The sequence below is a fragment of the Haliotis cracherodii genome, unplaced genomic scaffold (assembly GCF_022045235.1).
Source record: "Haliotis cracherodii isolate W230 unplaced genomic scaffold, xgHalCrac1.p SCAF_3, whole genome shotgun sequence".
Taxonomy (NCBI): domain Eukaryota; kingdom Metazoa; phylum Mollusca; class Gastropoda; order Lepetellida; family Haliotidae; genus Haliotis; species Haliotis cracherodii.
Genome location: NW_027266286.1, coordinates 45550493 through 45622581, shown reverse-complemented (window position 1 = coordinate 45622581; position 72089 = coordinate 45550493). Strand labels below are relative to the sequence as shown.

Sequence of the window (72089 nt, the reverse complement as noted above, 5' to 3'; positions counted from 1 at the left end):
TGTCCCCCGCCGTGATATTGCTGGAATATTGCTAAAAGTGGTGTAAAACCATACTCACTCACTCACTCACTTACTGTTATCAGCGTGTGGGCCCCTTACTTTGGGGGATTGTCTTTTCTTTGTTATCTGCGTGAGGGCCGCTTACTTTGGGGGATTGTCTTTTCTTTGTTATCTACGCGTGGGGGCGTCTTCTAGGGAGGATAACTGGTCTCTTCTCTGTCATCTGGGCTTGGAGCCGTCTTCTTTTAGAGGGACTGGTCTCTTCTCTGTCATCTGGGCTTGGAGCCGTCTTCTTTTAGAGGGACTGGTCTCTTCGCTGTTATCTGTTTGGAACCGTCGACTTTTAAGGAGGATTGGCCTCTTCGGTGATATCTGGATCTGGGCATCTGTTTGTCATCTCTTTGGCCACCTTGTCTCTGCAATGTGCGGTGTATCCATCCTCCTGTAACATGAGTACATTGTTCTATGACGCCATGTCGAGAACACTGAGGATATACATCTGAGTGTTCGCATTCTCAGGAATTCGTGTATAGCATCATTTCTGTGACACAATACGACCTACTGATCATCTGATGGTGGCGTTCCCCTGTCGAGTGAGTCTGTTCTTGACTGTCAACATGTTCATCTTGTTCTGGCTTCCCACGTGTCCGGATTTGTTCATCTCAGTCAGGAGAGGTGGCAAAGGCAGTTCTCGTTGGAACACGGTTTTACAGAATATGGAACTGACACTTATTGATCATTTAATGGTGACATCAACCACAACTGCGTCCACGGACAACCACTACCTCGACCATAGGCAGACAACACATCTAGGGTACTCGGGTACTCGGGTACTCGGGTACTCGGGTACTCGGGTACTGAGTAGGACCCGGGTACTCACAGGACTACCCGGACCCGTGGTTAGTCACGTGATATATTGTCTAATGACTAAAATAATCTGGAACTCTATGGTGACATTACAAGTCATTAATGTCATGGGTTTTTTCACTATGCACCCATTCCTCCTGATTTTTCATATGGTTGAATAAAGATATAACTTAAGTCAACTTCAGCGTATGCATGACCAGATTGTTTAATACACGTATCTAAATACGTTTTGCCAGGGCTATGCTACAAAAGTTCCCAATCGGACAATGAGACATCTCCTGAGACCTACAGTGGGTACCCGGGTAGGGTAGGGTAGGGTAGGGTAATAGGAGGGCGGGTACTCGGGTAGTAAATATGGACTCGTCCCAGCCCTAAACACACCCACGTGCAACCACCATCTCGCCCACAACCACCAACAACCTCGACCAGAGGCACAAGCCACTTATCCACATGCAACCACCATCTCCTCCACGGACAACCACCACCTCGACCACAGGCACACACTACTTATCCACATGCAACCACCATCTCCTCCACAGACAACTACTACCTCGACCACAGGCAATCACCACTTATCCACATGCAACCACCAGCTCCTCCACGGACAACCACTACCTCGACACAGGCACTCACCACTTATCCACATGCAACCACCATCTCCTCCACAGACAACCACTGCCTCGACCACAGGCACAAGCCACTTATCCACATGCAACCACCATTTCGTCCACGGACAACCACCACCTCGACACAAGCACACACCACTTATCCACATGCAACCACCATCTCCTCCACAGACAAACACCATCTCGACCACAAGCACACACCTCTTATCCACATGCAATCACCATCTCCTCCACAGACAACTACTACCTCGACACAGGCACTCACCACTTATCCACATGCAACCACCATCTCCTCCACAGACAACCACTGTCTCGACCACAGGCACAAGCCACTTATCCACATGCAACCACCATTTCGTCCACGGACAACCACCACCTCGACACAAGCACACACCTCTTATCCACATGCAATCACCATCTCCTCCACAGACAACTACCACCTTGACACAAGCACACACCTCTTATCCACATGCAATCACCATCTCCTCCAAAGACAACTACTACCTCGACCACAGGTACACACCACTTACCCACATGCAACCACCAGCTCCTCCACAGACAACTACTACCTCGATCACAGGCACTCACCACTTATCCACATGCAACCACCATCTCCTCCACAGACAACCACTACCTCGACCACAGGCACACACCACTTATCCACATGCAACCACCATCTCCTCCACAGACAACCACTACCTCGACCACAGGCACTCACTACTTATCCACATGCAAACCCCATCTCTTACAACTTACTGCTCTCTACAATGCATGTTGATAACATATGTTGAATAAAATTATATCATGAGCATGGAAGCGTCCACTGATTTAGATTACACCTATGAGATTGTGGTATGCATTATTTATAGTGATTGTCAATGGCAGGAAAAGCTTGAAGCTTTAGTAAAATATTGAGTGATGTCGTGGCCACAATTGTAGCGGTACACTGTGGTAGTTAGTACGTTAGAGTTATCCACCCTTGTGTAAACGTGAATATGACAGGCTTGGTCGTTTTAGAAATCTGTAACTTGAAATAGAAACACGTTCGCTCATCATGCCGAAGACCCGGGATCCATTCCCCATATGGATGCAATGTGGGAAGCTCTGGTAAAATGTGTTTAGATACATTTGAAACGATCTGGTGTCTACACTGAAGTTGACTGAAGTTTTATTTTTATTCAAACATATAAACGTCAGAAGCAATGGGCGTAGTAGTCAGGAAGAACTGCGAACATTAGTGACAGTACTGACTTGTAGTTTAAACATAGAGTTTTAGATACTTTTTGTCATTAAACAATATATCACGTGACTAACCACGGTTCCGGATAGTCCTATGGGTACCCGGGTCCTACTCAGTACCCACCCGACCCGAGTACCCAAGTTACCCGTCCAAGCCCTAGGGTGCAGGCAATGCGGTGGAAGAGCCCGTCCGTTCCAGGATTTTAAATTGACGTCACAGGTTAATACGGATTTGATTTTTAACCCAGCTCCAATGTGAGGTTAAATCGGAAAAGTAATAAAGTTTGATCTATACCCGCATGTGTAGCGTAATAAAGTATAGTTTTGCCCTGAACTGTTATAACGTCAAAGCACACAAGCAAATAACGAAACTGTTGTGTGCCTCCAAGAGAAATGTACAATGATGCTTTTTCATAATTATAATGGGCCGGTGGCCTATTTACCGAAATAAAGCACTCACTCGGACGCAAGCCTCCTCGTGCTTTAACTGTAATAATGCAAGGCAAAACTATACTTTATTACACGTAGATCGATGCTCATGATGTCAATCACTTGATTGTCTGGTCCAGACTCGATTATTTACAGACCGCCGTCATATCTAGCTTGAATATTGCTGAGGGTAGAGCAAACATTTCTTCTTAAATATTGGACTGGGGCGAGCACGTGACATGACAATTAAATCATGGTCATAATCACAATGACGTCACAGTTAGATATAGTCTTAATAGCGTCACACCATGAGGTTGAGTCTGCGTGTCACGTGACGTTATTGTTGTCTATCTGCCTAGATACACAGCCGCATTCAACTGATTGTCGCTATTTTGTCGGTGTGTATTTCCCCGAGATGCCAGGTCAGACTGTACAGGTCGCGTTTCAGGTCTACGCCTTGCCCCCTGGTGTAAAGGCCATGATGAGAGCGGATAGCCGGGTTAAACTCGGAGTTCTGGGTTCGATCCCCGAACTTGGTTCATGGAACATCCCTCAGACGCTGAGTGCCGGGCCGTCGGAGATAGAACAGGACGTGTGGAAGGTGACGAGTTACCTGCCCATATCGGCCACGTTCACGTGGTCGTGGCTGGTGACAACGCATGATGCACAGGTTTTGTACTGGGATCCTGCTAGAAACAGACAGTGAGTTTTCCATACCCTCGTTATTAGTATGCACTATTCACCACACAAGTACATGAGATTTGTGATGTGATCAGTTGGGTATACTGTGTCAACTCCATTCCTCAAGCCCATGTGATACAGTAATTTCTTTCTTTTTCTTAACCCTTTTATTTCGAAATCAGCCGCATTTTATAAATAAATATCTTTACATGTCCACGTAACTAGGGACTACACAGTGATGGAAACATACATAATTGTTCCCTGACATGAATGTCACCGACTTATTTTCCTGTAATGCGCTCTGGATCTTAAGATTTCTATTTCCATATATCTCCCCGAGGCGGGTATCAGTGAATACAGTAATCATTCAAGTAAAAATACCCAATAAAAATTTTCACTGACATTCTTTCACATAATTATTGACAGCTTTTGTGAACGTATCCGTGCTTATCCTGCTTCCTACAGCCGAACTGTATTTTTCTGTTGAAAGATTTGAATTCCGTGGAACAGTTTCAATTCGGGCAATATTTCATATAATAGCAAACTAATATTGAACTTCTAGAGGGATGTGCATTCAATACATCTATTTCATACACGGATTCTTCAATGTGATAATGAATTGAATGATAATACATGTAATGTAATTGTCTTTAATTGATCTTTCAAAAAGTTAACTTAACATTATCTCGTATGATAAATAACATTTATCAGTCCGAATCTAGAACCAGTGTTTAGTTGTGCAATTGCCTCAGCTTCTTCAGACAGAGCTGATTGTACGGACACATTGGTTCCCACTGAATAATTTCTGACTGGTGTATATGTGAACTTAACTGTTGCAGGACAAGTCTGAACTTCTTCGGCGGCACTATGCAGGTACGATGGGGTTTTAAACACTCTCAGTTCATCTCCCGCACATGCCGAGCAGACATTCGCACTCGATACCAGTGTCAGCCAGGAGAGGTGTTGGCTGTGGCGGGTTCGGAGGCCTGTCTCGGGTCCTGGGAGCCAAAGAACGCCATCCGCGCCAGAGAGTACCCGTCTAAGTCCGGGTACTGGATTGCTCACACTGTTCTGGACTGTTCTGTCATATACCTCTGGAAGTGGGTGGTTCTGGACGCGGAGACTGGAGCCGCCAGACGCTGGGAGGAGCGCCGGAACCGTCATCTGAAGACCAACTGTGAGCGGCTGGTGATGGACGCCAGATGGAACTGCGAGTCCCTCATCCAAAACCGTGTCCCTGTGTCCATGTACAGAGACGTCGACATGACCAAAGTGAACATCGCCAACTACAGTCAGATGACCTGCAATGCGCCTCAGGATGTAGCAGCCAAATGGATCGCAAATGCTAATGTCGAAAACAAGTATTTTGCAGGTGAGTGACTTCTATGCTTCTTTGGTTGGCAATACTAGCAAATTTGACTCAAAAATCAACCAATGGCGGAAGTCCACTAACTAACATTTTTGTTGTTTTTTGCTTAACGTCGCACTCAGTAATATTCCAGCTGTATGACGGCGTTCTGTAAATAATCGAGTCTAGATCAGACAATCCAGTGATTGACATCATGAACATCGATCCACGCTATTTGGATAAAATAACATACATTAACCAAGTCAGCGAGCCTGACCACCCGATCCTGTTAGTCGCCTCTTACGACAAGCATAGTGGCCATTTGCGGTAAGCATGGGTTGCTGAACCGGATCTTCCCGGGTCCCGTCAATTTTGGGCCATTCAACATATACACACATGACACAGTAATAACGTCAATAACAAATGTATTCCAATACTTCAACAGCCTAGTATTTGAGAATGTGTTGAGAACGACTAAAATGCTGAATCTTACATTCTCACGGCAAGCATGGGTTGCTGAAGACCAATTCTCACCCTGATCTCCAGATCGAGGGGGGCGGTCGGGTAGCCTAGTGGTTAAAGCGTTCGCTCGTCACGCCGAAGATCCGTGTTCGATTCCCGACATGGGTACAATGTGTGAAGCCCATTTCTGGAAGTGGGCATAATTATATCCTGGAGCATGCTTTGTATTTTCAATGGATCGGGGAATATGTACGACTTTTATTTAATGTAATAGTGATGTACAATGACAAACTGGATTGATCTATTGACTTGTCTGTTTACAAGAAATACCACAACCACGTTATATTTCATGCCTACATTTAATTCAGTTACCGAGAGAGAAGAAGCAGCCATGGCCAACCCGGCTCCAGCATCACCTTCATCCCACGAAACAAAGAAATCAAAATGGCGCTCACTGTCCAGCCAACTTCCGGCACTAGTTCCCTTCGTGGCGTTTGTGATGATTGGGGCAACTGAGTGGGTTGCCCACATGATATAGATTGAGGGTTGGGGGTGTGGGGTGGCGGGCGGGCGTAGTGAGGGTGAAGATGACCATGCGTGCATCCTTCATGCCCAGGCGAATGAATAACAGAAGTTGATACAGCATTTCAAGAGGGATACGATGACCAAATTGGGAACACTTCCGCATTCGTGTCTTATATGCATTTTAACATTGCAGGGGTGGTATTTAATACTCATTGGCAAACTGAACGTAAAAATAATAACGAAAACAAAAATTTAATCGTCAAAAAGTTGTCATACAAAACAGTTTTTGGATCCAATGAAACAAAAAATGTAACATCAAAGACTGATAAAAATATCCCAGAGGCCATGGAGTTAAAATATATTTTTTTAAATCATATCATGCGGTGTAAATAATGTTTCATGATTCATTGTCATTTCGAAAGTGAAAAAAAAATATTAGTCCATAATACGTTGACAACCACTTTCAATACAAAGTCGGATCATACGGAAATGGAGTCTAAGGCGCCGCGATTCGCTGTGCAGAATCGGAAACCTATGATTGTGGGTTCGAATCCCTGTTCGCCCCGATTATGTTTCTAGGTTTGTCAGCACCATATCCGTGCTTGTGGGTTTCGCCGAAGTGGTAAACGTCTGAGACCTGCATCACTTCGGGTTTTCCTCCCACATTAAGCTGACACGCCGTGATATAACTGGAATACTGTTAAAAGCAGCGTTAAAACCAACTCACTCACTCATATGGAAATGAAGATGTGTCTAAACGAAGAATTAAAAGTTGGTTCATGGTCATAGCAATTATGGGGGCGCGGGAAAGCAATAATATATTATAATGTGATGTTAATGATAATGATATTTTCATTTGTAAATAATACATTTCATGTATATATCAATCAGCTGTACAGACTCTGTAGAGAAAATGCCGCCTCCGTGGTCTTGTGGTAGAGCGTCCGCCCGGAGAGCGGAAGGTCCGGAGTTCGATCTCCGGCCGCGTCATACCAAAAGACGTTAAAAGATGGTACTTGTTGTTACCCTGTCTGGCGCTCGACATTAAGGGGCTAAAACAAGGACTGGTCGGCTCGGAGTCAGTATACTGTGCCTGAGTGGGGTATTCATGTTAAACTGCGGCATGGTATCTCAGTGAGCTAGCACTATAAATCGGCATCAGTCCGGACTAGTACAAGCAGCCACACACACACACACACACGTGCATGCACGTCGCTATATAAGTGCAATAATCTTGGACGCGACGTTAAACCCAATTTCACCTCACCTCACCTCACCTGTAGAGAAAAAAACATAATTACGCATTAATGAGCAGTAATTGTGTCGTTTACATTTGATTTTATATTTTAGAATAAATACTTTAAATCTTATTCTCCACGTGTTTGTTGTCTCGTCACAATGTAAATACCCATCAGGCTTGTGACTGAATGGTGTGGGAAGCTAATCGCAGAAATGAGACGTTTCTGTTTTAAGGCTTGTTAGAGTAGATGACATGTTTCCCATGACCTCCTGCGCCTATACAATTGCCCTCCCCTCACATTGTTTTCACACATTAAACATAGTTTCGGAACTTTTCAAATTCGTTTTCACTGAATTCCATTTTGCACACGCGTTTGTTATACACATGGGACGGTATAGTCGTTATCACCATCGTCTCAGGCACGCCTTCTCACAGTCTTAGAGCCGGAGGGGGCGTGGCCAAAAGATGTCATGTGGTACATTAGAATTATGTTCACTTTTGTTTATTTGTAAAACGACAACAGACGATTATAAAGTCCTCCCTACCTACCCACTCGGTATGGAAAAATCATAAGAAAAGAATGCTTGTTTTAACTAGCCTTGTAATTAAAATTACATTTTACCGTATTCGACGTAATAGGCGCCCAGGGCGCTCTCAAAATTAGAAATAGGGGGCTCTTATTAAAATATTATTTTGGTGAAAAAAAACAGAGTTGAAAGATAAATTTAGTGGTTTATGCAGACAGCCTGAAATGTTTATGTACGACAAATATATTTTTCAAGAGTTTAATTGCCCATAAATTAGGGTGCATATTACACACGAGTGCGTATTATACTCGAATAAATAGGTCTTGTGTACATTGATCAATCGAAAGGGGTGCTAATTGGGATTGTTCACTAGCCAATATATTAGCAAATATCGCCGTGGGCGCTTATTACGTCGAATACGGTAAATTTCTTCAATATCTATCCCGGTATTCACTCTAACGCATACACAGCTCCACGATCTGCAAACTGTAACCGTCTAGGCATTGTACATTTTTAATGTAAGTAGGATTAATTGCTAGATTGCTAGACAGATTTCACTTCATAATCAACAGTGGTCTTTACAGTGGAATCAGTGCTCGTAATTCGCCCCGGAATTCCCACACAAAAAAACAGAAGAAGCAATGCTCGGCGATGATGCAACTGTTCTTGAAATGAGGTTCCCATTCTATAATAACGTCTCTGTCCTGGAACACTTAAGGTTTCGGAGTTGCCTACGAATCCCGCCGCTGAGTGCGGCATAAACAACGGAGTACAAACAAACAATCTCACTTTGATTATAAGAGTATATAAATTTGAGTCGTGCTATTTTATCAGCTGAAATTTAGAAAAAAAGATCACCCATTGTCATCCATACCTTGACTTGACCTTCGATCCATTTAACAGAAACATTTTTTTTACATAAAAGCTGATTTATAATGAGTTCGATGTGAACAGATAAAAACGATCAAAGATAGCGCGTACACCTTTGGTATTCACCGGTTACATTATTGACTGGGGTAACAAAAGTTTTCGACACCGATTTTCACGCATGCGCAACATGCACGAATACTTCATCATGGCGTCCTTGGATGTAAACAAGCATAGCGACGGAGGATAATTATTAGCGTTGGAGCATAACGTAGCATAATTAGGCCATTTAAAGGAAAGAGGGCGACAGTTTATCAATCACGAGTTCTTTTTTTTTTTAGATTTATGAGTATTTACGGTTACATGATCGTGTAATGGGGAAGAGTTCGTCTCTAACAGAGTGTTACCTTCGCTACACCATCACTCATTGACAGCTGATCTGTCACCAAGTTGCGTTCAAGAGTTGCAAGATAGCAGAGGTCAGCACAAAATGAGTTCGCCTTTGTCAAGCCTGAGGAAATCTCATAAAGCGCCCTTCATGCCTGGCAGTGGGTGAGTGTTGAGCGCCCAATATTACAAGTATGTAGCTACAAGTATAACCTGGGTCACTGTGACCAAGGTACAATGAGTGGTCATTCATTAAGAAATTGTAAGGCCTATGATCACAATCAGAACGAATTCTTCTTGATTTTATTACAATTTTTGTCCGAGCATTGTTCATTATTATTTTGCTTTTTCATCTAATGTTTCAACATTTTTTGATTTATCTGTGTTGTATAGTTATTAATTAAACGCTAAGATTAATATCACACCGGACACGTAAAGCATCAATATTTGTGAAATAGGGCGATAAAGCTCAAAATAAGCAGAAAAAAAGTATCTGGCTTAATTGCATTTGTATGTTTCGAATTGAATATCAACACGATGCATAAGCTAAAAAAATTGGACATCAACATCGAAAAAGTACTCAAAAATAGAAGTTCCATAATGGCGTGCGACAACCTCATCAGTGACATCCGTCAGAGCCACTTTTCAGCAAACATGTAACATTTTGAATCTGCTTTGGTAATTAAACATTGCATTTACTTATGAAAGCATTTTATTCAAGCTGTTGTAAGGGGGGCATTCTTGCCAACAGAAATCATACTGATGGCATTAAAATATTCACTTCAGGCAGCATATTCAGTTCAGAGGTACCTGAAGTGTTAGATCTGTGGCTAAGGGTTGGTCATGTAGACAAGGCATCCAACCTCGGATCAAAAGGTCTGTGGGTTGAATCCCATCATGGGACTGAAATATTATGGATGCTACATCAATGCCCAATGAAGGGCTAAACATGTTTGAGCAAATTAAATCTCAGTACCCTACTATTAGGCCTGGGTGCCTTCTGTTGAAGTAGTGTGTAGCCGGGCGAGGAGTCATCCTTATATCGCGAAATGCATCAAATCATGTGAGCACCTTGATTAAAAACATGAAAAAGATTTGGAAAATATCTGCTGACAATGAGTTGGCAGTGCACATGCTTTGCAAATCCTGCAATCAACCAGGAACCGGATTTCGATTTCGATTTTGATTGGACTATGCATAGACTTGTAAGTCCAGGCAAAATGTAACTATAATACCAGCCTAGTTCGGCTAGGGTGGAAACTGGACTTTTAAAGTCAGTAAACTCACTTGCCTCGGGAAGATGATCTATAGTGAACCCACAGATAAATGGACCGCATTTCAATGTCTGTGATAAACATGATTGGAGCTTGTCTGTCTGCCCTCAGACGTTAGGCAATGATAATTTTTGACATCAGGACAAATCATTCATCCTGTTTCATTGTACACTCGTTGTACCATCTTTTGTTTTTTGTCAGCTGAGAGTATGACTGACTTCATCATATTCATTATCATGTTTATGGATTCACTTTTGGATTTTTATACATGTTATAATATATATTGCTTGGATCGATGCTCATGATGTCAATCACTGCATTGTCTGGTCCAGACTTATTTACAGACCGCCACCATATTGCTGGAATATTGCTGAGTGCAGCGTTAAACAACAAACAAACAGAGAAACATGTTATGATGACTGTGCAATAATCCAAGTTGTTTGATTTTTGTTTTTGATGATACATCTATGTTGACAGGCAGAGGCCAGTGCCCTTCAGAAATCCAGATTATTCAGGTATTTGTTTAAATCTGTTTACTGATATCTGTTTGTGTGCTGATGTATGTTCTCAACCTCACCTCATTCTTACTAAATATATTTTATTTAATTGTTTACGTTTTTACAAAAGAAGAAAGATACAATTGATTAGATTGTTCATAGGACTAATTCAAGGAAAGACTTTAATATTCAATATTGAAATCTACTGCTGCAATGCATACAAGCACTTGCCAAAAGCATGTTTAAGCTCCATTAGGCCATGTAAATCATATTAGAAAATAACAAAATATTACATTTTGCCTTGCTCAAACTTTAGCATGCTTATTATGTGGAGCACCAAACAGAAGTTCCAGCCTCATCCATTAAGCTGTTCTTGGCAAGAAGTCACAAATGGGTTTTTTATAATGTCGGTCATGGACAAATTGTGTGATTCCAGAAAGATTTGCCAAAAATGTAACTTACCGCAGAATAGCAGAACAATCGCTGAATTTGCCTCTTTTATCAATCAATGGACTAATTTTCAATATTTTGAAGCTTTTCTATCAAACTTTGCACTCAAAAGATACACAAACATTTAACAAATGATTCAAACAAAGAAAATATGAGTCCTAAAAGAAAACTTATTTTGAAACTAATAATTCTCACTTTTAAACATTCATGTGGTATTATGACTACATAATACCTGTTTACAACAAACCATAAATAAATATCAGTGACACCATGCATAATTATTTGCATAATTTTATGTCTTATCTAGTGATAACTGTTAGTATTACTTTTGTAATGACAGTTTGTGGAATTATTTTGTTTTGGGTTTGTTTCAAGATTTCGAAAAATGAGTTTGTATTAATTTGTGAAGGGGATTGGTTCTGTTTTTACAGCAGAATTTACAACAGAATTTTGTAATTTTAGCCTCAGATTTTGGATAATTTGATAACAGAATTCATCTGGGACCAAATGACCTAAGTAATGTGACAGTGTTATGAAACTGAAACACTCCATTATGTCCAGTGACTAAGAGACAGGTCAACATGTTCATCAGATCCACAATATTCAAGGCTGTTTGTGCCACACAGGTCTTGACTTATCACAAATAACTGAATGTTATGTTTGGGCAATGAGTAGGCATGTTCTTTGTCAACAGAGGATGAGAGTAAGCTGTTGGATGAAGTTACGACAGGAATGGCCTCCAGTAGAATGAAAGGGCGTGACCCCTTTGTTGGAGGCTTGCCTAAAATAGAAAGCCGCCACCCATCACAGGTGTCCTCAGGGACCTCTCCAGGTCGAGATCAGGGGCATCCCAGTGCATGTGAGTATTTTGCAACTGATCTGCATTTTGAGACAAGCAGAGTGATATTTATTAGAACAGGGTGCCAACAATGATTCTGTTGGAACAATAAGGTTCAGGGAGCAAAGAGAGTCCTGTCATCAAAGGCACCACAATTCTCTGTGCAGAGTTGCTTCCCTCGGTAGGAGTTACATCCCTTGTGCATAGTTGCATCAAGCTCCTTCTCAAGATTGCAGACTGACGGAAAATCACTCAATTTCCCCATTACATTCTTCATATACCAATTACATGATAGTTGGAATGAAATAGAAATTCAAACTGACAAACAAAGAAAATATTTAAGCTTGGTTATGAGTATTCAGCTTCACGTCAGTCATCACTTTTTTGTAAACATTTGTCAGTCAACTCGAAGCATGGTTGTGGTTACATGCCACAGTGGTGAGTTTTGACTGGTGGCAGCGATAGTATAGAGAGCTCGGTGAATGGGCTATCGCTGTGAGGAGCTTGTGGTTGCATCCCTTGTTCAGTGTTGCATCCCTTGTACAGAGTTACATCCCTTGTGCAGACTTGCAGCCCTTGTGCAGAGTTGTTTCCCTTAGCCTTCCTAGAATCCCTTGATCACAGGTTCGAATGCCAGGTTTGCCCTGATTATTTTTCTAAGTTTGTCAGCAGCATACCCATACTCATGGGTTTCACCAACATGGTAAAGTCTGAGACCTGCATTGCATGTTCACAGTGCAACGCCATCTTGAATCAGCTTTGAATGTTTTTCCCCAACCATTAGGTATTGTCAATGATAATGAATTTAATATGAACAAATATTGTTAACTTCTTTTCCACAGATAGCAAAGTTATTGATGGAAAGTTAATGTTTTAGTTTAAGATGTTTTTTAATATTTTTTCTACGTCATGCAGCTCCCTCAGACCGTGAGTTGCTGAGTCTGATGATGTCTCGAGTGACACACCTGGAAGCAAAGTTGCAGTATCAGACTAAAGAAAATGCAGAAAAGGTAGGAAACTCAGTTACAAATTTGTAGCTCACCTGGCCTGGTCTCATCATCAATACACTTTTCACATATTTTACTTGTGCTGCGTTGGATTCTGCTATAGTTTTGTTTGGAGGTTTGTTACTACAAGGGCGTTCAATTTATCTATTAACTTATTGTCTTTTCAGGACAGAAGAGTTAGAGTGTTAGAGGACAAACTGAAGATCCTCCAAAAAGCCCAAGGTATGTACACATGACTATTTGTTATAGTGGTGGTGATTCTGATGATACTGGTTGCTGCAGAAGTTCTGCAAATATGAAGCAATTTTCCAGTATTAGTCGCTATGAATACAAGAAAGAGGGTCTGTGTTCATAAATCAAGTACCATGACAAGTCGTAGTGCTGAAGTGGATACCATTGTGAAAATCAGAGTTACCTCCCTTGGTCCTTTACAATGTTGGTAACTTAAACCAAGAACATTAGCATTTAATGTTCTCATAAGTTGACTTGGGGTACAGAATTGAATCAGCTATCTGTGCAAAATTCCAATTTCTTGCTGGAATATTTAGTTTCATAAAGAAAACAGTTTATGAAAAAATAGTTCTCGCTTTTAGATGCATGCCTCTATATTCACATGATAAGTTCTCAGTCCCAATGGATATTTCTCAAAGGAAATTTGTTTCAAGAATAAACTACTGTATGAACATTATTTTTGCTTTGCTTAATTAGAAAAAATGCGTTTTCACAGTCTATGGAAATTTGGCCTTAGATGTGATCCTCACAACTATTTTACATGTTCAAAAGTTGTCATCAGAATTGTAAGAGGATGCAGTGTTAGTGTGGCTATGTTTTCCATTTTTTATTCAGGTTCAGGTAGAGCACATATATACTGTAAATCTGGAAAATTTTGCAAGCAGGAAAGTACTGCGAAAACTGCGAGCGACACACACTCACAATAGTTTCATGACGCAGTTATTATTGCAGACCAACAAAAAACAAAGGACGCAATGAGGAATATTTCTTGAATTCACTTCCACACGTTGTCAAGCCAACTGGTGCATGATTAAATAAATAATCCCACACATCTTGTTTCTCTTATTCCACATGGTCACCCAGTGTCAATATTCTAGTTAGTCTAAGTTCACAAACCTTCCACATCTCTGTCAAGTTGTTGACGTGACACCGAGTAATCCAGACATACGTCACTGATTCTATTCTGTTAGATTAACACGTTACGCCAACCTCCCTTGTCAACTACAACACATGTATTTATAGTTTATAAATCACTGAGTTTCATCATGTCGCGTCCTACTTCACATGCAAAAGTAGCATTGATCTTTGGTAATCTTAAAAGGCTGTCGCAATACGTTCCAGACACATTTAAGGTTATTGTTATCCACTAATTTCATGCCGTAATACTTTCCCCAATTTACAGTACAAATGAATCATCACATTACAAAAACTCCATAGATGACCAGAAGCATAATCATGATCACAGTTTGTTTGTTTGGTTGTTTGCTGTTTAACGCCACACTCAGCAATATTCCACCTATATGACAGCAGTCTGTAAATAATCGAGTCTGGACCAGACAGTCAAGGGATTAACATCATGAGCATCTATCCATGCAATTGGGATCGATGACATGTATCAACCAAGTCAGAAAGCCTGACCACCCGATCCCGTTAGTCTCCTTTTATGACAAGCATATTCACCTTTTACGGCAAGCATGGGTTGCTGCAGACCTATTCTACACCAGATCTTCACAGGTCCATCCAATAAGACACATATTTTTTATCCCAGTATACTCAACAATATCTCTTTGAATGTGTTTGGAGTACGGAATTGTCTTTTTGACTGAACACTTACAAAGGCCTTCCTATCAGAGTGAAATGAAGAAAATTGAATCTTATTCCAGTTGCATTTGTTATAAGGCTGCATTATTTGATTAGGAAGTCGTAAAAATGGGTACACAATGAAATATTTTAATATGTAAAGACATCCGCAGCGGAATCTTAATTAAAAGCATTTTTTCACGCAAACGAATGAAGTGCTTAAGATGCAAGTGCTTTCGCTTCCACGTATCCATTACAAATGGCTTTGTTGGCAAGGAATACAGCTTTGTGATCTATCTTTTTCGTTTTCACTTCGCATAGCCAAATTCCTCTCACTATATGAATGTTAATGAGACGAGGTTTTTTTTCATTTCACGCTGACAGATAGGAAGGCCTGAATCTGTGCAGCGAATTCTGAAAAGTAAAATATTTGTAGTAATACCAGAAAGTATATGGTGGAACATACACTGAAACCATGGTAACTCTGCACAGTGTTTTATCAGGTACGTATGTATTTCACTGCAACAAGTGATGTCGGTTATCTGATTTCAGGGGGAGGTAACTCTGGTGAGCGGGTTCAGGAGCTGGAGAAGAAATGTCTTCTACTACAACAGCAGATTCATGAGATGGAGGTATTTCAAGAATGACTTTTTGACATTCATATTCATTATGAACAATATCACATACAGTGGAACCAGTGTACGTGTCAAAGAGTATCTGTTCCTGTAGGGAAATTCTTCCTTTGTACTATTTCTCTCTAGGGGAAATATTCCCATGGAACAGTTGTTGTGAGGAAAATCTCTCCACAATACATTTACATTGGCTATATTTGTTCCGGATGGAACTCATTACATGTGGAACTGATCACTGTTGACATAAAACACTTGGATAGTCTGATAAATTTTGGCTACACCATCTTCCCGAGGCAAGGGAGTAAGTGTCTATAGAAGTCCAGTTTCCACCCTTGCCAAACTAGGCTGGAACAAGGAGTTATATTTTAGCTGGACTAATAAGTCTTTGCATATTCCAATCAAATCGTGCAACGAAATTGACATCTGGTTCGTAACCTGCCATGCAGGATTAGCAAAGTAAGTCCACCAAACCTAGCTTCAGCAGATATTTCATGGTTTAAATCTAGGTAGTCACATGATTTGATACATTCCTCAAAGTAAGACCTATTTTATTACAATTTAGTTTTTGATTATCGATCAAATTGTCTTGACTGGGCGCCGGCATTTTGTTGGGTATAATCTGATTGGTCAGTTGGATGGACATAGAAGGGAAATAACTTGTAATGGCCACTGGTGGCGGTACGATCGAGCCCAGATATTCCAGCCTAGTTCGGCAAGGGTAGAAACTGGACTTTCATGTTCAGTTAACTTCCTTGCCTAGGGAAGATGTGGCTACACTGACAAATTTGTTGTGATATTATGAAGTTGAATGTTGTCTGTAAACATCATATACTGAAAGTACGAGGCCGATGCTGCAGACGCTGGGCATACATGATCCTAATGACAATATCAATGTTCAGTTAAATGGCTCAGATCCTTGTGTAACTTTCAAATGATCGATTGATAAAACTAGAGCAAATTTGTGGTTCACCTGTGTCTGAACTGAACTTTATTATGCTCAGGCTGCAATCAGTGACATAAGAGGTACATATAGAGATTTATTACCCATAGGATCAGAAAAATCGTATGCGAACTACAAATAGGTCAAATATCACCTCACCCGAACACTAGTGTATTGTTTCCGTCATCCAGATGGCCTTTTTCTATAGGGAAGCTCAAAGGATTAAGAAATAATGGTTATTAAAGAAATTATTACACTCTCATGTGTGTCACACTGATTTTATGAAACTTGTGTATGAATTCAAGTATTTACCTCGCTCTCTCTTAGGAAATCATAAAATCAGTATGACACACATGCTTATATAATAATATCCATATATGCATACATTCATTAATTGAAAAAAAGGCCATCGTCAAATTTTACACTGTATTATATCTTGTCTCCAATCTATTATGATAAACAACATGATCCATTCACTGACATATTTAATGGAAGGCATAAATAGCTAGATGGTACCTTATGCAATATAGGGTATTACGACGACAAGTTTGTAAAATCTGAAGACACCTCTATAGGTGTGCCCAATCTAAGTGAAAGATGCATGGCTTCCTGAGGAAATCAGATGTCAGCTATCCAAAACGATTCTGCGTAATTTCTGTCCCACCTTGATTCGGATATTTACCAGTATATTTTAGCAAAGAAAACCACAACCAAACAATAAAATACCCTGGATTTTGTATACCCATTTGGGTTAACATGCCATGGCACTCAGAGACGACAGGGTGTATAAAATATCCACAATATACAAGCATGTCTTTATTATTTTGCATTTGGAACTCCCCAACTATATTCATTTTGAAGTCAGAAATCAGATATGGTTGTCTAAATTCTTCGCTTACTGGTACCAAGAATTTAGAGCCTTGACCCCTGAAGGTGTCCTTAGATTTTCACACAGACAGGTATAATGGGGCAAGAGATTTGATTTAGATTAGATTGATCTAGCCCTTACTCTGTCATGCTGTAATGCCTACAAGAATGGAGACCGCCTCCGTGGTCTAGTGGTAGAGCGTCCGCCCAGAGACCGGAAGGTCCTGGGTTTGATCCCCGGCCGCGTCATACCAAAAGACATTAAAAGATGGTACTTGTTGTTACCCTGTCTGGCTCTCGGCATTAAGGGGCTAAAACAAGGACTGGTCGGCTCGGAGTCAGTATACTGTGTCTGAGTGGGGTATTCATGTTAAACTGTGGCATGGTATCTCAGTGAGCTAGCACTATAAATCGGCATCAGTCCAGACTAGTACAAGCAGCCACACACACACACATGTATATATACGTCGCTATATAAGTGCAATAATCTTGGATGCGACGTTAAACCCCATTTCACCTCACCTACAAGAATGGAAAACTGAGTACAGGGGATATGTTTTCCCTTTACTTTGAGTGAAAAGTGAAAAAAAAAATGTTTTGGAAGTCCATTTTTGATTGAAAATATGCTTTTTAACATCTTTGTGTTTGTATGTATAAACATGAACCTTAATTCAACCCCATTTCTTCTTTTTGTCTCTCTCTTCTTTTCTTCATTTTCTTCAGTTCTGTTAAACAAGGAATTAATTCAATCTACATTAAATAATTTTAGTACCTGTGCAATAACAACACATTAGGACTGTGTCATTTAGTTCACTTTTAAAGGGCTTTACGTAGGTCGAAGATATTAGAGTCAGTCTGTTGATGTGCGTGCTAAAGGTTCAGAATAGCATTCATACCAGATAAGTTTCAGTCTGTCATAGAAGCTTCATTAATTAACAATGTTTTTGTTCTCTCAAGCCTTGAACGAAAAGACTGTTGATTAGACTGTTGTATGACAACACGGGTTAGAATTAATTGCCCTTACAACTTGACATGAAATATTCATGCTGTCCAGCAATCAGCTATTACGAGGTGTTACTATCAGCTAACTTCTATCATGATTGGAGGCATTAAGGGAAGACCTGGGATATTCTGGTATCTTTTTGAGTGTCACCTGGATGAATGCTTAATGAATTACAATGCCTCATGCAGAGTATCTTTGGAATGGCCTAAGAAGTCTTTCTTTTGAGTTGTGCCAAGTCAATGGCATTGATATTGCTTATACAGCATTAAAGAATTGTGGTTATACATTTTTTTAGCAGCATTAGAAATTGGCACTAGTCCTATAGTCATTGCAAAACTGCCCAATAGTGAAGGTATCATAAGGACTTGGAAATTTGTCATTTTAAGGGTTTTACTATTTGTTATCATTATAAGGACTAGTGTACTAAAAATGTTAGTTTCTGTCGCTGTGTAGGATAAAATATTCCCAGAATTCTGTGGCATTAGCTTAAATATATTTTTGTGGTTTCAGCTACATGTATTTGGGTTTTCAGTTGTACTATTTTGGGGGCAAGTTTGTTGGCAGTTATTTTCTTTGCTCGTCAGGCTAGAAGTGGGAGTGTCAGTTTGTGTCAAGGATTCTGCAAGGTTTCCCAGGCTTCAGAAAGCCTTTGAATGTGTGAGTCCGGTCTTTTACCATATATCAAAGATCTTTCACCATTTATCTCCATCTATAAAGTGACCCCACCTCTGAGGCGACCCCCCTGCACAAGCCTTCAAAACTTATGCTAATTAATAAACCCTGTCTATAAAGCGAATCGGAATGAAGTACATCACCATCGTATACAAAATCCTTACATTTGAAATAAAAATGTGTTTGTCTTCCGCAGAAAAAAATTACATCGCATCCCTTCAGTGATTTTAGGGAAACCAAGAGATCGTAAGAATTAAACTTGGTCAATACAAATTTGAAATTTGAGACAAAACATCACTAGAATAACTTAATTTAACTAGATTAATTTGTATTTCCTGTTCTGCTAGGCCCCCTAATTCTAGGTATGAAAAACTCGCCTTATACACAGCAACATACGGTAATTAAACCAGTCTCCAAAAGGCATTACCGATGTAAACAGAAATATTGTTAAAAATATTTTACAATTATTTCTTCCTCTAATACTGAATGATGATATCAGGTAGCAAAAATTAGTTCATTGATGAAGAATAACTGGTGTGTGCATTTTGATATTTGATATTGATTTTGAATAAAAATTGGCTCAACATACAAATACAGTTTGAGCAAGGTGAGCTTCAGAGCCCTTGGTTCTATTACATAAGAGTTTGACAGAGGTAAAACAAGTACAGCAGTGTGTGTTGTCACGTTCCTGGGAAGATTTGGGGAGTGTCTCTTGATGATATGTCTGTGGAATTAATGTTTTATTATGTCTGTAATGTTTTTTTCAGGCCTTCCTGTCTGACTATGGCATGGTATGGGTGGGGGAAAAGATTGACCCCGAGTCTGACGTGTATAACGAGGATGTTTACTCCAGTGGGGGCAGTGAGGACGATGTCTGGAGGCCAGGTAGGCAGGAAGCAGACAATTCACATGAGGCTCTAATGGTCTTGGCATCGAAACTCACTGCATATTGTTGTAACACCTTAGCTGTGCCAGGAGGGGTCACGGGTGGCCCAATCGTCTAAGGCGCCACAATTCGCTGTGCAGAGTTGCGTTCCTTGGGCACACCAGAAACCTATGATTGTGGGTTCGAATCCTGGTTCGCCACGATTATGTTTCTAGGTTTGTCAGCACTATACCCTTGCTCATGGGTTTCACCGAAGTTGTAAATGTCTGAGACCTGCATCACTTTGGGTTTTCCTCCCACATGAAGCTGACACGCCGTGATATAACTGGAATACTGTTAAAAGCCGCGTTAAACCCAACTCACTGTTCCAGGATCATCTGATCGCTGCTTTTCACCCTGATGATGCCCCTGTTTCTGTCAACATGTTACCCATACTCAATATATGTCTGTCCCACAACTGTTTGAATACAGGTAGACAGAGAGTACTGTGGAAAATTATCTGTAACAGTTTTGCAGTGTTGGAAAACCAGTGGTTTAGATTGGCTGTTTTGAGTAGTCAGTGTGCAGAAATGTTATTATCATTTGATGCTATAATGTTATCATTTGAGGCTGAAATGTTAACATTTGAAACCCAGAGCTACGATTGTTGGTTCAAATTCAAACCTATGACTGAGCATGAAATAATCAATAAGACTTGCAAGTCTGAAAACACAATATGTTTTGCTCCTTATTTGAAACATCTGTGATTTATTCCACATTGTTTGAATTTACCCATGAAAGCCATGGGTTTCTTGTCACAACTATTCAATTCAAGTACCATGGTCGCAAACCTGAAGAACCCCAGTACCCCCTTCATGAGAACACTGCTTCCATCTCGATTGCACTCTTGATTGATCCCACCTGTGAAGTTCCGGGGTAGAATAGATCTTCAGCAACCCATGCTTGCCGTAAAAGGCGACTATGCTTGTCGTAAAAGGCGACTAACGGGATCGGGTGGTCAGATTCGCTGACTTGGTTGATGCATGTCATCGATCCCAATTGCATGGACCGATGCTCATGATATCAATCACTGGATTGTCTGGTCCAGGCTCAATCATTTACAGCCCGCCGTCATATAGCTGGAATATTGCTGAGTGCGGCGTTAAACAACCAACCAACCAACCAACTCTTGATTGATACAGCCTGAAACCCAAAGCCCTGCCTCTGACATGATATGACCTCCATCAACCAGTCCTAGAATCCTCATCCTATTTCAGGGTCATCAGTGTCAAGAACTCCTGCATTCCACCTGGATTATGACCGTTTGATAGAAAACATCCAGGACTTGAATGTGCTGGCTGGTGAGGGGGTGGCCAAGATCCAACACACCACAGATGGAGCTCGACTGAGGGTAAGCTGGACCATTGTCATCTGTTAAAGGGGTGCTCTGCTCTGGCCTAATGGTCTAACCGTGCATGTTTGAAATAAATAATTCCAAAAAACACATTCTTTGTCTGAACATAACCAAGAATGTTTTGATGTTTATTAATTATACAGTTAAAGATTAGCCTTATTGTACGAGATAATGTCTCACCAATGGCACTGCTAATGCTCTGTGTTTTGGCACCTGACTTTTGTATTGTATAGTGAATCTATCTGCCACTCTCGGGTAATTGGGTGCATACAGTTCAATTATGGTTTTGCATCATAAGAAAGTTGCATCTTTTGTTGATGAATAAGTTATCCGCTAAACAATACCAAATCATTTTAGTTGCTTAATTTTCTGTGATGAGTATGCCTCGGTTTTAAATGAACACCCAACTGTCTCTGAAATAGAATGTTTGAATTTATAATTGTATTATTGGATATTTTTCCATTGTTATGTGGTTGTGTATGTTATTATGTTAGTATTTCCTATTTGCTGTATGTTTTCAGATTCAGGATCCAATTCCCCTAACCCTCTATGCAAATGGCATCATGTTGTTTAAGGGGCCTTTCCGACCCTTCTCTGATCCTGAAACACAGCTGTGTGTCAAAGATCTCACTGATGGCTACTTTCCCTCAGAACTTCAAAACCGTTATCCAGAGGGCGTGCCATTTAAGGTAACTCCTTATTGACAAAGATCAGGGCCCCAATCTACAATTCGACTTAGCGCTAAGATGATTGTAACTCCCATTCTTTAACATAGGCTAACAATAACCCAAGGGTTGAGATCCTTTGTGGATCGGTGCCTGGATATGAACCAGTATTATAGGCATAAAATGGTAATATATATTTAGATAATTAACAAGTAATTAAAGTAAGTAATAAGCATTAAGATACATTCTGATTCTATAAAAGATCAAGAGGGAGAGTTGGGGTCGGTAAGTCGGGAATATGTATATGTATAATACAGGCAGCTCTGGTTAGTTGAAGGCTACGGGAGCTTGCCTGGCCACGAGCATCCAGGGATGAGGGCAGTAGGTCGAGGGCTACAGAATCCAGGGATGAGGGCAGTAGGTCGAGGGATATACATTAACGAAAAATGATTACCAGATGAAAAATAGATAGAGGGGTAAAATAGAGTTGGGAGGTACGGGAACGTCAGGGACTTTGGACATATATGGTCTGGGGGGTGGAAATAGCCCGAATTCCAAAGGGTGAGGAGTTACATGATAGTAAGTCCGAATAAGGTTCTGGTTATTAGAGAAGAGTGGGGAAGAACAACCTAAGGTAAGGGGGGAAAGGTGTTTGACCAATGAAATAGGAAAAAATGGGTAAAACCTTGACGTAGGCTGGGGGGTAAAAAGACAGGGAGACCCAAGGTTCGAGAGACTGGAGGATCCCAATTGAGCACCACGATCTCGACCTTACTCTGAAAAACACCAGTTTACACCTCCAGTATTTCGGCCAGGGCTGAAGCTTTGCGGCTAAAGTCCTTAAACCATCGTGACCAGAAGTTGGTGATCAATCTTGTGGTGATTGAATAAACAGCCATCAACGAAAGAAAACTCTTTGTGCTCATTGGGAGAACTACGGTAATTCATCCAAGGCCCTCGGGTACTGACCTTGTACCTCTCGTAACATCCCAGTCTGTCAGCACCAAGAACGAGGGGATTACCGTGGTACAGGTGAGGAGGTAACGACTGTTACACTCCGGTTAATTAACACCAATTAACACCTGTAATTAAGGGCTAAATTGTACCTTGGATACTAGGATCCGTGTTGGGATTCTTGGGGGAAATATGTTCTCAGCATCCCTTACATAAAGTAAGAGCGCAATGGTAAGGATCTTGTTCGTCTGGTCAAGACTTGGTTCCTAACAGGCACTAGTTTCAAACTGGCGGCTTCCATTCCAGACTATGCTTTCAAAAGTATTTTGAATTAGTCATACAGCCGGTAACAGTAGTTTTGTGTTACTCTTTAGAGGTTGCATCATGAGAAAACATATTCGGTTCAACAATATGACAAAAATAAATATTTCATTTTTTATTTTTTTTATTTCGTGTTTGTATTTTTATCTATCGGGTAGTTGAATGATGATACTCCTTAATTTGTTCATCCGACATACTCGTTGATCCGACATTATCATATGCAACCAACCATGTTGGATTCACAGGACTTGACTGTACAATGAACTGTTTAAGGTGACAGATTTACGGAAGGTATCGTTCCATGACAAGCGTCGTGAGGATCTGTTTACTGGTGCTGGGCAGATGTTGGGTGGCGACACAAAGCCATCCCGTCTGGTCCCCAGCAACTTGGACAAGGCTGTACAGCATCACGACCTCTCCTCTAACGCCTCGTCCGAGTTTTCCGGCGAGGTCACTAGTCAACTACCAGGTTAGTTGTACATGGATTATGATAATGTAGTCCTATTACAATGTAATCTCTGTTGGAAGTCAAACTCTCCAAACAATGCTTATCTTGAGGTACGCCTCTGTTGGAAGTCAAACTCTCCAAACAATGCTTATCTCCAGGTACACCTCTGTTGCAATCGAATCACTCAAGACAATGCTTATCTAGTGGTACATCCCTGTTATAATCAAATCTCTTCAAACAAAGCTTATCTCGAGGTACACCTCAGTTGCAATCGAATCACTCAAGACAATGCTTATCTCGAGGTACACTTCTGTTGCAATTCAATCACTCAAAACAATGCTTATCTCTAGATACACCTCTGTTGCAATTCAATCTCTTCAAACAATGCTTATCTTGAGGTACACCGCTGTTGCAATTCAATCTCTCCAAACAATGCTTATCTCGAGGTACACCGCTGTTGCAATTCAATCTCTTCAAACAATGCTTATCTTGAGGTACACCGCTGTTGCAATTCAATCTCTCCAAACATTGCTTATCTCGAGGTACACCTATGTCAATCGAATCTCTCCAAGGAAAGCTTGAGGTACAGTTGACCTCTTTGTCCGAAAACACATCTTTTTATGATCAATTTTTTTTTATTTGGAGATAAACATACTGTGTTATCAGTGTACATCTATGTGAAACATAGGTTTCTTATCTGTTTCAATGTTAACATAATTATATGGGCTGCTAAAAAAATGTTTATTTTTATTTGTTGTATATTACAGGGCCTCAACTGACTGTTGAACAGTTTCTCAACAAACTGCCATCATCTGTGGTGAAACAAGGGAAGGTTATAGACATCCGGAGCTCACTGGGAGAACACATTCACCAGGTTTGTTGTTATCTTGATAGTGTGTGTAACCTACAATAGTCACGGGCGGTCGGGTAGCCTAGTGGCTAAAGCGTTCGCTCGTCACACCGAAGACCTGGGTTTCGATTCCCCACATGGGTACAATGTGTGAAGCCCATTTCTGGTGTCCCCCGCGGTGATATTGCTAAAAGCTGCATAAAACCTCACGCACTCACTCACTCACTCATACAATAGTGTTAAATGGTGAGGTCAGGATTGTGTCAATACAAAAATTGTATAAGAATGAATTCTTTTAGTGACATTTAGACTATCATCCATATTAGCTTGTCATCAGTGAGAATTAATTATACCCCTGACCTAAAAGGGTGAGGGAGTATAGTTATATCAAGGAATTCCTTCCATTCTTCTGCCTTCTGAAGACATATTTTTGTGTGATCTATAACTTGAAAACTACGGCATAGATTGTTTTCAAACTTGGTGAACACTTTCCATACCAGTATTAGAGGTGCAGTGCGAAGTTTGTTTTCAACATTTGGATTTTCTGCATAATATGGCTATTACTAATTTGTTTTACTTAGACTATGTTTTACATAAACATTAGTGAGACCTATAACTTGAAACCTACTGCATGGAAGCCGTATATTGTCACAGGTGATGTGGAATGTGTTAACAAACTTGTGAAGCATAGATGAGTGAGTGAGTATGGTTTTACGCCGTATTTCGCAATATTCTAGCAATATCACGGCGGGGGACACCAGAAATGGGCTTCACAAATTGTACCCATGTTGGGAATCGAACCCAGGTCTTCGGCGTGACGAGCGAATGCTTTAACCACTAGGCTACCCAACGGCCCCGAAGCATAGCTGATGCTACCTGTTTGGAGATGTCCGTATGGTCATTTAATGTTGAGTCATGTGTGTTCTGCTTCAGGGCAAGGATAGCAAGACCGGCAGTGGAGTTGTTGTCGTGGAAACTGCTGTGACGACAGAGATGAAGAAAAGGTAAGTGCAACTCATATATTAATATAGGGCAGTGTGTATCACGCTTGCAATGATGAGATGTGAATGAGTACATTTTAGACAAATATCTGTGTGCAGTCTGATTGTTTTAAAAATGGTGGTAAACCAGATTTTATACACTTAGACTTTTCACTGCATATAAATACATTGAGAGATTTGTGTCTATTCCCAGGCTGGAGGCAGACGAAGGTAGTCGCCCAGCTACACCCCGAGATATTACCACGCTGAGGATCAAGTCTGGGGACCAGACTTATATCATCAAGATGAGGTTCCAAAACACTGTTGGAGATCTCCGCCTCTACTTGAATAAACAAAGGTGAGTGAGAAATAAACTATTGCTGGTTTCCAGGGCACCTGGATGTAATACCTTATAAGCAGTGATGAGTGAGTGAGTTGGATGTAATGCCACTTTTAACAGTATTCCAGTTACATCAAGGCGTGTCAGCTTAATGTGGGAGGAAAGCCCGAAGTGATGCAGGTCTCAGACATTTACCACTTCGCTGAAACCCACGAGCAAGGGTATGGTGCTGACAAACCTACAAACATAATCGGGGCGAACCGGGATTCGAACCCACAATCATAGGTTTCTGGTGTGCCCAAGGGACGCAACTCTGCACAGCGAATCGCGACGCCTTAGACGACTGGGCCACCCGTGCCCCTAGCAGTGATGAGGATACCTCGGTGAGATATACCATTCTCAGTTCACAGGGTATAATTACCTTGTGGATCCTTTTACGATTAAGTTAACGAACAGATTATGATGACATCTGATGGACTGCATAAGGCTAGAGGATGGTGAGGGAGGGTGGCGCGGGTGAGGGAGGGTGTGGGGTGGGGGCGTGAGGAAATGTGGGGGGGATTCATGGGTGTCCCAGCTGCCAAAGGAACCACCATCTGATGTGCAAAATTATGCCCTTAGACATACCTGAATTCTATGATCATTGGTTCACATGTATTCTCTAACACCAGTATGACAGACATGGAAGTGGAGCCACACAGTGTCTGAATGTAATTTGATTCAGTTAACAGAAAGAAAAAAGACTGTGTGGCATGTTACCACTGAAATCAGATCCTCGATTCCTGGTCAGATTTTGAGAAACAGGTACTCGGGTCTATATTTTTCTACTTGACAGAGCCCTCATTGAAACTTGATGATATATCATGATGCTTCAGTGAATTGGTGAATCACCCTGTTTACATTGTTCAGTAAGCACCATGTGCCAGCATATTTTGGTGTAGTAAGCTCACCTCATTGTAATTCCATCTCTTCAAAGTCACCCTACTATTTTATTTCAGACATGGTTTACCTCACTACCAGATTATGTCTGCCTACCCACATCGGATCTACAATGACAGCTCTTTAACCTTGGACGAATGTGGCCTGACCCCTAATGCTGTCCTTCACCTCCGTCCTGTAAAGAAGTCATGACCTTGACCATTATTGAAATCTTGTCAGTTCTTCGTCCATAAATGGAATTGCATAATATCATTCATTGTTTTGTTCTATGGCAATAAGTTTGGATTTTGTTTTTGGTGAAGGTTTGGAATCAATCAATCAATGTGGTCTGTTGTCATTGATATTGGGGAGATTATGACTTGTGCTTAATGAGTAGCTGTCTGAGCATGTTAAAGTAAGTTATTTCGATTCAGACAATGTAGCAAAGGATCCAGTTGTAATTGTACATCATCATCAATGCATAGCATGGATGAATACACAGCACCACTCCTTCATCCCTGAGTACATACTGACGCATTGCAGGATAATGTGATATGTGTCTATTTTAAGTCAACTGTAGACATGGGGTTGTGTGTAACAGAAGTCAAATAAGACCAACTCCTTCATGAAGTTTGTGTGATCCCTACCATTGTCTGACATGGAGACTGTGTGTGGACAGATACCACAAGGCTATAGCCCATGTTTTGTGATCCCTGACATTGTCTGACATGGAGGCAGTGTGTGGACAGATACCACAAGGCTATAGCCCATGTTGTGTGATCCCTGACATTGTCTGACATAGAGGCAGTGTGTGGACAGATACCACAAGGCTATAGCCCATGTTGTGTGATCCCTGACATTGTCTGACATAGAGGCAGTGTGTGGACAGATACCACAAGGCTATAGCCCATGTTGTGTGATCCCTGACATTGTCTGACATAGAGGCAGTGTGTGGACAGATACCACAAGGCTATAGCCCATGTTGTGTGATCCCTGACATTGTCTTACATAGAGGCAGTGTGTGGACAGATACCACAAGGCTATAGCCCATGTTGTGTGATCCCTACCATTGTCTGACATGGAGGCAGTGTGTTGACAGATACCAGAAGGCTATAGCCCATGTTGTGTGATCCCTGACATTGTCTGACATAGAGGCAGTGTGTAGACAGATACCACAAGGCTATAGCCCATGTTGTGTGATCCCTGACATTGTCTTACATAGAGGCAGTGTGTGGACAGATACCACAAGGCTATAGCCCATGTTGTGTGATCCCTGACATTGTCTTACATAGAGGCAGTGTGTAGACAGATACCACAAGGCTATGGCCCATGTTGTGTGATCCCTGACATTGTCTGACATAGAGGCAGTGTGTGGACAGATACCACAAGGCTATAGCCCATGTTGTGTGATCCCTGACATTGTCTTACATAGAGGCAGTGTGTAGACAGATACCACAAGGCTATAGCCCATGTTGTGTGATCCCTGACATTGTCTGACATAGAGGCAGTGTGTGGACAGATACCACAAGGCTATAGCCCATGTTGTGTGATCCCTGACATTGTCTGACATAGAGGCAGTGTGTGGACAGATACCACAAGGCTATAGCCCATGTTGTGTGATCCCTGACATCGTCTGACATAGATACAGAAAGCCTGAGGACCTTCTTATAAATAAGCTGCTGATGAATCACATTTTTATGGCTAACAGTACATTTTACAATATTGAATAAAGTCTTTCATTATCATCTTTATCAACAGGATTACAAACATGAAAGCATTGTTATTTCTAATTATATCACTCAGTTTGTTGTGAAATAGTGATACACATCTGTGATATTTGCACATGTATCATACCCTTTTTTAGATTTATTATTTATTTTATAATATTTTGTATCAACACTGCTGATATTTGTGATTTCAAAGAAACCAGTAACATTATCATTACCACCCAAAGACATCACAAGCCAAATATTTGGTAATTGCCATTTTGGCATTTAATTTTTCTAGCATTACTTCAGTATGGATTTGGTTTATAATTTTGTGATTATAATTAATGTGAGAGTTTGGCTGCAAGGTAATCGAACACATTCCTTTTGTTCTGTCTATGTGTTCTGTGTTACAAGTGGTTGTTATAAGGGTACCGGTAATGCTATTTTTCAGGGCATTATCATTTGCAGAAGCCTGAGGTCTTCCATTAACTGCCCAACGAAGGAGGGCAGTTGAAAAGACCGAGGGCTTCGGCAAATGATAAGGCCCTGAAAAAGAGCGTTACCGTTGTTATAGCTAAAATGGATGGAATCTTTTATCAAATAAAAAGAAACAACAACATCGGTTTTGAAACATTTACTGCAATCAACGCGAATGTCACTGACCACATTTTACAAATATGGAAACGACATAGAACAAACTAGATGACGTCACTATAATACGTGACGTCATTTTCTCTACCCTATGACGTCACCTAACAGCGGGCTTGATAATGGCCCGTCGTCAAGCAGTATGAGGGCATTATCAAGTTACAGTGGACCGCTCATTTCTGATAACGTGCGGGCGGTTTAATGATAATTTCTTTCCATTTTAGCTATAATTAGTAATAACCTGTTTACATTTACCAGTTTCTTTTTCAAATGTATAGTTAGGGCTAAGGGTTTTTCTTAAGTAGCCCTAAAAATGGACCAAATGCATATTGTATTCTATATTTTGCTAAAGATAATGTACAGATTATTTTAGAACTGAGTTGCTTAATAACATTGTTTTTAACCAATTGATTGGAAAGGTATTTAGTGATGTTTGACATGCAGGAACTGACTATTTTCTCTTTATATCATAGCTTTAGATGTTTATGATCATGGTTATATATGTTTTTTTAACAACTTTAATATTTCTAATCAATTGCGTTTTTATGTAGATCAATTTTTAAGATTATATTGTTGATCATTTTAAAGACACATGTCAGCCAATAAAAATCATTCTGTGTGTTTCTGTTGTGTACAATATTTTATTGTGCTGAGTTGAAAGCAATTGGTTCATAGGCAGTGACATTCAGTATGGTGCCGAAATTGCTTTGAATTCACGGACTATTTCTGTTTTGATTATGTGGGTTTGCTCTTTAGCCCTGATCAATTCTATTTCTGTTTTGTAGCCAAAATCCAAGATTAAATTTTAAGAAATTTGGTCATGAGTGACTGGAAGTAAGTTTCTTGTTATCATCATAACAAGACAACTATTGGTCTGGTCTAGATCAGCAGTGATATCATTGACAGTGATATCATGTACATATGACCTGAATACTTCATGAAAATATGGAGAAACAAGAAATGTTTTTCAACTTACCATATTTGCCATAATAAGCACCCTCAGCATATAGAAAATTGCCACATTGAGTGGTAGTGAACAAACTTTCTTCAAACATCAATGAAACTAAATTATTTTCAATATTGATACAATATTGTACCCTTTCTGCTCTGCCTTTTTCTGTAAAAAATCTGTATTCTACTCAAGAAAATATGGACAGTAATTTAAATGAGGTCTTAGTACATCTTACCAAGGCAAGGGCATTAACTAACTATAAAAGTCCAGTTTCCACCCTTGCCGAACTAGGCTGGAATTCCGGAGCTACATTTTGGCTGGACTAACGAGTCTATATATAGTCCAATCCAAATCGTGTGACTGACAAGACGTCCAGTTTGAAAACAACATAGATTTCAACGTGCAGATTTCGGTCAACTGCAGGATTTGCAAAGATGTGTACTGTCAACTTGGTGTTGACAGATATTTTGCATGCCCTTTCATGTTTTTTTATCAATGTGCTCAAGTGATTTGATGAACTTTGCAGGGTAAGACCTGTTTTATCACTATATAGATCTTAATTATTCGTCAGATCATCTTGACTGGGTGCCGCCATTTTGTTTAAAGCAGAGGCGAGTGATATGTAACATGGAATCTGATTGGTCAATAGGAGGGACATAACTTAATAGCCACTGGTAGTGCTACCATCAAGCCACGAAATTCCAGCCCAGTTCATGAAGGGTGAAAACTGGACTTTTAAGTCAGTTAATGCTCTTGCCTCGGGAAGATGGTCTTTGTAAGGATTGTTTATAAAGATTACTTACAGATCTAGAAGTTGGTCAGGGACTCTTATTGGAGCAGATAGCTTAAATGGCTAATATGGTATTTTAATGTTGTGTTTTCATGCACAGCTGATGGTTATGCTGAAAGAATAATATGTGTAACACTTATCCTATGTATTGTTTCATTGTACCATAGATGTGAATATGTCTGCATGTGCCCGTCAGTTACATACACTATATCAATGCTTTGATTATGAAACTAGATTGTTATAAACATATTGCATTAAGGCTGCAGTATTTGATTATATTCAACAGCATTTGTACAAACTGCTTCTTGAAAAAAACAAAAGTATATAATGAAATTATGTATTATTGAAGTATTTTGTGATGATTTTCAAGTATATCATTTGCTACCCACAAACAGCGTTAACCCACCATACATGCTATGTTTGTTTGTTTGTTTGTTGTTTAACACCTCACCTCAGCAATATTCCATCTATATGATGGCAGTCTGTAAATAATCAAGTAAGGACCAGACAATCCAGTGATTAACAACATGAGCATCAGTCTACAGAATTGGGATCCAATGACATGCATCAACCAAGTCAGCGAGCCTGACCATCCGATCCCGTAAGTCGCCTCTTACGACAAGCATAGTCGCCTCTTACAGCAAGCATGGGTTGCTGAAGACCTTTCCTATCCCGGATCTTCACGGGTCACATGCCATGTACTATAGTGGGACACTTTCTGTTTTCTTCATCTTATTTGTAATGAATTATTAATTTCTATTGTCTGAACACGCCGAAGACCCGGGTTCGATTCCCAACATGGGCACAATGTGTGAAGCCCATTTCTGGTGTCCCCCGCCGTGATATTGCTCGAATATTGCTAAAAGCGGCTTAAAACCAAACTCACTCACTCACCCATGCAGGAGCTAAGATCACACAAGATGAAATCCTTGGTATTTGGACATTGTCTGATATATTAAACCTAGGTCTTAATACTGAAACCATGATAGACAGGGTTAGAACTAAACTCAAATGATCTATTAGCCTGGGTAAAAATAAAATCCCCTTGCAGTGTTAAAACAATGGGGAAATTGGGAAATATGTACTTGCCCACAGGAACTTTTACTAGCCCAGGGCTAGCAGGCTAGTGTTAAGTTCAAACCCTGTATTCAGCAGATTAAACATGAACTCATCGGCTCGGAGTATACTGTGTCTGAGTCGGGTATTCATGTTAAATTGCGGCAGGGTATCTCAGTGGGCTAGCACAAAAAAAAGATCACAAGTCAAGATGAGAACAAGCAGCCACACACACACCTGCATGCATGTCACTATATACGTGCAATAGTCTTTCATGCAACATTAAACCTCACCTCACCTCACCTCACCTCACCTCACCTCACCTCACCTCACCTCTAATGCCATTAGGTGGCACAGGTGTGTGTGCAGTTACTATGTGAATGTACTGTGAATTATTCTATGATCATAAGTTCAAATCCCAGATTAGCACAAGTGCTATAGCTCTAAGACCTGCAAGTCTTGCACTTTCCTCCCATGTCCAGATGTTTTAGGTTGTGGAACAGACATCTTACTCACTTTAGTCATCCTTGAGACACGGGCTTATTACACCATTGTCTCTCAAATGGATGGAGTGATGCTCATTACGTCAATCACTGGATTGTCTGGTCCAGATTCGATTATTTACAGACCACTATCATATAGGTGGAATATTGCTGAGTGCAGCTGTAAACAACAAACAAACAAACCAGTATTGTGTCCCCTGGGGATGAGTGTATGAGTTTTTAGTGTAACACTTCTTCATATAACAGCATATCTTGCCATAGGCCTCCTATATTTGTTGTTTGTTATTTCTCCTGTATAATCATCCCTATCATCACCATCTTGGTACCACACAGGGTCTGCAGCAGAATCGTCACTGCACTGTATTTAAATGTCAGAATTAAAACCATTTTTTCTAGTTTTTGCATCTTCAGCCTGTTCAGTTTAATTTGTACAGGTTCCTTGGATTTGTTTTGAGGATGTTGCATTTCAAAGTTTGGTTGTCATGGAAGCGGAGGGTGTTATGCATTTCTGGCAAGCCTTGTGCCAACAGCAACCCCAACAACTACATTTATCAACTTCACAAATTCACATTTTAACAATCAGTATAGGGAAGTCACTCACTGTGTAAACAGTTTTCAATTAAAGTATAAGAAGTGATATTTTTTACAGTTAACTACATATGTAAACTATTTATCATTATAAACATATAATATTTTCAATTGGGAAGTGTGAATTATTTTATTTATCAAATGGATAAATTGGTTCACATTTAATTATGTTGCTTAATTTTGAGTGTGAGGCAACTTTCCACTGACGATACTACCCTGCTAAGATGGCACAAAACAAGGTGAACAATAAAGTGATGTCATTGTGTAAAGAATAATGTGCTGCTTATTACCCTTACTACCGGGGGCACGGGTGGCGCCGCGATTCGCTTTGCAGAGTTGCGTCCCTTGGGCACACCAGAAACCTATGATTGTGGGTTCGAATCCCGGTTCGCCCCGATTATGTTTCTAGGTTTGTCAGCACCATACCCATGCCCGTGGGTTTCACCGAAATAGTAAACGTCTGAGACCTGCATCACTTAGGGCTTTCCTCCCACATTAAACTGACACGCCGCGATATAACTGGAATACTGTTAAAAGCGGCGTTAAATCCAACTCACTCACTCGCTAGTCTTACTACCTATTACTAATGTACACTTGTGCTGTCAGAAACACTCAACCGGTTCTAAAATAGGAAGTATTTTTCTTCTTACCTTATTATCAAGCCATATCTTTGATGATTTGACATTTAGTGTCTGCATTCTTGGCAATAGGTTGACTTAAAGTATGTCTTTGAAGTACTTGTCAACAGGTGCTCAAAGGATCAGCCCAGGATATATCAGTAAATCTGGTGAAGGTACTTTATGTACTCAAAATATACGGGAGCTTAATATTAAAGTTAGTTGAATACGGTTGTCACTCTATTGAATAGTACAAATAATCACAGTTTTATGATATTAATATTTCCATGGTGTTGGGCAAGACTTGTTTTTTGGCGCTGAATGGAACTCACATGTTCACTACAAAAAAGTGTGTATGCAAAGGGTTCAACGTACTGCATGACTGACATGACAAGATTAACTGACAGTGGTCACATGGCCACATATTCAAATAAATTTCTTTCAAAACAAGAATCTAAAATGTCTTCTGTTGTTTTTTTCCATTTAACATGTCTAATTACTAGAATTTCTTTCACCAAAAAACAAGAAATAAGAAAAGTCTGTCTTTAGTCCTTCGTATATAAACTGTGCATTGTAGTGTATTTACAGCATTTACGGGAGTATTTCTTATCGGCTGTGTGCTGATGTGATAATTGATGGTATTCGACTTAAAACTATAATTAGAGTGTATAACTTCAGTATTCATAATAAGCTGTGTGCCGATGTCATAATTGGTGGTATTCGACTTAAAACTATATTTAGAGCGTATAACTTCAGTATTCCTAATAAGCTGTGTGTTGATGTGATAATTGGTGGTATTCGACTTAAAACTATATTTAGAGCGTATAACTTCAGTATTTCTAATAAGCTGTGTGTAGATGTGATAATTGGTGGTAACGGAGATACCGGATTGTTACAGCTGAATAATTCATTGCAGTTGGTAATCTCTGAGTCAGATCTTAATCCGACAGGATCCTTGACTACAGCACGGCGTGTCATGCCCACTTGAAGGTATTGTGTTAGGGATGCATTCTGGTGACCACACGCACCAGACCCCTGACACTAGTCGTGGAGGCATTGTGAGCCTCAGACAGATCTACATGTGTCGTATAGTATTAGTCACAGCTAGTTGCCTGTGAGCGGAGATAATATCGTGAAGAAATGAGCTACCCTGTGCTTGAGTAATCTTGATCCTTGATTCTCTTTGACATGGTATAAATTCGGTTTACACGAAAATCATAATAATAAGAATAACAATTATAATAAAAATAATAAAACCGCCATCATATACCTGGAATAATAATAATGATGATGATAATAATAATTATAATAATTAATAATAATAATAATAATAATAATAATAATAATAATGATAATAATAATAAAAATGCCATCACATAGCTGGAATTATATATAAATTCTGAGTATGGCATTCAACAACAAACAAATAATGATAATAATAATAGAATATTTTTTATAATAACCATAGTTACTCTGTCATGGCATGGCAGATTATCTGTCCTGCAATCCCCACAGGGTAATGAGGGTATACCCCCAGGTCCTCGCATATTGCACAAGTAGGTCAACACCACTGTTGACTGGGTCATTTCACCGTCTTTCATGTTTAGCCCTCTTTGAACAAATCATGTTTGATTTCTTACAAATTCCTGTCAATTCTTAAGATGCATTTCAATGACTGACTTGTAAAGACTGGATATAATTTATTGCCATGCTGACAGCAATTGATTTCTTTATGCTATTGACAACAGCAAGTGACGCAGGTAGGTCGCAGTGCTTGCTTATAGTATTGATCTTAACTCAGGCTTTTCAGTATGAAATAGACGAGTCAACGGTGTGACATTGTATGTGAACATTTCAAATATTCAGTGCTGACAAGTCAAGTGCTGTACACCTTTATTAGTGTTGTTGTGTTGCAGGGCGAACAGTTTACTTTAATAAACAGCAAACACTTCATGTTGTTGAACTCGGTGGTTAGGGCGACTTGTCTTTCATTACAGGAAAGACGAGAGAGAGGGTGGTGAGATTGGCCTTTGGACTGTATAATATTGTGCCCCCCCCCCCCCCCCAAAATGTAACATGTGACATTTTCCATAAATAATGTACAAATTTATGTTATTTTTTAATTTGAACAAATAGAGTTGTCATTTTTTTATGCCTTCCCCTCCTATCCTGTATATCTCCAAGGCTCGCACATCGCTAAACCTACACTAACCCCTGGACCCATCCACAAGGTTTTTGTGATCGTAGAGTACCTGCCCTTGATTGCCTTAAGCCAATTTGATTGGCTAAGCTACTAGGTCTAACATAGCAAGCAGAATGAGAGTTACAAACCAGTCTCAATGTTGGGTTGGCGATATCAACAACATAGCTGCCAGTCACATGGCTTACGATAGAGTTTTTTAGAAATTCAACATTGAAAAACTGTCTGACTCGCAAAAGAAAGCTGTCTTTTCTATGGAAAGTATTATTTCATGTCCATAAAACTGGCAGTGGCTTTGGTATCTAGGCAATATGAGTTACCCCTCTTACCCATATTCTTTTTCCTTATCTTGACGTTTTACTGGTCAGTATGTCATTGAAAATCAAGGGCAGGTAATTTAAGATCTCGAAAACCTTGTGGATGGGTCTTGGGGTTATTGTAGGTTTACCAACAACCCAGCCCTGGAGATATCAAGGATGACTAACTAAGACAGACCTCCAAATATAGGGGCACTAGACTCAGTGGAAACTTGTCAGTCCCATCCCAGTAAATTTGATTTAAATCGTTCAAACACATCTCCTCTTTTGGATCTATCTGCCATCTTCTCACCAAAGATGCCACTCCCAGCCTTGTTGATTGCTTATTCTAACCTGACTCATACTGCAATATCCTTTTAACTAGAATATCACTTGAACTGTTCAGAGCAGAGGAGCTCGTGTCATAACTAGAAGCAATCCACGTTCCCATATTTTCTACTTACTGTGTTCCCGCTTATCTCCTAGATCTGATCTCAAACAACAGACCTGTCTAGGCACTTCAATCAAGTGACCAGCTCCCATCCTGCAAACACTTTTGGTTCTCCATCTCGCCAATATAGAATTGGTCTTCAGCAACCCATGCTTGTCACAAACGGCGACTAATGGGATCGAGTGGTCAGGTTTGCTGACTTGGTTGATGCATGTCATGATCGATGCTCATGATATCAATCATTGGATTGTCTTGTCCAGACTCGATTAATTACAGTCATAAAGCAGTGTGGCGTTAAACAACAAACAAACAAACAAACGAATAATAGGTCGGGTACCGGGGTAGAAATTTTGAACTCATCCCAGGCCTAGTTTAGTTCCACTAGCATGATGACAGATATTAACAAAGTAAGACAGGCTAAACAGCAAGATGAGATTCTGTAAGTAGTTCAATCTCATTAAAATCAGATCTTAGTTCTCGCTACCGCTAAACAAAGATCTGAGGACATCCCATTACGGGTCACGTCAGACCGACCTTGCGCGAACTTTGACCGACCAATGGAATGACCAATCAGAAGGCAGCTTTCTCGTGCTTTACGGCACAAATTTCAAATTGGCGACTACGCTTCGAAACATATTTGGACAAATTCTCGCTTCAAAATTTGAAACCTGAACAAAAAAACATTCTGGAATGGCTAATAGATGGTCTAGATTGTAAGGATTCAGTCGTTAAACCCGTAACTATCATTCGGAATACCCCATGTTATAGTTTTCGAGATTGAATGATTAGAAATCACAATCACTTTCATAATCTGGTAAGCGACGCACTGATTGGTCGGATGAAAGGTCGTTCTGGCGTGACCCCTTATGGGATGTCTTCAGATCTTTGTTTAGCGGTAGCGAGAACTTACATCTGATTTTAATGAGATTGTAAGTAGTTCCCCATGTGGGTTCTCCAGATCAAATTGGTCTCCTAGCGCCATGTTTGTTTTAACAACTGACTGCGCTCACAATGTGTGACTGGTTGATTGTCATCGTGCCCCGACTGGTTGCCCGACCTAGACTTGATTATTAACAGATACAGATACAATCATTCTGACTCCTGCATAAAACAACATTCACTTCCATCTATCAAGATACACATCTTCACTCCGTTACAACATCACACTCACAAGGAGCAGGGATATCCTACAAATTCTAGATTCATACATAACCAATGGTTGTTTCTAGTCTACAGTCATAGAGTGAAGTAGAACTCAACAGCTCATGAACTCCATGGCTACTGATGATTATGTGTGGATGCAATGAAATATTTAACAGCTAACACAGGGTTCAACAAAGGCTGGATTCAAGGCCTTATCTGATGTACGAAACACCAGGCATCTATTGTCAGTACTCTTTGTCACCTTGACATCGTTGCTGAGTTTATTTTATGGGTCGTCCGTTGTCTGTTTGTCGACAGGATCCTGGATCAGGATCTGATTGATTCCATGCCACGATGCATTTCACAGTGCCTGCTTGTAACTGTTGAATGTGTATGCAAAATTTCATTGAAATTTGTTGATTCATTAAAATATTACATGTAGTGTGTGTGTATGTGTGTGTGTGTGTGTGTGTGTGTGTGTGTGACAATGTCTCCATTTGAAAAAAAAAGACTCATGAAAAGTCAAGGTCAAGGTCACCAGAAATACTTTCAGCACAGATTTCATAAGGTTTGCAAAATAATGTTTTGTATGATTAACATGTAAGAACATCTATAGATATAACTTCATTCATGAAAGCTTTCTTATATCAAGAAAACACACTTGTTTTTTTTAACAATCAAAACAAAGTTTAACAATGGGCTAACATTCAATACAAGCATGGATTGTTGAAGACCTATTCTAACCCAGATCTTCATGGGGCTGAAAAATAATGTTTTGTATGATTTAGTGACTAAAATATCTGTATGACTAACTTCATTTATAAAAGCTTTCTCATTTAAAGAAAACACATCTGTTTTTTTTTAAGTTGAACAAAGGGTATATATACATTCAAAGCCTGTATGTGATACATGACTGAAGCTGTAGACTAAACTGCTGAACAATAGCTGTATACAGAGACCATATCATGTTCAGCGTCTATTATATGGTCTCTGCTGTACACCAATCACAGGCTAGGCCTGGTCCATCAACCACCAAGCAGCAAGCTGCCATTCATTGTGGAGGATGGAGCTTTGAGTTGTTCATGAAAAGTTTATTTGATTTTGTAGCAATTTATTGAATAGAATACCGTTACAAGGTAAAATAGATTCATTTCTAATATAAATTTACATGTAGCAACTTTTGTGGCCTTTTTAGGTCCATTGTCCCAAAGTGTTTGATCCAAGCATAGGAATAAGGTTTATATTATCCAGTAATTCTACCCATGCATATGCATTATAAATCTTCCTCAAATGTTTTTTAATGGGACAGTTTTTATTTTCTACATTGATTTATTTGGATAGCAGGGAGTATCGCAATATAAACATAAATATTTATATATGGACTAGAATAGTTTATGATTGCGTGTAGAAGAGTTTTCAGTTGTTTTCAAAAAGCATATTTTTGTAATATCATTTATGTACAAATTGAATCCTGTAATTTAACCATGTTTATTATATTTTACTGTAAATAAAACATTTCTTCCTAATGTATAAACAGGTTTTATATTAATTCAAAGGCAAAGAAATATGAACTTGAATCTCTTCAAAAAGACATTTGCTAAAATCCAGGTATAGGGCTACGTCACAGTAAATGAAGCATGATGTATTCTTCATAACTGGGAGATTGTGTTAGGACCTAAGTGGTTCTGACACTTTTAAATCATAAATTATAACAGAAAGGGGCGTAACTCGTAATAGCCACTGGTGGCGCTATGATGAAGCCATGAAATTCCAGCCTAGTTCGGCAAGGGTGGAAAATGGACTTTGATAGTCAGTTAATGCCCTGGCCTCCATCTTCCCGAGGCAAGAGAGTTAACTGACTTTAAAAGTCAAGTTAAAAATCCACCCTTGCCGAACTAGGCTGGAATTCCTCGGCTCGATTGTAGCGCCACCAGTGGGTATTGCGAGTTATGTCCTTTCTATGCCTCTCCTACTGACCAATCAGATTCAACCTCTCATATCACTTGCATTTGCTTCAAACAAAACAGTGGCGCCCAGTCAAGACGATCTGATTGATAATCAAGATCTATATTGTGATAAAACGAGTCTTACATCGCAAAGTGCATCAAATCACGTGAGCACCTTGATTAAAAACATGAAAAGATTTAGAAAATATCTGTTGACAACGAGTTAGCGGTGCACATGTTTTGCAAATGCTGCAGTCGGCCGAAATCTGCATGACACTTTACGAACCGGATTTCGATTTCGGTGCACGATTTTGATTGGACTATGCATAGACTCGTTAATCCAGCCAAAATGTAACTCCATAATACCAGCCTAGTTCGGCAAGGGTGGAAACTGGACTTTTATAGTCAGTTAACTCACTTGCCTCGGGAAGATGCCTTGCCTCAGGAAGATGAGTTCTTACTACTATGGTGCTTATCTCAATGTGATCAACTCTGAAGACATTCAACATAATACATATATATTTCAATAATTGGTTTTATTCAATTGGAAACAATCCTGCTTCACAAATATAGTGATAAATGTGGTGATGTATTGACGTCAATTTTCAACATCTCAACCATTGATGTCATTCCCAAAGTGGGAATTTGTAACAGCAAAATATCTAAGACAGAATGATATACACTGATTTGTTGCAAAAATACCACCATCCTTGGAATGATGCAGCTATCATCCAGAGTTTTTTTATATCCTCACGTATTGTGTTTTCGAGCCCCTAAGAAATATTTCTCCTTATGTGTATAGTAACAATCGCAATACACTACAATTACATGGATAGTCAATTGACTACATGTTGTCTATTTATCGTGATAATGCCTCGCGAAACGAGTCAATCAGGTGCTATCTTGTTACCGTCACCTTATTTCGAAACCCTCCATGACAGTTGAGTTGAAAATAGATGCACAACATGATAAGTCACATGACATTAGACAGGAAGTTTACAAATAGCAGCTGATACATCATAGATTGTTCATAGATTGTTCTGATGCGAAATCAGATCGTTTGATTAAAATGTGCATCACTGAAAACGTACGTTTTGAGGTATGTTTTCATTACATTTTGAATATCTGACTTTGTGTAGCTTAATTCGTAACAAAACTGCAACGATAAGAGGTGAACAATTTGATATCTTCAGTAAGCTAGGAAGCATCTACCTTGATTACATCATTAAGCATGTGGTTATGTATCATCTAGTGGCAAAAAAAGGGATAAGTCTCGAAAACATGTTACGTGAGGATATTAGTGAGAGAAACGAATAAATTGTCAACATAAATACAATCTGTATAAGAAATAAATACCAAACATGGATAGGAAAATGAGTTCATCATGTCCGTCATGAAGAGGGTTATTGCATGTTGTATTGTTGCTGGGGTTACCGTTGCTGCGGTTACCGTTGCTGGGGTTACCATTGCTCATCTCCCATTGCTGGAATTGGTTACATCAATAAGCAGCATAAGCAATTGAAATATCAATGAAAAGATAATTCCATTGTAAGTTTTGAAATATCAGAGAAACAAAATCCTGTTTTCAGCTACAAGCATTTTTTGAAATATAAAAAAAAGAAGGGGTTTCTTGCATGCTTTTTGTAGTTTCACAAGCACTTGATTCAGACATGCAATCAACAGTTTGGCTGAATGTCTGTCATATGTACATGTTTAAAATACAATTCTGTATATTGCAGAGACAATTTCTTCTTGACTGAGGTGTATTCTGTCTGCCTGAACGTTCTTGTCTCAGAGACAATACATGTATATAAGCATAAACTATTCACAGATGTACAGGTGCATTAGGATAATTATCTCTGTGACACAATATGTGTGTAACATTTCATAGATTGGTTTAATCTTGACATCAGACTATCTTAACACTGCTCAACACTTTGGCTTTATCATATCAAGACCATCTGTCTTAGGTTTCTCTGTTGCTTCCAAATCAGAAAATATCCACAACACTCAACTCCAATATTTTGTATCATGTTGCATAACATAACAGAGGATATTCATATTTTCTTGTAAAAAAATGTCTATCTCCAGTGACACGACAAAATTCATCTTATTTCTTTTAGAATATAGCATGATAATTTTTTACTACTATAAAAGAACATTTTGCCCTTTTTTGCTTACTTGGAATTAGAAAGTGTAAACTATATGAGAGACACAGTGAAAACCAATGTTTCTGTTGCCATCCCTTGATAATAAGATATTGCCCAAGTTTAGCCTCTTGGGAGAAACACTATTGATCCCTGAAAAATAATTCAATTAAAATATCACATTGACCCTTCTCAGTGAGTTTACATAGATAACAAATAAAATATTAATTTTTGACATTTCATAAGATATCAGTTTCTATTTCTTGACAATATAGTATCTCTCTTGGTTGACAATTACAACATTTTAACCCAAGGTACGTCTGAATAACAAAATTCAAAAATTCAATAATTGGTCAAAACCATTTTTTCAAAGTCAAAATCAAAATAGTGGCAAAATGTTATTTATGTTTTAATAAACATTAATACAAATAAGTAGCCAAGAACCTGCACAAAGTAATGTGGTAAAGAGGTTACCATTACCATATATAACAGGTCAAGGTCAAATGAATTGCCCTTTAACCTAAAGAACATGCAGGTCAAGGTCAAGTTGCCCTTAATGAAAGTTCAAAGTGGTAACCCTGCAATCTAAAACAAAACAAAACAAAAACAGCACATATGCACAACCAAGTTAAAAACAAACAATAACGATGATAAAAGATCACAGTTGAGAACTGGAAAAATAGCATACATGGAATATATGTATCACACTTGGCACTGTTCATGAATCAATGAGTTAGCTGCATTTTCAAACTTCTAAGCTCTGCATAATACACATACTTCACAACACTGAACACTTGAAACATATTTGTAAACATATCTGTCAACAGTCACATTTCTTATATAAAAAGGTTTTCTTGCCCCAAAAAATTTAAAAAGAATGGTTTATGCTGAAATATTTTTTAATACAGTTAATATAATTCACAAACGTGTCTGTATTTATATTGTCATATTTGAGCAGATAATTTTTAAATTAAAAAAACAAACCTACATACTTGCTTGAAATAGGTAAGTAATAAAACTCATGACACCACTAGTTGTAATATCAAGACTTAACTGCACCTTCTGAGATCACAGTTTGGCAACACTATTTTAACAGCATGACAACCATTAGTCCAGACATTCTAGGCCATTGTTTCACTCAACTTAGAACAAATTGCAACAGAATATATTTCACCATAATGCATTTCTAAAAGGTGCTAAAAACAACATACTTAAAGTCCCAAGCAATCCCAGTCTAAGAAAAATATTTATATTTGCACAATCCAATATGGCCACCAATTATCAATATGACTTCCATATTTCAGATGAGGTTTGATCTTTTTATGAAAAAAGCATGTGCTGTATTGCTAAATAGCAACATTATGTTTCTAAAAAAGATATTCACAACTACTAACGTTTTTCACTGTTGATAAATCTACAAAAATTCAAGATGGCCACCAATTTCAAGATGGCCACCAAGCTTCCTAAATGTGTGTTTAGATTGTTGGATCTTTTAACTCTTTTAAGAAATGCATTGCCTGGACTATATGGTGATAATACTGTAATTGCAATAAATACTATATCAACAATGTAACAACTGTTATAATACTATTGCAACACGTAAAAACAATTATAATTACATTGCAACAATGTTACAACTATTGCAATATTATTGCTTTAACTGATATATTACAAAAGTTATTTCAACAATGATTTAACTTTTGAGATAATAGTGTTATTGCAATACTATTTGAACAATGTAACATCTACTGAGATGCTATTTGAACAATGTAACATCTACTGAGATGCTATTTGAACAATGTAACATCTACTGAGATGCTATTCGAACAATGTAACATCCACTGAGATGCTATTTGAACACTGTAACATCTACTGAGATGCTATTTGAACAATGTAACATCCACTGAGATGCTATTCGAACAATGTAACATCCACTGAGATGCTATTTGAACAATGTAACATCCACTGAGATGCTATTTGAACAATGTAACATCCACTGAGATGCTATTCGAACAATGTAACATCTACTGAGATGCTATTCGAACAATGTAACATCCACTGAGATGCTATTTGAACAATGTAACATCCACTGAGATGCTATTCGAACAATGTAACATCTACTGAGATGCTATTCGAACAATGTAACATCCACTGAGATGCTATTTGAACAATGTAACATCCACTGAGATGCTATTTGAACAATGTAACATCTACTGAGATGCTATTTGAACAATGTAACATCCACTGAGATGCTATTTGAACAATGTAACATCCACTGAGATACTATTTGAACAATGTAACATCCACTGAGATGCTATTTGAACAATGTAACATCTACTGAGATGCTATTCGAACAATGTAACATCCACTGAGATGCTATTTGAACAATGTAACATCCACTGAGATGCTATTTGAACAATGTAACATCCACTGAGATGCTATTTGAACAATGTAACATCTACTGAGATGCTATTCCAACAATGTAACATCTACTGAGATGCTATTCCAACAATGTAACATCTACTGAGATGCTATTTGAACAATGTAACATCTAAGATATTATTTCAACAATGTTACAACTATTGCAATATTATTGCTTTAACTGATATATTACAAAATTTATTTCAACAATGATTTAACTTTTGAGATAATAGTGTTATTGCATTACTATTTGAACAATGTAACATCTAAGATATTATTTCAACAATGTTACAACTATTGCAATATTAAAACATAATATTTCAATACTAATAATGTCCATAATGATCAGTTTGAAATCATCAAATGTACCATTCTTATGATGCACACAAACGTGTGACATATCGTTTGAAAATGCAGCTAATAAATTCAAATGCAAACAACAAAAGTACTTTGCTCTTCTTATTTTGAGAGCATTTATGGTATTGACAATGATTGACTGATTGACTGATTGACAAGTGGTCAATGAAGTTGTATCACAGACAAAAGGCTTCCACCGGGCTAATGTCACCCTGTCAGAATAACAATATAACAATCGGCACATCACAACAACAGCTTGTGTATCGCAGCAGCAAGGTTCTCTACACGCATCACAGTGCGCTATGTCCACAGTGGATGGATAAGCAGAACGTCTTTACAAGACAGCAGAGAAATGTACAGACACTCTGGAGGAAAATACCATTAATTGGAAGAAAATGTCCACTGCCAATTGTAGGACACAGGTGATGAATTTCACTATTTGTTTATGTGTCCTCATGGTTTTATTTGACGCCCAAATGTAGAGAATAGATGCAGAAAAAAAAATATATAGAAAAAAATATAATATTATTCATAGTAGCTACAGCACATCACGAGCACTGATGGGTGTCTGTTATTTCATCTATCAATAATGACCGCTGTCCACATGATCACTGATTCATTCCAGGCTCTAAAGTAATAATCACAATGTACCTTACACTACATCATATCATTACTTTACAGGACCCTCATAAGGCCTGCAAGGACCCTTAAAGGTAATTACCATATTCGATGTAATAAGCGCCACGCTCTAATAAGCGCCCGCAGCTCTATTTGCTAAGATATTAGCTAGCAAACAATCCCAATTAACACCCCTTCCGATTGATCAATGTACACAAGACGTATTTATTCACGTATAATACACATTCGTGTGTTATATGCACCCTCAATTATGGGCAATTAAATATTGGCAAAAAATATATCTCTCGTATATAAACATTTCAGGCTGTCAGCATAAACCAAGAAATTTATCTTTTAACTCTGTTGTTTTTTACCAAAAATAATATTCTAATAAGAGCCCACTATTTCTAATTTTGAGAGTGCTCTGGGCGCTTATTACGTTGAATACGGTATTGGGGGTCTCCTGGACTCCCAGTTTTGTAAGTCAAGGTGTAACCATGTGTGCTTCATTTAAAGAAGAGAGAAACAACTCATTCATAAATATTCTTATATTAACCAAACATGTATGAAATGAATTCACTCTAACAGCTGAAGATGGTACATTGAGAAAACGATCTAAGTTATGTAAAATAATCACGATAAACTTCAAACCTGGGAAGAATGTTTCATAAATGTTTGTACAAACTTTCAGCTGTGTTCTATACCTGATCTGACTGCTCGGAAAAGATATTTATGACATTGTAATACTGTTTTCATGTACCTACATTTTGTATTTATATAATCAATATTTGAATTGTACTTCTTATGTCACTGCTAGCTACCTGAGTGTAAGTAAGTTCAGTTCAGTCCAGTCCAGCTAACTCAACATATTATTATATATCATTACATATTATTACAAACAATAAGGTCATAGGGGGGGCATGGGTAGCCCAGTCGTCTAAGGTGCCGCGATTCGCTGAGCAGTTGCATCCCTTGGGCACGCCAGAAACCTGTGATTGTGGGTTCGAATCCCGGTTCACCCTGATTATGTTTCTAGGTTTGTCAGCACCATACCCATGCTCATGGGTTTCAACGAAGTGGTAAACGTCTGAGACCTGCAACAATTCGGCTTTCCTCCCACATGAAGCTGACACGCCATGATGTAAGTGGAATACTGTTAAAAATAGCATTAAACCCAACTCACTCACTCACAAAGGTCATAGAATTTTGAAGGTCCTGTCAGTATATATTGCAAATAAGCTGATTATTGCCCAATATTTCAAAATGTCAGCCCACAATTTCACATATTCAAGAGCTCTTTCACTAGTTTTTACATCAAAAAGTTGAATATCAATAACAAAACAAAATTCCTACCATATCATAACACATTTGATATTGTATAACTCATTAAGTACTGTTTACACCAGCTGATAGTGTTAAACAGAATGTGTGCTAACATAAGAGCTCGACTTGGTTTCACAACAGGTTCTGTATTATCTCTGTGACAAGTCTCGACTATTTAACACTTACATACAAAATAAAACTATTCTATTTAGTAAACAACTACTCTAATATTGAATATAAATTCTGAAGATGTTAAACAAGTATAGCACTAAGTTATGCCCGGGATTAAGGTTGGATACAATCTATATCATAAAACATTAAGGCCAGACTTCTTTAAAACTTGGTTGACAAATCTGCTGACTAAAAAAAAAATGAAAAGTAAAAATATATATATATATATATATACATAAAAAACATGTAGAAATATAATATATGAAACCAGAAATAAGTAAAATGTCAAACTCAACTCATTCACGAAATTTGTTGAAAACTTATCTTAAAAACTCCCGCCTCCACTTTTGTTTTTCCAACCTACTCAACATTTTGAGGGAATGAAACAAATATATTTGAAATTTTAATTTAAAACTATACAAACAACCTTCCGACAGGACAAAAATCTGTAAATCACCCCAAAGTCTGACCTAATGGGTTATGGGCAAATTTCGTTTTTCAACTTACCTTTCCTAATATACAGTGTAACACTGTCAAACTAGACAGTACCATTTCCAGTGAAATTGTCTGGATACAAAACTCGCCAGATTAATGGAGCATGAATTGATAGGGTTTCTGGAATACTAGAGTCTAAGTGTACATACAAACGAGGTAGGGAGATCATTGTGCAGAGGAACTGACTAAATTTATCTGAAAAGTAAAAATATATGAGTAACAACTGATTTATGTTCTAATCATTAAATACAGATCCTATTATTATCATCAACATAAAATTGGTAAAGTTTGTTTGTTTTTTGTTTAACACCGCACTTAGCAATATTCCAGCTATATGTAAGTATCTGATCTGTAAGTAATCGAATCTGTACCAGACAATCCAGTGATTGACAACATGAGCATCGATCCATGCAATTGGGATTGATAACATGCATCAACCAAGTCAGCGAGCCTAACTACCCGATCCCATTAGTCACCTCTTACGACAAGCAATGTTGCCTTTTATGGCAAGCATGGGTTGCTGAAGACCTATTCTACCCCAAAATTGCTAAAGAAATAGATACTCTGAACGACACACGTTATCATATAATGCTTCATAAAAACATGTGACTACAATTCTCCATGACTGTATAACAGTATACAACAGTCAGAGACATACCGGGTAACAAGCTTTAAGGGGCCTGACCAATCTGTTTTTGTGTGTTTGTTTTTCTTAATTTAAAGATATATAGATTTAAAATTACAAATTTTCTAAATTGCTATTCACATCAATATAATTGTATACAAAAACTAACAAACAATGTGAATATCATACTTATTGATATTGCTGGATTTAACAGAGTATGACACTGTTAGTGAAATTTTACAAAATACTCATCATGAACTTATCTCAATCAATAACAAAATATTACTATTGTCTAACTCACTGATATTACAATAAGTCAATGTGACTGCTTGCACTTGATAAATGCGATTATTATTACATGTTTTATTAAGTTTTAAACAGTATAATATTTTGTTATAAATGCATGACATTATGTTTAAACATTTACCTGATACAAAATCAAACTATAGAAAAGAGTTGAAAAAAATAAAATCTGCCTACAATGGTTTCAAAAATAATAATATCATAACATACTAATATCTCATATTTATGTTTAATTTTCAGATAATAATTTCTAGGTACATAATTTTACGCATGGTATAAACATATATACTGAAGGAAAGAAATAAGGGAACATTATAAGCACAGATTACTGCTATGTTAGACATATTGCCTTGTATAACAAACAAGATCAAGATGAAGTGCTAGAATTGACACTACCCAGCTTAAGAGCATCTTGTCCTCTCAGCACTACGACTGTCCTGACTCCCACACTCTAGGACAGACTGACCATAGTGACAAGCTCAGAGAACAGGTACATAATGGTAGTCAGACAAACAATTCCCTGCCTAACTGCTGCCCTACTTCCGTCCATCTGTACAAGGCTATTAGTAAACTAATCACATGTTTACCAAGTGGCATCGGACACGTCTTGCTGAAACTCCTAGTCCAGACGATGAAGGCACCATAAAACTGCAGCTAGCGCCAGCCAAGAGGAGGTGGGTATTCCTATCTGTAGAGTTAAAAAAACACAGGAATAAGTATTATGAAATTTCGGCCAGACATACACTCACAATGTTAAGCCATGTTAACTCTAGCTTGACATATAAGTTGGAGGCAATGTAATTTTATAGTTTTACAAAATACTCAGATGTAATATTCAACATTCCACCAGGCACAATGGAAGATCACACACACAGGACACTGCATTCACAAGGTTTCATTGTTTATAACAATACTTTTCACACAACTTGTACCTATCAACAAATTTTATTTTTTCACACATGAAGAATACTTGTTTGTAAAGTTTAGAAACTTCTTTTACTGGGATAAAAATGTTTGAAGATTCAGGAATATAGTCAGGAAGCAATAGTTACGACCATTTGTGAATCTGGGAATCTCAACTTGTGGACCCTGGCAGGGATAGAAATGTATCTGTCCAAGTGTGCCACCAGGCACTCCTTAAGATGTTTGTTGTCTAAGTGTGCCACCAGGAACTCCTAAAGATGTTTGTTGTCCAAGTGTGCCACCAGGAACTCCTTAAGATGTTTGTTGTCCAAGTGTGCCAACAGGCACTCCTTAAGATGTTTGTTGTCCAAGTGTGCCACCAGGAACTCCTTAAGATGTTTGTTGTCCAAGTGTGCCAACAGGCACTCCTTAAGATGTTTGTTGTCCAAGTGTGCCACCGGGCACTCCTAAAGATGTTTGTTGTCCAAGTGTGTCATCAGGCACTCCTAAAGATGTTTGTTGTCCAAGTGTGCCAACAGGCACTCCTTAAGATGTTTGTTGTCCAAGTGAGCTACATGGCACTCCTTTAGATGTTTGTTGTCCAAGTGTGCCACCAGGAACTCCTTAAGATGTTTGTTGTCCAAGTGTGCCAACAGGCACTCCTTAAGATGTTTGTTGTCCAAGTGTGCCACCAGGAACTCCTTAACTCTTTCAACACCAGTCAACCAGAAGTGTTTACTGCTGGGACACCGAGTTCCCAGAGCTTCTTGTGTGATAGATGAAGCCAACATTTATCAAAGAAAATACCTGCTTGTAAAATATATTTGCTACTACATGTTATACACCATTTGAAAGGTCTGATCCTATGGTTTATAAAAAGTTATATTTTTCACATTATTTAAAATAATGCATTTACAACTTAATTAAATTCGTTGTAAATAAAAAATGTACGCTAACACGTTGTTAACATCCAGATTAAGGACCAAAGAAGCGAAAACTTGACGATTTTCTGCAAATATATGATTTCATAATATCTACGTACCTATTTCTGTTTTATTTTCATTGTTTACGTAATTGGAAAATCATTTTAAAAAGAATTATAAATAGTTTCTGTCATCACCCATTTCCCGATAACAGCAACTGTCCGCTCAGTAAAATGAAGGAATACCCCCGTTTCCGAGGTTTCGTATGAATAACACGTTCGTCGAAGAATGGCATATGACACATCGCTGGAAAGCTTATTCCTTCATCTACACGCTCGTAACATCGACTGGTTTTTTTCGTAGTTATAACAAGCGATTTCATTGGATTAAAATTGGTTTCTAATGACGCTTTCTTGCTAAAATCTGCTACAAGTATCGTGATTGGTCAATTTTGAGCACGTGACCTAAGGCAGCCAATCAAATTACAGCTGTGATACCAAGCTCGTGTTCGATAAATTACAGAAGTTTGCGAAAGAATTTTGTTAAATCGTGTTATTCTGAACGTTTTGAGCAGGAAATCACGATATATATTAAAAATATGGAACTTCGTGAATGTATCGTGCTAGGTTACGAGCTGTGACAAAGATTTTTCATGCATATATTTTAGCATTAAACATCGTGTCCGAGCCGAGAATTCAAGGCGGCAAAAGCCGAGATGTCATTTGACTTACATTACACGCGATCGCACGAAAAGATGGAAATAATAACTTGGATGTAAGTTTGATTACTTTTAGATATATATTTGTTGATTTTATTTATTACTTTGTATAATATATTTAAAGATTCGTTTAAAACGTTTTTATTTTCCTCTTTGACGTGTTCGATGTGGACCCGTTGCCGAAATGTGTGTCCGAGAATTTTATTTTCAATAACATCGCGAGAAATAGTGAATAATTTTTTAATTTAACGATAAAAAATGTTAAATTGAAATGGAATTTGTATTTCAGACATTGTGAAATGTGATAGATTTAATAAATGAATGACATTTCTGGTAGGTCCATAAAAATATATACTATTTTGACGTGACTACGGCTTGGCCGGATAACCGGCCTGCGGTGTCTGGGGACTCGATGCTTCTTGGCCGGATAACCGGCCTACGGTGTTGAAAGAGTTAAGATGTTTGTTGTCCAAGTGTGCCAACAGGCACTCCTTAAGATGTTTGTTGTCCAAGTGTGCCACCAGGAACTCCTTAAGATGTTTGTTGTCCAAGTGTGCCAACAGGCACTCCTAAAGATGTTTGTTGTCCAAGTGAGCTACATGGCACTCCTTTAGATGTTTGTTGTCCAAGTGTGCCACCAGGAACTCCTTAAAGGGGCACTGATCTAACGCAATTCCCCGGGACTGGTTGTTGCCTTGGTTATTGTTTTTTCCCAGTGAGTACCCGGATGTATAGCATAAATCTAGACTAGTTCGCGACCTCTGCTGCGCCATTCGTAAGCGCATTAGTCACTTTTATGGGTAGTATGGTCACACTGATCAACAAAATGAAATACTGTTTTCGAGATAATAAGGAAATGTAGGTATCTTTGTGGGTAGCATCGGTGGTGACGAAGTTTTGATAAGTCACTTGCTTGGCAATTTTGCGATTTTCGTTTACACTATTCTGATTTGCAACACGAAGTAAATATTTCACCTGAGCATTGTTTTTTTTATAGTATGTATATATTTTTTACTGTCAAAATGTGTAACATTTTCAAATTTATTAAACGTCTAAATATTCAGTTATTTTTCAAAGTGACTGAAAAAACCCATTTCCATCTGTATTATCATAATAACGAACTCCAAACACTTTGATGTTTAATATCATCACCAAGAGACTGAAAATGTTACGTTGAAAAGTACATTTCTATGTTGTTTGGCTTCTAATCCTACATAATAATCTGTTGTGATGTTTGTAGGCCCTTTTGATCGTCTTAATCAATCTGGGCAGATTTTTTTAGTCAAAATGACTGAAATATTTGCACATTTTATAAATTGCCTGAGAGAATCACATTTTACAAACTGACGGTAATATATACACGCTTACAAAGGAAAAGACCTGTGAAAACAACGTCTATCGCGCATTGAAGAATTTCTCAAACAAGACGTAGAGAAACAAGAACGAATCGGTTCAAAAGAAGGAAAACAAAATGCAGATACTATAATTACAAGCTACCAAAGTTATGTGTATAAATTTTAGGCAGCTTCCTTGTTCGAGGAATGTATCCGTGAATATCCACACAAAGGAACAATATCCCACACGTCTGCAGCTGTACAAAGAAACGTATTCGATGTCACGTGTCTCTGTGACAATCAAATATTTTAAAAGATATATATCGTTTCGGGATATTATAACCCGTGTTCGTTTCTCAACTGATCACTTGGATTGTTTCAGGTGTTTTACATAGGTGTCAAGACTCAATGGTCGGCTGGGAAAGCCCACGTGACAACTATTTTCATAACGTCCACAGTTCCTAAAACATCCATTGAGTGATAGATAACAATGATCAATCAAACAACGTATTATCAGTTAACCCTTTGAACAAAGTATGTTGTTTTTACATCGGCACTTCACCCCATGGTATGAGTGTATTCCCATTGTTTTAGTAAACCTAGACATGTAAACACTCACTTTTGACATATCAACTGTGCAAGGTAACAGTAATTAATCAATCAACGTATTTTCTGTTAATCCTTTGATGACTAGGAACGATCCGTTGATTTACAAAAAAAAGTAAATCAACTGATCATTCGCCTCTTGCTGGTCTGCCACGTGCATATTACATAACACACATTTCACCTCACTTCAAACCTGGATTTAGATTGAATAATTACCCCAGACACAATAAATGCCAAATGGGAACCTTTGTCAGGTAATCTAAGTGGTGCTACCACTAATTGTACCTCTAATAAATTCATTAACTGAGCATCAAGTGATTGACGACAAATACACAATCGTAGGGTTATACGAGAAAACGTGGATGATAACAAGGGAGTAGTAATCGTATTATTGACGCAATCCGAAATCCGAAAATGCTTTCACTGCAGGGATACTTTTTTTAGTATTAACCTATAACCATCTTGGGTATTTCCAAATGACGACATCCGATGAGCTCCGCCGTTCTTTTTCTCTGTTTGTTTAGGCTGAAGAAATTAATTAACATGCGCCCTTTGTCGAAATCTTTATAGATCACAGTTAACCAATCAGTGTTTATGTAAAAATACGTAAAACAAATATTGCCTCCAGCCTCCAAGTTTATTTAGCTGTCCTTGCCGACGGTAGCCCAGTCTCTGGTCACGCTCAGTTGCGTTACGTATCATCCGGGTACTCACGGGGGAAAAAACAATAACAAAGGCAACAACCATTCCGGGGAAATGCGTTAGATCAGTGCCCCTTTAAGATGTTTGTAGTCCAAGTGTGCCACCGGGCACTCCCTAAGATGTTTGTAGTCCAAGTGTGCTACAGGTCACTCCTAAAGATGTTTGTTGTCCAAGTGTGCCACCTGGCACTCCTAAAGATGTTTGTTGTCCAAGTGTGTCATCAGGCACTCCTAAAGATGTTTGTTGTCCAAGTGTGCCACCTGGCACTCCTAAAGATGTTTGTTGTCCAAGTGTGCCACCAGGCATTCCTAAAGATGTTTGTTGTCCAAGTGTGCCACCGGGCACTCCTAAAGATGTTTGTTGTCCAAGTGTGTCACAGGTCACTCCTAAAGATGTTTGTTGTCCAAGTGTGCCACCAGGAACTCCTAAAGATGTTTGTTGTCCAAGTGTGCCAACAGGAACTCCTAAAGATGTTTGTTGTCCAAGTGTGCCAACAGGAACTCCTTAAGATGTTTGTTGTCCAAGTGTGCCACCTGGCACTCCTAAAGATGTTTGTAGTCCAAGTGTGCCACCAGGAACTCCTTAAGATGTTTGTTGTCCAAGTGTGCCACCGGGCACTCCTAAAGATGTTTGTTGTCCAAGTGTGTCACAGGTCACTCCTAAAGATGTTTGTTGTCCAAGTGTGCCAACAGGCACTCCTAAAGATGTTTGTAGTCCAAGTGTGCTACAGGTCACTCCTAAAGATGTTTGTTGTCCAAGTGTGTCACAGGTCACTCCTAAAGATGTTTGTTGTCCAAGTGTGCCACCGGGCACTCCTAAAGATGTTTGTTGTCCAAGTGTACCAACAGGCACTCCTAAAGATGTTTGTTGTCCAAGTGTGCCACCGGGCACTCCTAAAGATGTTTGTTGTCCAAGTGTGCCAACAGGCACTCCTAAAGATGTTTGTTGTCCAAGTGTGCCACAGGTCACTCCTAAAGATGTTTGTTGTCCAAGTGTGTCATCAGGCACTCCTAAAGATGTTTGTTGTCCAAGTGTGCCAACAGGCACTCCTTAAGATGTTTGTTGTCCAAGTGTGCCAACAGGCACTCCTAAAGATGTTTGTTGTCCAAGTGTGCCACAGGTCACTCCTAAAGATGTTTGTTGTCCAAGTGTGTCATCAGGCACTCCTAAAGATGTTTGTTGTCCAAGTGTGCCAACAGGCACTCCTAAAGATGTTTGTAGTCCAAGTGTGCCAACAGGCACTCCTAAAGATGTTTGTTGTCCAAGTGAGCTACATGGCACTCCTTTAGACGTTTGTTTTCCTAGAGTGTGTCCAGTTTCCTAGTTTCACTGGTTTTATACATAATAAACATTTGAGCAGAAAATTAATTTAACTGTCCCATCGTGATTTTAACTGCACCATTGACACTTGAATACAGGGTCTTTTGAATTTATATGGGCACCACTCCAGACAGCAGCTGGCATCTTATTCAACAAAACCACATTGACATGGGCCCCATCTTCAAACACAATCTGATAAAAGCCAATGCATTATGATTGCAGTCTTAAAAAGTATCTCTTAGATAAGCATGCACTCTTTCATTCATGTAACTTTAGTAGTTCCTGAGAAAACCTGTCCCCAATTCACGCAGTATGCATTAATTTGTAGGCCATAACTCTATAAAAAATGAATTTCCAACACCAATTTTGGGACTCATTTGAGACCATGACTAGTAACATTAGTGTGTAAAATTTCATTTGTCTGACTTAAAAAGTTTTTGAGAAAACTTGTTCCCTTTGAGAAGTGGATGGACAGATGGAAGGACAGAAGGACGGACAAACTCTGTTCCTATATCCCCCACCTCACTTTGTGGCGGGGGATAATAATAGGGCTGGGACAAGTCCAAATTTACTACCCAGGTACCCATCCCCATATTACCCGACCCTACCCGGGTACCCACCCTCTATTACCCTACCCGACTACCAACTATAGGTCTCAAGAGTTAGGTACAAAATGTCCAATTGGAAATTTTTTACCATAGCCCTGGCAAAACGTATTTAGATACATATATTAAACAATCTGGTCATGCATACACTGAAGTTGACTTAGATATATCTTTATTCAAAAATATGAAAAGTCAGAAGGAATGGGTGCATAGTCAGAAATGCCAACATTAGTGACTTGTATTATAACCATAGAGTTCCAGATAATTTTTGTCATTAAACAATATATCACGTGACTTACCATGGGTCCGTGTAGTACGGTGGGTACCCGGGTCCTACTCAGTACCCAGCTGACCCGGGTACCCGGTATACCATCCCAGCACTTGATAATAATCTACACTCTGTCTGTTGAACTTATTTCAACATGACAAAAACAAATAAAAAAAATCAATTCCTGAGTTAACAACACCAAAAAAACAAAAGAAATTTAAACTTAAAAAAAACACCCATCAATGCCAACTTAAATTGATGTCAACTTATCAACTTTGATCATTACATAAAACATCGAGTTTAAAAATACCCCATATCATGATTAAAGATTTATGGCACCAAGATTTATAGGCTCAAGCCAAGCAGTTGCTACGATCATGACACTGTTTACCTGGCACTGGAGCTGCCAATCTCAATCTAGCCAGATCACAATTATGACAGCTTTACAATGCTGAAATCTGCACTGTTTAGCCAAGCAGGTGATTATTTTCTCATAAATCATCCCCAAATGCCACAATAGCCAATTGATTTTTGTTGCTTGTAAACAGCATGTGCTTCTTAAGGAGAAATCCGTTTCACCTTGGTGAAAGGCGATCATATCGTCTGTGATAGTGTCAGCGCAGTTGATGTCAAACACGTGCTACACTTCACATGCCGTGACCAGCTCGTGGTTCAATAGCACTCCAAGTAACCAATGACAAAAAAAGCCTCAAAATCAGCTGGTACAAATTTCTGGTACAGAAGGGTACCGTATTCGATGTAATAAGTGCCCTGCTCTAATACGCTAATATATTAGCTAGTGAACAAACCCAATTAGCACCCCTTCCGATTGTTCAATGTACACAAGACTTATTTATTCGTGTATAATATGTACGTGTGTTATATGCATCCTTAATTATTGGAAATTAAATTCTGGATAAATATATGTCTTATAAAAACATTTCAGGCCCTCAGCATAAACCATGAAATTTACGATCTTTCAACTCTGTTGTTTTTCACCAAAATAATATTCTATTAAGAGCCCCCTATTTCTAATTTTGAGTGCGCCCTGGGCACATATTATGTCAAATACGAGATATGTTTTCACTTTCCCCTATATTTTTTTCTATGTTGTGATTTGTAAATTGTGGTCCGAATTTTCTTAAGAAATTTGGGAAATTGTTCAAGAAGTTCCAACAAATGCATAAATTCTTGAAATTCTCTAAAAACTGGGTTAAAACATCAATGAAACTAAAATGTTTCTGATAATAGTAAGTGAGTTTGGTTTTACACTCTTTAGTAATTAATATTCAAGCTTGAATATCACGGCGGGGGACATGAGACATGGGCTTCACACATTGTATTCTTGCAGGGGATTGAACCTGGATCTTTGACGCGGACACAAACCATTAGGCTACCCCACAGACACTTTTCAATAATAGTTGCTTGGCAGTTATATACACCAATTACTCTAATTTTTCTGTGATATCCATGGACTTTCATGCAATGTTTCGGTCTTACTGAGTAGGGTACCCTTATAAAGATTACCTGCAGATTGGTTTAGAAATTGTTCAGGGGTGCTTATTGAAGCAGGGTGCTTAATACAGCGATACACTACTTCTCAGGATTATGTAAAAAACATAAAACTAAAATATTTTGGGACATATTTTCAACGGAAATAAGAATTCTTGGATTACAAAACAAATTAATTCTTATTGAATTATCTGCATTCATCTAAACTTAAGTAATCAAAATAACATTTTTTTCATCATGGTTGGTTGGTTGGTTGGTTGGTTGGTTGTTTAATGCTGCACTCAGCAATATTCCAGCTATATGACGGCGGTCTGTAAATAATCGAGTCTGGACCAGACAATCCAGTGATTAATATCATGAGCATCGATCCACGCAATTGGGATCGATGACATGCATCAACCAAGTCAGCGAGCCTGACCACCCGATCCCGTTAGTTGCCTCTTACAACAAGCATGGTCGGCTTTTACAGCAAGCATTTATAAATGTCTTTAAATGGCATTTAGAAGTGATACACAAAAGGAAGAGCATTAATGGATGCCAATTCTTTATCATAAGGAACACAATGTTTTGGAGTATGTACTTACTCCTTCATCAGGTGAAAAAATGCTATGAGGCAGAGAACATATACGTACCTGTAGGAATAAATAAAAGTAATAAGATAACAAAGATGGAAACCTAACGTATAACAAGGGAAGCAAACAGTTACTTGACGCTGATAGACGATTAGCAATGGACCAAAGGAAGCCAACACTTAACACTTAATTAGTGCTGATGGTTGATACCGATGGACAACTGGAAGCCAGGACTTAAATTATCACTGATACCACCTGATGAAGGAGCAAGCATATACTCCGAAACTTTGTGTTCCTCATAATAGTGAGTGAGTGAGTGAGTGAGTTGGGTTTTACACCGCTTTTAACAGTATTCCAGTTATATCACGGCGTGTCAGTTTAATGTGGGAGGAAAGCCCGAAGTGATGCAGGTCTCAGACGTTTACAACTTTAGTGAAACCCACGAGCACGGGTATGGTGCTGACAAACCTAGAAACATAATCGGGGCGAACCGGGATTCGAACCCACAATCATTGGTTTCTGGCGTGCCCAAGGGACGCAACTCTGCACAGCGAATAGCGGCACCTTAGACGACTGGGCCACCCGTGCCCCCTTGTTCCTCATAATAAAGAAGTTGACGTCCACAAATTCTCTTCATTGTGATTATTATTTCCCAGCTAATCAGGATTTGTTCCTGAGCTTGTGATTGTGTAAACAAAGCAGAATAATCTCCATTAACTAGTCTCACTTACGTACGTAAGTACCGGCCAGCGTGTACTGACACACACTGCTTTCAATGAGGTTCTTGTTCTACATGTTTGCCAATTTGCTGCCAATGCATAATAGCCATTCGTGGGCATGGCCCAGTTGACACTGATAACTAGCCCAGCCATTCAATTCGGTGTCCACTTGGCGAAGACATTCGACGCGATTTCTATGCAGGTGACATGTGTATATACACACATGGGGTCTTGGCTTTGTCAAATTTGGACAAAAAATGAAACCATTTTAGCTTGTTTAATCATTAAAGGAACACCTCACTCAACAAAATCCACCTAAAACCACCCCAGAGGAAATAAGAGAAAAACGGACCAAATGACCTGAAAATGGTTTAATGGTACAAAAGGGGTAAATTCCCTGGTTTGTTTGGTCACAATAAAGGGGGCCTAGTTCAAGGGTCATGAGGCTCTGCAGAATTGTCAGTGAAAGCAACTTGCATTTAAGTCGTGAATACTCCACCCTGTTTGCATTTATTACATTTTTAGGATACAAAAGTTAATGATTTCCCCTTCCAAAAATAAAAAAATGAAAAAAGAACATAAAAATATATATATAATGAAACTGAACAGTCAACTGTACAATGGGCCACGAGGCCTAAAAAATTGTCTATCTGATTTCCCAAAATGACATCAAGACAAGGCTCCTATCTTCAGGGCTCGACTTCAAATGGGCCCCCAGTTGAGGAGAATAGCCCTTTAAATAGGAATTCTTTTTTTAACTTGTTTTTTTGTTAATACCTCACAGAGCAATATTCCAGCTATATGTCGTCAGTCTGGCAATAATCGATCTTGGACCAGACAATCCAGTGACTGATATCTCAGCATCTATCCACACAATTGGGATACAATAACATGCATCAACCAAGTCACCAAGTCTGACCACCTGATTCTTTCCGTTGCCCCTTACAAAAAGCATGGGTTGCATGGGACCTATATTCTTACCTGGAATACCCCATGGTCGACTTCTTTAAGTATTATCACTTACCCCGGTAATTAGTATTGTCATATTGTTCAGTCTTGTGATCTTGGCTTGGGAAATGTCCCTTTCAATGTAAACTTGTGGTTGAATTTTTAAAACAGTCCTTTAACAACAACATGAAGTCTTTTTATTCTGTTGGTTCTACTCTCTTTCTATACAAAACTGCTTTGGAGTTATATCCTTAATTACTCAACATGGGGAATTAAAACATTTTACATATTCTTCCCTGAATCAAGGTAGCTACATACTATAAAAGTCCACATTTCACCCTTGCCGAACTAGGTTGGAATTTCCAGGCTCGATCACACCGCCACCAGTGGCTGTTACAAGTATTGTCCCTTCTATGTTCCGCATATTGACCAATCAGATCCACCCCTTGTATTACTTGCATTTGATTTTAACAAAATGGTGGTGCCTAGTCAAGATGAATCAAGATCTTTATCATAATATTATGGCACACATGCTCTGCAAATCCTGCAGTTGACTGAAATCTGCAAGGGAGTCACCATGTAGCTTACGAACCGGATGTTAATTTCATTACACTGTTTTGATTGGACTATGCATATACTCATTAGTCCAGCCAAAATATAACTCCATAATTCCTACCTAGTTTGGCAAGGGTGGAAACTGGGCTTTTATTGTCAGTTAACTCATTTGTCCAGCCAAAATATAACTCCATAATTCCTACCTAGTTTGGCAAGGGTGGAAACTGGGCTTTTATTGTCAGTTAACTCCCTTGCCTCGGGACCAAAGAGCCTCCAAAGTCACTGATCCTGACCACCCAATCCCATGAGTTGTATATATTTGCCAATGAGGTCTAATCCATGGATTAGAGAAATAAAAAGATGAAATGAAACTAAAAACAAGACAAAAATGTCAAATATTAAATCTTCTATATGGGAAGCAAACATTCTACATGATTAATATCAACAAAGTTATTAGTTTGGGAAACATGATTCAGAAACTCAAGCAAACAATCTGTAAAAAACATGAACTAAAAAAAGGCTAGTCTGACCTACAACATTGTCTGTGAGTCTCCATGAACTACACTGTTGACAGTGGTACTTCAAGTGACCACAACAAGAAAAGTTGACACTTGAAGTGCCCTGTCTCACAATGGATAGGCAAAGTCAACAAGTCCTGTCCAGACACTTGACCTGTGTGGCGATCAGTATTGACATACTCGTCAACACAAGATGCTTCAATGTTCTACACTTTGACCTTGATTAGAAATGAAAATTCAAACTTAGTGTCCTCTTACGTGGGTTGACTGATAAGTTTTGAGCCTCAAATAGAAGTAATTGTGTAATCGTGAAACCCTTTTGTTGGGGGCATTACATGATGTCATAGAGGTATATCCACAAAAAATTCAGTCAATTGAGCAAATTGTTTTGCTGTGACAAGTAAGTAAAATCAGTACGGGTTTGTGATCTTTAGAAGATGGACAATTAGTGAGTGAGTGAGTTGGATTTAACGCCGCTTTTAACAGTATTCCAGTTATATTGCGGCTTGTCAGCTTAATGTGGGAGGAAAGCCCGAAGTGATGCAGGTCTCAGATGTTTACCACTTGGTGAAACCCACGAGCACGGTTATGGTGCTGACAAACCTAGAAACATAATCGGGGCGAACCAGGATTCGAACCCACAATCATAGGTTTCTGGCTTGCCCAAGGGACGCAACTCTGCACACTGAATCGCGGCGCCTTCGACGACTGGGCCACCCGTGCCCCCAGAAGATGGACAAACTTGAGGAACGTGCGGTGATCAAGTACTAGGCAGAACCAGGGCTTAAGACCAAAAGCCATCCATGAAGATATGAGTACAACACCAGGGAAGGATGCCCCTTCCTAACGCCGCCAAGAGGAAGGCAGCAGAGTTTAAACGTTGCAGGGAGAGACTTGAAGATGACCCCCATAGTGGAATTCCTGTCACGTCACCAGAAAAGATTGTCCATAGAAGCCTCGATATGGTGATGACTGAGTGTCATGTTGCTAGTTTAGTAGTCCCAGGAGAGAGTGCATTCCAGTAGCATAGAAACTTTGTTAATGTAATAAAGTATCAGCTTATTACGTTCAACATCTGTCACTGACATCTGATAAAAAATGCAACAGGCACATGTCTCATGACAATGTTCTGTTTGAAGCTATTCCAGAAAGGTTCTTGCAACAATTTGTGACTATGGATGAAACCTGCATTCTCCACTTCTAAACAAGTCCAAACAACAATCCAAGTAGTGGAAGCATCTGACATCACCACCAAAGAAGACAAAGACTTTCCAATCTGCTGGAATTTTTATGGCATCCGTGTTCTTGGATTCCAAGAGTGTCATCTTGGTGGACGATCTTCCAAAAGGCCAGATGATAGACGGAGCATAATATGCTGCACTTTTCAGGCAATTGTGTGATGAAATTATGACTTAGAGACGTGGGAACCTGGGAATTGGTGTGCTCTTCCATCAGGACAATACGCCAGTGTACAAGTCAGTCATTGCCATGGTTGCAATCCATAAGTGTGGTATTGAGCGCCTTCAGCACCCACCATATTCACCAGATCTGGCTCTGCCTGTTCCATCTGTTCCCAAACATGAAGACAGCTCTATCCGGAACACATTTTGAATTGAATGATGGCTTGAATGCAGCTGTAGAGTTTGATAAAATCCTGCCAACATTGTTGACAAAAGTGTATCAATGTGGAAGGGAATTATATAATTCATTTTTAATGTCTTTGTCTCAAGTCTTTCTATGTGAGACTCAGAACAGGGTAGATCTTTTATATTTTTTTCATGCTGTTTCACTTTTATAACATACAACATAGAGTTAAACACAAGAAGACATTGTATAAAAAAACACCAGATGTAAGGAGATTGTGCATGCTCTGGTGATACTCCATTCCAGATTGCTGAGTACCTTATACGACGTAATAAGCTCCCCGCTCTAATAAGCGCCCACGACGACATTTGCTAAGATATTGGCTAGTGAAAAATCCCAATTAGCACCCCTTCCGATTGATCAATGTACACAAGACTTATTTATTCCCGTATAATACGCACTCGTGTGTAATATGCATCCTTGATTATGGGAAATTAAATTCAGGAAAAATATATCTGTCGTACATAAACATTTCAGGCTGTCAGCATAAACCACGAAATTCATCTTTCAACTCTCTTTTATTCACCAAAATTATATTCTAATAAGAGCCCCCTATTTATAATTTTGAGAGCACCCTGGGTGTTTATTACGTCGAATACAGTATATAACTTTGTATTGATTTTGAAGGTTTTTACAGTGGTGTTGCCCTATAGGTTGGGGCTGCTCTACAGAGATTGATATGGTAACCATCTAAACCTTTTGGTTGACATGCCAAGATATAACTGAAATGTGGAGCCAAACCCAACTCACTCACTCACCCCACTCACCCCACTCACCCACTCACCCACTCACCCCACTCGGACACTAAACATACAGCAGGCAACAAGACAAGCATATAAGTCAACATAGCATGTGTTACATCGTGAGCAGATGCCCTGGGACAAAATATACACATGATTCATGTCATTGTTATTTACTATTTTTCTACAGATTTTACAAACCGCAAAATTATGCAATAACAGTGTATACATTATTAATCAGGTCTTATTGATCAGGAACATCTCTTAGAAAGTGTGTAAGTGAGGAAGAGTGTATGCTTGATCCATATGACTGGGTGAGGATTAGTCTGCAGTTACGACAGTCGACAGTTATATCACGGCAACCATCAATCACTGTGACCCTATGTAAGTCGGCTACCAATTACAATCACAGGGACACTGGGAGGCAAGTATGAGTGATGGGTGAGAAGTACCACTCTCCCTTGATGACTATCCCAGGACCACCACCCTCCCCTTCTAACACTGAACTACACTACTGGCCTACATCTAGGACTGTTTTCAGCAAAACAAACTGACATTATCACCAGCTACGTTTATTTTTCCTGTCCTTGTCATCTTTGAACTTCTTCTATGGTGCAGTGGTGCATAGGTTGGTGCTTTGATCCCTGGCTGCATCATACTAAGAGATGTTAAAATATGGTACTTGTTGTTACCCTGCCTGGTGTTCGGCATAAGGGGCTAAAACAAGGACTGATCAGCTTGGAGTCAGGATATTGTGTCTGTACTCTACGTACCGGTAACCATATAAACAATTGCGTGCAATTAATCTGGGAAAGGGCCTCCCTACATAAATGTATTCCTTGATGACTAAAATACTGGAATACAGTATTGGACTACAACTGGACTTGGGAATATTTAGGATTTTGGTTTGTTTTTTTTCAAATGGAAATAAAAAATTTATGATGATGCGGGCGGTGCCTGAGAACCAAGACTATTATTTCTTTTAGCCTTAGACTAAGTTCGCTCACCTGTGCTCGATCACTGACAACAAATCTTTGGTGTTTGGTTTTAATAAGCGCCCCTTCTGTCACTTTTCAATGCACCCATGGTGGCTATTAAGGCGAATATTGAATATACCCTAGTCATTTTCAAACCAATGCAACAAAAGTGTCTTGTAATACGTGTCATATTCATATCCTATAAATGGAAATTCAGTCCTCATAAAGCATTGCCAGTTTTAATAAGTACTCCATTCAGGAGAATGATAAGTGAATTATTTCTCAAGAACATTTATTTGTTACATTTTTCTCTGAAGACCATGAACAAACAACTGTACAAAGCAGCTTATTAAATATATATATAATTACCTCGTGTAACTTCAAGGCCATTTAAATAGTGGATCAGATCTATTCAGTCTCAACGAATAACAAACATGAACTGTTTATGTCTGCTTGAGGGACTCTCATGTATTTAATCTAATGTTATCCCAAACAAAATTTAAGCTGATAATAATTCAAGTATTTTGGCGCTTGAGGATATAGGTTCCAATATTTCCTGAATACCATCACACAAAAAGTTCCAAGCATTCAACCAACTTTCATTTTTTCAAACAAACCCTAAATATTACAAGCATGAAATACTCCTATCCCCTGCCAATATGACATGTGTAAACGCTTTCCGAGTTATGCTCTTGCTAAGGAAACATTCGTAAAAATCCCAAAATATCAAAGGCACCAGTTTACCACTAGACATTTTTATATGCCAAGTTTGGTGAAGAAATATTGCACAGTTTTCAAGATCTGTACCAAGTTTGGTGATTTTCAGTCGAAGTCGTTGCATGGGAAATTGAAACATAATTTTTAAAACAATCCCAAAATATCAAAAGGCACCAGTTTTCCACTAGACCTATTTATGTGCCACGTTTAGTGAAGAAATATTGCACCGTCTTCAAGATCTGCTCCGGAAACGATCACTGCCGCCATTTTTAGTCCAAGTCAAAGTCGTTGCCAGGGAAATTAAAAAAAAATATTTTTCAAAAATCCCAAACTATCAAAAGGCACCAGTTCACCACTAGACCTACTTACGTGCCAAGTTTGGTTAAGATATCTCTCATGGTTCTGCTCTGGAAACAAAACATGACAGACATACGGACGGAAGGAAGGATGGATGCATGGATGGACGGCACCCATTCCTATATCCCCCCTTCCAGTTCGTGGCTGGGGATAAAAAACAGCTGACTCAGCCCTTAATTTAATGGACAGACCTACTTCTCATCATCCATATTTGTCATCCTATCTACATCTTTTTGACAAATAGCTCACATACCATGAATACTTGAATAATGATGCCTGCTTTGATTAAATGCCTGGGCAACTGTTACGCCAAAAGAAAGAACTTGCGAAACAGCTGATCAAACACTGGATGGAAAAACGATTATGTAAAACTGTCTTTTCAAAACTTCTTTAGAGAAACAACATTTGAAACTTACTATATATCTATATTTCCTACGAGAAAAAAAATTAAGGATCATAGCATGACAAATTAACAAAATCAAAGAAACAGGTGCTCCTTAACCTTCTTTGAGTAGCATAGGTGAAGGGATAATCCTCCAAATACCTGGGAAAGCTCTCATGATTACATTTCTCCAACATTTAGTCCTGATTAAACTGTGGAGGTAGGTGACCTCGGTGCATGGCAGGGTATAGATGTTATCGGGACCTGCAGTAGTGGTGTAAAAATGACTCGCTCACGTCACTATTTATCATACCCTTGACAGGGGGATATTTTAAATACTTCTGAAAATGAAAACTTAATTTGCTTTGTACATGTTACTCAAGTTCTGCTTAATACTACTGGATATTGGCAAACATAAATTAAAGATTAGTTACCGCAGCAAATCTTTCAGTGGGATTACCCAAGAAAAGTTATTAGCTGTTCATGTTTTACATAAGGGTATAAAAAACAGTAGGTGAGGTGATTAACGGCAAAAAAATGTTTTCGTTAGATACTTTATAGCGACAAGCATGCATGTGTGTGTCCAGACGTATGCCAGTATAATAGAGCTAGCTTACTCAGATCCTCCGCCACACATTGTGTGGTATAACCTTTCAACAGCACTTGCCACCCAGGCTGGCTAGACACCTTTTTACAAGCCAATTTCAACTCTTAATAGACAGATCTTTTAACCTACAACACTTACACAAGGAGAAACCTGGTAGCGGAGAGAGAAAATATATTTCCAAGGTTAGAACTTCAATATGCAGACCTAGAGGCAAGAGCTCGTACCCACCACACCAAATGTTGCAGTTCATCCCAGACATATCAGAAATCAGCCATCTGAAATCTAATGACCATGTTGGCAGCAATTTCGTTTCCTATATCATACTGTATTCAACGAAATAAGCGCCCTGGTATAATAAGCACCCACGGTGATATTTGCTAATATATTGGCTAGTGAACAATCCCAACTGGCACCCCTTCCGATTGATCAATGTACACAAAACTTATTTGTGTGTAATACGCAATCGTGTGTTATATATGCACCCTTAATCATGGGCAATTAAATCCTGGAAAATATATCTGTCGTGTATGATACGCACATACTTTTTTTTTGTATCATTTCAGGCTGTCAGCATAAAGTACGAAATTTACAATCTTTCAACTCAACCAAAATTATATTCTAATAAGAGCCCCCTATTTCTGATTTTGAGAGCGCCCCGGGTGCTTATTACGTCGAATATGGTATATGTTTTCCTTCAAATGTCTGAATTCTTTTACCCCCATCTTGTACAACTTGCAAACCCTATACCCATGAAAAACGACTGCCAATGTGAGTGTAGGTTAGCAATATAGCTGTGATAATAACAGTCGTCTAAACATCACTGTTAAACAGCCCACGCTATTTGTAACACGCAGCATTAATTTTTTCTACATGTAACATGTGACCTCTGAATAACAAGAGATATTATGGTTTTTAGAAATTGGTCTACCGGTAATTTTTCAAGGGAACATCATCTGTTTGAGTTTGGGGAGGAAGATTAACATATACTCACCTCCAAAAGAACACGAACCACAGAGAAGTGTGTACGTTAAGAAGAAATGTTTCCAATGTGTACCAATTAATGACAAAACTAACAATCAGTCAAGTGTTACCGCAGACTGTCTTTATTCTTATCACGATATTCAAAGGATTTCCAAACTTTACACGCTACTGAACAGGAGATTATTTCAGACACTCATGCCGCAGACACATTATACTGACTCCAAGCCACCCAGATCTTGTGTTATCACCATTAATTTCGACTGCCAGGCAGGGCAACATAAAACACCATCTTTAACGTCTTTTGCTATGACACAGATGATCGAAACCCACGACCTGCCGCTCCCCGGGCAGACACTTTATCAACTCCATCATGAAGTCTGTTACTTATTTGGAATAATGTTGGTCTTCAATAAGTGGAAAAGTTTCTAAAAAACTTGATCGTATCAACTCATAAAATAAATTGAACTAATAATAGTTTCAATCTGTACGAATTTCACTCCAGTTTTGAAGGAATAGAAACACATAAATATATCATTACAAAAAATGATAAAATATAACTTTTATCTTTTGAAAGGATTATTGTTAGCAAATGCATAATCATGTTAGCATATGAACTGCAGCAAATATAATATATGTTGCATGACTGATCAAATAAAAGCAGTCTCTGGCCACTGCAAACACTTTCTGGTGATACCAGGTCCAGAGAGAAAGACTTCACAGAAGTATAAATATTACACATTTTTTACTTCAAACATTCTTTACTTTTTCCACACAAAACAAATGTCATGCGAAATAAAAAAATAATATTTTGTTAAATCTTATCATTATGTCAACATATCAAAGCTCAAATGAACAATGATATAAAAAAATCCGAGCCTTATGCAGTAATACCGAGTTATCTAATTCAAAAGAAAACATCTAACCTGATGTATCAATTTCTAGTACATGAGAAGCTATATGCAGAAAGTTAGATTCAAAAAGAGATACTCTTTTACACATGAATTCAAAAGTCTGAAGTACCCAAGATAGCAGCTGCTAGAGATCTAATGATAGTGCTCGACATTCAACTACAACATTCCTAGCTCACGAGTGACAACTAAAATAATTTAATAACTCAGGGTAGACTACAGCTTGAAAAGCTTGTTTTGTTCTCAACACAAAGTACACTGAAATATAAGAAAACTAACAACCAAGTGGACCCTTAATTTCTTTTAAGGTAATGGGGATTGTTTAGGCTTAGGTCTATATCTGTAAAAATCATTTACCCATTTACCAAAAGAAGTTTGTATTTTCATTTCTAGTATGCTCCAATACATATAGGCATTCCCATAAAATCATCAATTCAACTGAAAACATTTGGAATCTAGACCCATTCAGTATGTCTTACACTGGACACAGAGACAAGTACTTTTCTAGTGCACTGATAAGAAACTGCTGTGTCACACCGCCAAGGATTAACTACACTTTGGCTGTAGATCGCCCATGCTAACCTCATGTAAGCCAGATAAGTTTCATGGATATATCATACCTATGTATAGAATTATCCTCAGATATGTTTAGACTGTTAAAGGGGGATTAGGCCCAGACAAAATGGCAGTCCCAGCCAGTTGGATTGAAGTCTGAAAAAACATTATTTTATATCTGCCAACTTTCTTATGCATCTAGTGGTTAATAATTACCATTTCAAACATAGCACTGATTATTACACCGTCTAGACTTTGACTGATAATGGGTGAAATACCACTGATGAAAGTCCCCCTTTAAAACTCATGGGGCAAAGTCATTAATGTGAACTGAACCTCATTCCTCTACAGGTGATTGCATGTTGACACAATCTGTAGTCTGTCTGATGCAGGGGGGTAGGTTCCCATCTTATTTGTTAGAGTGAGGGGAGGGAACCTCTACATCTTATCAGGAGGGGACACTCACTTTAAATCAAATCAAATTAAATAAATAAATTGCATGGATTGCATTATAGTTTTTGTTTCCATAAACCTACAAACAAAAAAGTAGCCCATGAACACCTGTTCCCTGCTGTTTCGTGATTACCTGATGATAGGAGTGTGCAGGGCTTAAGCTGTATTTTTGCCCTGAAAAATTATTGCCCTGATTTCGTATTTTCTACATTTTTTTTGTGTTAATTATCGAATAAGCAGTCTGTGAACTTGTATCACTGGTATCTTATTTGTAAGAATTGATTTACACTAATCTACACTGTGTGCACACCATTTTTACACTCATACCAACAGAATTGTGAAAAATCAATCAATTTGATTTTCAAAATCTTCAAGGAACTTATTAGATATGTACATGATAAATAGATACTCACCATCAGTCCGTCATCAAGAACCATCCAAGTTCTTCAAAGGTCCCCATATCCGAGGTGCTTCTCTAGCTCCTCCACCTTTCCCCGAAGACTCCTTTTGAAGCTTCTGAGTCTCACGAATGATCAACCGAGCATCAAGAGATGCAGCACTGGCTTTCCTTGTCACCTCACTGAAAGGAAACACTAAGTAAAAATCCCCTATGACCTCCTTTGGTCCTTTAGAAACAGGAGGTTTTGTGAGGCCAAAATGATTTTTGCCAGTCCGAAGGGCTGGTTTTCTAGTTCCATTGAACTGTTTCTGTGTACTGGGAGAAGGACCTGAATTGAGAGATCTGCCATTGTTTCTAGGCACTGTCGTGTTCTTGCGAATTTGAGATGTGTCTGAAACAGATATCTGTGACTGTCTACGCCGGACACTGAATTTTGTGGGTGTAGGAGAGCTGGTCGTTGTTTGGCTTGCATCATCAGGCTCTGCTTGATTTCCAACTTCAAAATTGTTTGCTGTGCCAATGAAGGCATTACGTCCCACTTTTGTAACAGTTGTCAACTGAGACACACTCTTAAAGGGGCTTCTTCTGCTTTTCTTGTAACTGGTTGCGTATCCATACCTCTTGACAGAAGGTTTTCTTTGAACCGACTCTGTCCTTTTTGGAATCTTTTCATTCTCAGGAGTATTAGAGGAGGAATCAGGTGCCCCTATTGGAAGAAACAGTGGTGGGATGCTATCTCTTGAGTTCTGGCCTTGTCTTGACGGCATCAAGTCTGAGTTCTCGCTACAGCCAGAGAAGCTAGACACTCCACTGTCCGATATTGAGGAACCCTTGCTGTGGACCTTGTGTAGCTTGTATCCTGATTTCTTGGCCGAAGCATGGTCTGACCTGGCTGACCTAGGGTCCTGTATGCCGCCATCTCTCATTCTGGAATCTGACACACTGGAAGAACTCTTTGGAAGACTAGTTTCAGATTTGCCCTTTTTCAAAGTCCGAGGTGATTTTGTGTGAGGCTTTTCATCATTATCAGAAGGATATCCTTCGTCATCAGAATGGTTAACCAAAGGGAGGCCGAATATTGGTTTATTGGCTTCTTCGTCCCCATCAGCCATACACATGAACCCAGAACCTCTACTGTAGTCACCATTGCTATCAAGATCACCTTTGGCTGAAGTCTTCCTACTACTGTTGGGAACTGAAGGCAACTTGTTAACACTACTTCCTCGGCTTAACCTGCTCACTGAAGTATTTCGGTCAGAGATAAGACTTGAATGGCTTTTCTTATTTTGATGACGATGAAATGCTTCACCGCCACGCTCAACATCAGCATCCTTAAAGTTCATCATGTCCATGAGGTCATGAAGCAGTGGTTTCTTCACAAGGATGTCTGCCAGACAATCAGAGGTCAAAGACGGGCTAAAGTTGACCTCAAGGAGCCATGGCTTTAAGTTTTCATCAACAAGGATATCAAAACCATACATTTCGAAGCAGTTGTCCACTTTGGAAACCATTGATGCTTGTGTTAAGAGTGTTAGGATTACAATGTTGGTAATCCTCTTCCATATCTTTTCATCTTTGATGTTGTTTTGATGGAAATAGTAGCGTAGTTGGTTCAAAGTCCACTTGCAACCTGGTCCCACCCTTCCTTTGTCTGTGCCATAACTGGGGCTGTGCTTGTTGATGGAAGTGTTGGTTAAATGGGCAAAGACATTGTTGATATTGTTGAGATCAAACTTTTCAGTACTGAATCTGACAATCCCTTCCTGGTATATATACACAGACAATGGATGAAAGGATGGAACAGCAACGTAAATCCTCATATCGAATTTGTAACCTGATATAAGAAGAGGGTTGGCGATGTATCGCTGAACAACAGCGCTGCAGTCATATTGTAATTCAGAAAGTTCTCTGAATAGAAAAATTCCCCTTCCACGGGACAAATCAGCAGGCTTGCAGATCCATAAAAGAGTCTTCGAATCAGTATTCTGATTCAGTTTGCTATACTCTGCTACATATCTAGTATAGTCATTTGGTAAATTGAAAGCGATCGGGCTAAAATTGAACACACCCGCTCCATATACACCTCTCATACGTTTCAGATTCCTAGCTAGAGAATCTTTCCTCGTAATGCCCGTGGATTTAGGATAGTGATTCAGCCGTTGCCATGGCATCAAGTGTTCGTAATCACAGGCCCTGAACCTGGATGTCCTCCACCAGATATTCCAGTCGTACTCATCCTGGGTAGTCTCGTCATATTCCAGCCAGCCCTTCTCAAGGAACACCTGATTGAGGAGCTCAGGGCCTTGTCCGTCATTGACTCGGAACACAATTGCCTTCCCATCCATGATGAAGTCTCCGGAGGTGACAAATGCGTTCAGATTATCCTTGAGGGCTTGTCAGTGTGTCTACTGCTGCATCCTATGCACTGAGGTCCATATAGTGAGGAGACTTGAGACTATGAGGCCACCACCATATGTAAAATGTTGCATGTTGGAGTATGTGATCTGTGAAAAGGAACAATGGAAGAGGTCAAACTTTCAAGCATATCAAGTAGTTTTTCAAGTTTGTTTGTTGGTTAACACAATATTCCAGCTATATAACGGCGGTCTGTAAAAGAATTGAGTCTGGACCAGACAATCCAGTGATTGATGTCATGACCTTACAAGTGGTAAAATGAGCAACTCACAGTACTTTAATTATTCTATTATGTCACCTTGTTTTGTCCACAAAGACCCAAATCAAGAGAGACATGTTTAACACTTGGGTGTCACCAGTGTGTACTGGCATATGAGTCACATGTCACAAGCAGGGTGTGCAGGAGCTGGAGCTGAATAGGCTTGGACACAATGACACAAAGGACA

General features: G+C 39.0%; 3 protein-coding genes across 3 annotated transcripts; 2 read left to right on the top strand and 1 right to left on the bottom strand.

Annotated features, from left to right (window-relative positions):
• Window positions 1-3576: 3576 nt before the first annotated feature.
• LOC139474613 (uncharacterized) lies at window positions 3577-6190 on the top strand. Its single transcript, XM_071257695.1, has 3 exons — window positions 3577-3863; window positions 4682-5214; window positions 6021-6190. The coding sequence occupies exons 1-3, from the start codon at window positions 3577-3579 to the stop codon at window positions 6188-6190; spliced, it is 990 nt and encodes a 329-aa protein (XP_071113796.1).
• Window positions 6191-9033: 2843 nt separating this feature from the next.
• Window positions 9034-27524, top strand: LOC139474751 (UBX domain-containing protein 11-like). Its single transcript, XM_071257869.1, has 14 exons — window positions 9034-9363; window positions 10950-10987; window positions 12114-12278; window positions 13173-13267; window positions 13432-13486; window positions 15629-15708; window positions 19958-20075; window positions 21333-21466; window positions 21991-22158; window positions 23683-23878; window positions 24625-24731; window positions 25641-25711; window positions 25902-26045; window positions 27026-27524. Exons 1-14 carry the CDS (start codon window positions 9302-9304, stop codon window positions 27156-27158), a joined length of 1566 nt encoding a protein of 521 aa, XP_071113970.1. The 5' UTR covers window positions 9034-9301; the 3' UTR covers window positions 27159-27524.
• A 21396-nt stretch (window positions 27525-48920) lies between these two features.
• On the bottom strand, window positions 48921-71573 carry LOC139474796 (probable beta-tubulin polyglutamylase). The gene is made up of 2 exons (XM_071257920.1): window positions 69242-71573; window positions 48921-48992 (listed from the first exon to the last, which is right to left on the bottom strand). Exon 1 carries the CDS (start codon window positions 71571-71573, stop codon window positions 69255-69257), a length of 2319 nt encoding a protein of 772 aa, XP_071114021.1. The 3' UTR covers window positions 48921-48992; window positions 69242-69254.
• Window positions 71574-72089: the final 516 nt, after the last annotated feature.

Excerpts from the sequence above, each read along its gene's own strand:
- LOC139474613 (XM_071257695.1), top strand. The coding sequence starts at position 3,577 with ATGCCAGGTCAGACTGTACAGGTCGCGTTTCAGGTCTACGCCTTGCCC. Across the intron at positions 3,864-4,681 it reads GATCCTGCTAGAAACAGACA|GACAAGTCTGAACTTCTTCG; the intron begins GTGAGTTTTCCA and ends TAACTGTTGCAG. Across the intron at positions 5,215-6,020 it reads CGAAAACAAGTATTTTGCAG|TTACCGAGAGAGAAGAAGCA; the intron begins GTGAGTGACTTC and ends CATTTAATTCAG.
- LOC139474751 (XM_071257869.1), top strand. The coding sequence starts at position 9,302 with ATGAGTTCGCCTTTGTCAAGCCTGAGGAAATCTCATAAAGCGCCCTTC. Across the intron at positions 13,268-13,431 it reads CTAAAGAAAATGCAGAAAAG|GACAGAAGAGTTAGAGTGTT; the intron begins GTAGGAAACTCA and ends TTGTCTTTTCAG. Across the intron at positions 22,159-23,682 it reads CAGAGGGCGTGCCATTTAAG|GTGACAGATTTACGGAAGGT; the intron begins GTAACTCCTTAT and ends GAACTGTTTAAG.
- LOC139474796 (XM_071257920.1), bottom strand. The coding sequence starts at position 71,573 with ATGGATGGGAAGGCAATTGTGTTCCGAGTCAATGACGGACAAGGCCCT.